The sequence below is a fragment of the Eimeria maxima genome, genomic scaffold (assembly GCF_000499605.1).
Source record: "Eimeria maxima Weybridge genomic scaffold, Emw_scaff55, whole genome shotgun sequence".
NCBI lineage: Eukaryota > Apicomplexa > Conoidasida > Eucoccidiorida > Eimeriidae > Eimeria > Eimeria maxima.
Window position 1 is genome coordinate 13,536 of NW_013566591.1, and position 63,741 is coordinate 77,276.

The following is a 63,741-nucleotide window of genomic DNA, read 5'->3' on the forward strand; positions in this document are numbered from 1 at the left end:
AGCTTGTCGATGCTCTGGCCACATGCAGGTGCTGGACTGCGAAAGGAATTGGAGGAAAAGGCCGAAAAGAAAAAACGGCAGTTGAGCAGAAAACTCAAAACTGCTGCAGAATTCGAGACAATATTTGACGGTAGGCGAAGTGTTGCGCTGAAGTGGGGCTCTACTACTGGCATGTGATTGGCAGAAGTAGAGCTGCCCTAGTTCGTTTCAAAAGGTGTCTTATTTCTGACGTTCCGCGGTGCGAACAGCCGAAAACATGGCGTTATCGGCAATTGACCTTTACTTTAAGGATCCACAGGAGCCTCTTCGCCTTTTCAAAGAACTGGAAGAGGAAAACTTGTTCCTGATTCAAAATGCACATGAGACTGTTATTGTGCGGCTGCGCCCATGGCAAGACCGACAACGTTATTTTGTGCCCAGCATTGCCTACCACAAACGTATTTGTTGCTGTATTAATAGATGTCTCTGAAGTAGTGTTCAAGATGCAGACGCACCAAATATGTCAGCAAATAGCATGCCAGAAATATCATCCTGCGATTTTCTGCCCACATTAGACCTATAGGTTTCCTGTGCAGATGGATGAATATGCAGGAGTTGGAAGCAATGGAAAAACGGTTCGCCGACACCCGTGCTGAAATGGGGGCCCGATTGGAGGGACTTGAAACAGTTATTGCACAGCTCCAGCAACAGCTGCAACAGCAGCGTGCCAAATGCATGCAACATCGAGGTGGGCAGCTACCGTTTCCCCCTGGGGCGCATGATATCAGTCAGAACCCTTCCAACTACTCCCGTTCTGTTTTGGGCAAAGGTTGGGGGCTTTGGTTAAATCCTCTGGCCTACATCAGCACTCACATCCGTGAGGCGTGCACAGAACTAGCTCCAGTAGTTAATAATGATATGATAGAAGCGCGGTTGCTTTCAGCTGTTGCTCTGCAGAGGAACTGGCCTCCCAGGAACAAGAATCCGATGCTTCCGCAGCACTCCAAAAACTGACGGTCCACGTCTCAGCTATACACGCAGCTTGTGGCTTTGAAAGTAAGCGGTTTGCACATATTTGCCAAACGTTTAGGAAGGCCATACCAATTCTTACCTTCTATCTTTCTGATGACTTGCTCAGCTCCGAACCGATACAGAATTCTTGCTGCTCAAACTTGCATTGCTACGCCTGGTCGCCAACAGGTTACCTCCACTGTTCTTCGTGTTCCTAAAGTTCAAAGGATTGTGCCTATGTTTAGGCTTTCTGCGCTGTGGGGACAGAAGAGGCGTCTGTTGACTGCCTACGCATGTTAGAGCAGATTGAAGCTCGACTAGACTCGCACCTTGCAGCGCTTGCCAAGCACGAAGGCAAGCAGTCAAGCGCCCGTTCTAACAAATCCAGCCAGCGGATGTTTCGATGCCACTTTTCAGTGAAGTGTTGTGCTAAAGAGGGCGGCTCGCCCCACCTTGACTGTTTTGAGTTAGCTGCGAAGGAGTGTAGTCAGTCTGGAGCGTTTTTGTGCGCGTGATGTACAGCGGAAAACCCGGAATTAGTGCATCAGTTGGAGAGGGCTAAGGAGAAGCAACGGCGTGAACGAGCACGCCAAGAAAAACTGACCCAACAGCACCTGAAAAATGACGAAAGATTGCAGGCAAGCTGCCTGCGAGCAGCATATTAGAGTACACACGTACACCATGGGAACAGGGAACGTCAGTAGAATGCGTGCTACTTCGCAAAATGGTGTGACTGGAATGCGACTCAGTTGTCACTTCGGCAGTCTAGTGAAGCTGCATCGAGGCGGCCCCGGAGGCCGGTTATGTTCCGCTCCAAGCCTTTCCATAAGCAAGAAGAGGTCTGTGGGCGGCACAGTCAGCGTCTCTCCTCGCACCGTCTAGCTCTAGTAGAGATTGATGTGTTATCGTGCAGTTTAGAGGCTTCCAAGGCTCTTCACTACTGATTGGCGGGTTGCTTCTTTTTCACTCCTCGTGTGCACTTAGGCGAGTAGCAAGGATACTGGGGAATCAGAGGCGGCGCTTGATTACGAGCTCTACTTCCAGTAGTACTAGTCTGCGCGCTATTGGGAGCGTAGACCCTACGGTTAAACAGGGATGCGCTTGTTTCACCATGTGGTGCAACAAACCGGACAATAGCATGCACACGTAGAGTTGGTGCTGAAGAGAAAAAGGCTTTAAGAAACGCACAGCACCACTGGAATTGTATCCGGGAAAAACTGCAGTTTCGTTTTGAGTTCTTTGGATCCATGTTTCGAAGCCAGCCATCTCCTTGCTAGGCTACAACAGGACAGTCCCAGGAGTCTTGTAAACAGTATAACAGGAACCCACAGCAGCGGGAGAACAAGTGAGCGGAGATAGCATCTGTTGTTGCGCTAGCATTACTAAGGGCAGAAACATGTACATGGTCGTTCATTTGTCTGATGAACTGAGGAGACTACCAGCGTGTCACAAAACTCGAGATGAGGCCGAAATACCATACCCATCGCCAACCAAAGCGTTCCGCGTAACCGCTCGGAATATTATTATACGCTCGGAATAAGTGCTTGCGATGGAAACAGTTCAGCTAGTTAACGAGGCAGTCCCACGCATGCCACTTACACACACCCCTAATATTAAGTGCGTGGGATTTTAGTTCCAGAGGGCTCAGCATTGGAACCCTTGGATTTCCCCTCATTAGAGCTACATTAGAGCGCACTGTATTGAAGTTGCATGGGGAGTACACTTCGTAGAGTGGCCTCCAAGAAGACTATTTTGCTACTGTTGTTCCTCTGTTTGAAGAGCCAGACAGATGCGATTACATGAAGCTAACTCGCCGTCCGTCTAGCCGTTCTTCTACACATCGAAATCTAGCGCTTGCACTTCTATCTGTAAATTGGCAGACGCGATTACATGAGGCGAACTTGCCGTCGGTCTAGCCGTTCCCCTGTACATTGCATAGTCTATCGCCTGCACTTTTATCTGTAAATTTAGTAAGCAACACCACTTGTGGTCAATCTATTCGAAGAAAGGTGTCGACACAATTTAGGGGAGCACCCCCCATTGCTTGCATGGGTAAAAACAGGCTGTCCAATTGGGAATGCCATACTCGCCTTTCCTGTGAAACAGGCTGGTGCAGTCATTCCAGGTTGGAAAGGTTTTCCAAAGGGTGGTGGAAACGCAAGTTGTGGGTTGGCAGTTAACACCGGAGATACTTGGACCCGTTCCACGGGAATGCTTACTGCTGGGGCTGGTGAAAACGGTAGTGCCAAAGCTGGTGACGGCTGTGCAACACGAACTGTCTGTGTAAGGGTGGTTGGCTGAAATGCTGGGAGCACACGCGGGTACACAGCTTCTCCTAAATTGTGCCCGCTAGCAACTATAGGCCGAGGCGGTGGTAGCGTTTCGTGCCCCGGGCATGGTGCAAGGACGTATGCTTCCCTACACGGCCCACAGTGCTCGTCAGAGGCACGCCACCACGGTCGTTCATTCATTGTCACACACTCTTGGGGTGAAAGGAAGGTAACCAGTGTAGGAGGCCTCCGCCCCCGCCTCCGCCCAGAACGCATGCGACGAGGCAGCGTCTTAAGCTTTGCATGGGCGATCCGTAAATCCTCAGCAGCTTCTTCAAGCGTCCATTCGGCCATCCCCATCGAAACTTTGTCTCGTGGCTGCAAGAAGTGGCAATTTACCTGAAAACAGCATTCGGAGAGGCTTTTCTCTCGTGCATTCCTGCTAGACGTTACCTAGCAAGACATGCAAGACAGTGTATACACGTGCCAGGGCATGGCATTGTGACTCTACAGCATATCCACTGCAACTGCTCGAGTCACAAAACCAATGGAGATACAAGATATTGGCTCCGGAATCGCAATACATTAAAGCATGAATTACGTCCGCCTACCCCAATTCCAGTTCTATTTCCTGTTGTCAAAGGATTTCAGATTTTAGTGTCACTGGTCACTTCTAGGAGCTACGTTCCTACCACATTACATCTCTCCCAGTTGTGTAAAGTCTAAGTTTAGTTATTTTTCCTACTTGATGCAGTTTTCGCTGCGCCGCCAGGATGAAGGAAGCGGTGGCAAGGCACCGTGCAGGTGCATCGGGTGGTGGAGGCTCTGGTGAGCTCAAGTAATATTCATATGTAAGTGCAAGATCAATTACACATGCTTCGTGCCTAATCTCAAGGTCCTCGAATATCTTTCTTGCTCTTGACATACGACGGGCCATTGGTGGATGCTTGTGGCAATGGCACCCGCAGCATAATCTGCTGCAACACGTACGAATCTTTGCACATATCCTACCCCTATTCCTGATCCATTTGTGGCGGACTTTCTGTGCCTTACGAAAGGAAGGAGCAACATCTAGGAAAGCATCTAAGGCCATGTGATAATGTCGGCAAGCTGTATTTACAAAGCTAAAATCAACCCTGCATCTCCCAGCCGCCGTGAAAGGAGCAAGCAATCGCTCAATCAACAACAAAGGAGCCTCTAGATGGTCAAGTCCCTTTAGTAAAGCTATTCTTTCTTTCGCTAAGCAGTCTCCGAAAGTCATGACTTCTTCTCTCATGCGGTGTGCTGTGGAGAGTAGAAGTGCCCTCCCAGCGTCACACATAACAAGCCGTGCAGCTGTGCCGAGGCCAAAGATTTCTCGGCGTTGCCTGATCTGTACTATCTTTTGCCCTCTGCTTCTCTTTTTCCCGTCCTCGTAGGGATAGTAATGTCCATCTGCACGGAAAGTTCATGGGTGTCAATGTTCATGGATCAGTGCTGCTCGACAATGGGTTTCATACCCAGGGCATGCAAAAAAACTACATATACTGCCCCTGCTTACCATAATGTGAACGGTGTCGCCTGCGGCCACGTACGTGGCGGTGACCTCTTCCTCCGGCCCCCATCTTTACAAGGAAAAACTGGAGACCGAGGGACTAGAGGCCACAAGATTTAGTAGGCAATGCACACGACAAACGTTCCAGTATTTAATGAAAAGAAAAATCTATGGTGCCAGTGAAAAATGAGGAGACGGAATGATGTGGAAGCGTTTGAGCCAATGAGATGTGCTTCACTGATCAACAAATAGTCCATCCGAGCGAAACAGGCGAGTTAGGTTGGTATTTTCTGTAAAACAATGATTCAAAAATAATTCCAAAGTTTCAAAAACATTGATGTGAAGCGTAAATTGCTGGAATTTCAAGCCTTCCATCCCCTCAAATCAAGTACTTTAAATACGAGCGATGACCCTCTGGAGTGCCACGTGCCCGTTGTCCAGATGTGCACAACTGCCCGCTCAATTGATTCCAGATTTTTTTCAGTCCCTGTTTCACTAAAACAGGAGCGTATGAGACACCTGTAATCATCCTCAGTATCAGTATTTCGGGGCAGTATCCGGCAGGTGTGATATGCTGTCCTTGGGGCCCCGCGGCGGTGCGGGCTGTTGCCTGCGGCAACATAGCTAAATTAGCGACTCTCAAGGAGCACCAACAAAACAGTTTAGTTGAATATGTGCCTAGCTCTACCTCTACTCGTGGAAGGGCCAAATAGGATGTAGGCTGAGCGTCCCTATCCGTCGAGCACAGTTGCTGCGGAGACTGAACGGTGCTCGGTTGACGCGCATTTCCAGCACAATGGGCCGACATAGGACTCACCTAACTGAAACTGTTCAGGGCCCTCCTAGCTCACGCTCCGTGCTCTTGGCTGGAGCCCAGAGTGTCCTGGAGACAACAGCAGCACGCGTCCGCAACGAGCTTGCCAGTCTCGATGGCGATTTGCTAGAGGAAAAGCTGCTCCTGTTGCAGCAGCTTGACCACCTAGAAGCCACCCTGGCACTGCTTGAGCGGACAGTTCCGCCAGGGTCTAGTGGGGATGTAAAGGTGCTGTCCCCTGAGGAATTGTGCGAGGCCTGCAGGCACCTGAACATGGCCGTACATACAATGCTTGCCCTTGCTCCTAAGTTCCGAGAGGCTACAAGCCACCGCCTGCTCAAACAACTTGGCCCTGGTACAACTAGCATATTTGATTGCTTTTCTCGTCGTCGCCCTCCTGTGGAACTGCCACCAGAAAAACGTAAAAGCCGTTTACGCGTGCAGCTTGATAAACTAGAGAAGCAGCATGAGGATTGCCTTTTAGATTTGCTTCTCTCTTTTGAGCACCTGGCAACAGCGGAAGTGATACCACCACCGGATGCGCCACCTCGTTGTGCTGAAGGCAGTCGATACGTGTTATCGGGTCAGGCGAAACTCCATCAGTCGCATGCAATGGTGTGCCAGCTTCTCATAGAGGAAGACGAATTGCTGCTTCCTATTCTTGAGTGGCAACTGGGTGCGGCTGCTTCAGATTTTGCAGTAGCTAGGGCTGTGCTAGATCGCCTTCCTAGACCACAAGTACGACGCTCGCGGACAAAAATTGAAAGTCATACACCCCCCCAAGCGTCGGTAAATGTCCGCTGCGAAAGCACAGCAAAAATTGTCTCGTGCCCTGTTGCAAGGGAACCAAGCGTTCGATTCGAGGAAACCCTTCTGAACTCCCCTTCAAGAGAGCCAACGACCTCTACACCTAATTTACATCAGAGGGCGCAAAAGCGAAGATGTAACCAGGATGGTGATAGCGGGTACATACCACAGGAACCTACTTCCAAATATTCGTCTCGCAAAGGCTACGAGTCTCCTACAGTGGACAGTGATTGCTCTTACGCCTGCGACAAAATTCGAGCGAACTCGCCCAGTTGCAGCTCTCTTCCTAATCTAGGCGCACTTGGTCCATGCGACCTCTGCAGCTCAGGGACCACCTTAAGACAGCTGCAGACTCCAGTCAGTGATAGATACAGGTATATGACACTAGATACCACGGAGCGAAATGCTGGGCGCATTAGCCCATTCGGTTCTAGAACGGCGGAGTGTGCATCATGGGGGTCGATGGTTGGCAGCGACTGCCGCCGCAGGTAGAAAGCAACAGTCTTCCGTCGCTGTATAAGACATACTGAACAGTATCTGTTTAAGATGGGGAGCGAGTATTTGTTCGAGGTGGAACCCACTGCAGTTGCAATTTTCGTGGGCATTGCCCTATTACTAGCCAGACAAACTTCGCAACTCCTGACTCTCAGTGAGCTGCCACAGCCTAGAAAAATAAGTTCTAGCGTATTGCCTTGTTCTCTGTGGTTCCTTTTATTCCGCTTCTTTCATCCGCATGGTAAGTTAGCGGAGATATCGAATCGTATCTACTTGGCCACCGACGTCCGCGTTGCTTGCAAGTTGAAGCAACATCGCAAAGAACCGCGAACTTTGTGGTGGTCTGCTCAAGGATCACCACTTTTTTATTTCTCATCATTTTGATCGCAGATGGTGTATGAAAGCAAGCCACGTCGCCTGCTGGAGAACAAAATACCGCTAAAGCCTTCTGAATGCACGGGCTTCAAAGCAGTTGAACCGAAAAAAAGGATGAGCATATAGCTTCGTAATATATTTAGCCGCTGCCGCTTGTCTCCGTGAAATGGATGAGGACACTTCCCTTCGTTCATCTACAAAAAGCACTACACTAGAGGCGTAGGGTACCACAAAATCCCTCCCGATGCAGTAACGGAAACGTTGTTTTTGCCAGACAAATTATGTCCGGTGTACTACTTGTGTAGTTCACACATCAGCTGTTGCGAGCCCGTGAAAAAACAACGAGGAATACACCTTTCCGCTGCCCCTCGAGTATCCAACTCAGTTTCACTTTATGACCCATCTGAGCTGTGGTCCATGCTAGCCTGTCTAAGCTGTCTACCTCATTTCACGTTGCTGTCCACTACAGACCGTCGTCACGGGAGCAACGCGCAGCTGTTAAGGACAGAAAGCACTCATGCAAGTTACAGAGAGAATAGTTTAACTGATAACATCGGGAGCTCCAGGCTGTTGGGAAAGTGCAGCAAGGCCCTCACGTCTTGCCATTCAAACTTGACCAGAACGAGGACCACCGCAACCTGGCGTCAAGGACCAGCACAGAGCTGGGTCAATGTGGGTGCAGCCAGGCAAAGACGCAAGGTTCAATCCACACTTTTCCACCAATATATGGGGGGGTGGGGGGGTTCCTTAAAGAGAAAGGCTATGACCTGGGTGGCACTTTCGCGTTTCACGATATACACAGCTGCAGCCCCGTCGGCAGTGCCCCCTCAAGAAATCGGGTCAAGAGCGGTCAGCAATTGCTCTAATTCCCCCCAGTGAGCAGCAGTTTCTTTAATGGAGTGATGCACCTTAAAAAGGGACATACTACTTCGGACGGTAGAATTCTCTCGGGGATCCCTGGGAAGACGCGTGACTCAACGACCTGAGCTTAAGTGTGGTACCCCAGCAGAAGGGGAACAGTGGCAGGCTGGAAGAAGCTTACAGTTAACGCATTGAAGATCTATAAAAGGTTGGTCACATAAATGCATATTTCAGATGTTGCCACCTCTGACGGACTGGGGAACACCTGCGATCTACACAGGAGTAGAGGTGCATGTCCTTAGCGGTGCCGTCTGACCGAAGAGCATAGAAGTTGAGATGGGTCGCCCTTTACATTCAGTTTAGCTTTCTGAACGCAGTGATCGGCTCTCGCTACATGTGACAGGACATTTTCCTGCTACGCCACTGGAGTTTCCTCCGCAGCACTTCGGAACTGATGGGCAGCGGTGGGAACGGACTCATCAACTGCGCAAATCACGATGTCCGGGTCGCAGAACGAAGCAGATGATGTACTACGTGCTTGGCTTTCCAACAACCCGTCAGTTGTCGGCTACGTCGTCGTAAACTCGGATGGTTAGCAGCCAAAGACCACTTGCAAGACCTAAACAGGAATCCACGCGAATGAAGATGTTCATATCTAGTGTTCTTTCTATGATATATAGTAGGATTTAGACCATCCGAATGAAGTTAGTTCCCATGTCTAAGACGTACTTGAACAGAAGAGCAGCAGGCTCTAGTGGACGGCTCCTTGATATTGCTTCCAGATTGTAATCAGCACTAGTGGCTTTACAATTTCCCTTGCGGCATTTTGACACTGCGGTGGTTGCCATTTGTTTAGGCATTCCCATCCGAAATCATGAAAAGTTGTCCAGGGAGAGTTCTGTTCACTATGCTTCACTATTGACGTACGTCAACCCTATAAGCTGAAAGCTCCACTCAGACCAAAAGCTAGTGTACCGAAGCTATTATGTTCAACGAGCTCGACGCTACTTGTCTCCAGAGAGCGCATTATCCGTGCCATATCGTCTGCTATTGCAGTGTATTTTGCGCCAAGGCAAAGCAATACATGAAAGAGCTGTTCCCTAGTGATGTAAGCCAACAACGCTTTAAAAAATAGCATATGTACCAACAGTTTTGCACGAATGGTGAAAAGCCGGCAGCCATTTACATCCGGGACTCTGCGTCTCCTGCGTCTTTTTTTATGAAGGGCGATCTCACCACCGTTCGTGTACGCACGCAAAAAGGCCTGGAGATCATTACCTGCCAGATCGCTTCAGGCTATTCACTGATTGCCATTCAAAACTGCACTGACAAACCTTACTTCTCAAGTGACGCCCCCCCAACAGCGGCTTCTGATGGGCAGGAAGCTGAGCGGGACGCTTGAGAGATGACAAACTAAACGCCTTTGCACACGACTCAAATCGAACTCGTATTTTTTTTATTTACAGAATTGTCAGCCCAAATAATTTAAGTCATGGTTGCAGAAAAACGGGCAGCTTCGGAAACCCCCGCTTGACCACAAACTCCCACATTCCAGTGTACAGAAAGAATCAGCTGACTGAAGTCAGCTGACTGACCAAAGTCACAACTTCCGGTTGCGCTGCGTGGACAGTGGGGCCGCGGGGCTGTTGTGTTGGGGTCCACACTGTCCTAGCCGTGAACACCTCGGTTCACATGGTTCATGCGGAATTGTGCGTATACTCCGTTAGCACAGGGCCGGCGTAATGCCACATGCGTACCCTCCCAGACACTCTTAGCAGAACATGCAGGCTTAAAAGACTGAAACGTGTTTAATAAGGCGCACACTCTGAGGCTGCTTAACATTTGGAGGTTGTTGTGCAGTGCTTTCACCACGCATTTACGAAGTTATACACTACCCAACGACAGTGAAAATAACGCACTAGATCTAGGTTATGAGACAATATCTGCCGTCAGCCTGTGAGGGGAGCCCAACTTCGATTTTCTTCAGATTCACGGTGGTTTGCTTTTCAACCCATCGGAATACACAGAGGTTGTAGAGCTCTTATTCGCTGAAAACAAGGAGGAGCATCATCGGAGAAATGGGTAAGTGGATGCAAAGTGCACACCCGCCGTATTCCTTGGCATGCGCTGGCATCATATCTTTGGTGTGGCATTCACACCTGCTGCAATTCGGAGTCAGCCTGAATAGAAAGCAATCACGCATGCATGAATCTCCGTGGATCGGATATATGACCACCCAGCCAGAGGCAGAACCTCCGCTTGAAGTCTCTCCTTCTTCCCGAGGCCTCAAATTCAAGGTTGCACATCCGCACGTCGCTATTTCATCTGATACCATCGCTACCTAATGTAATACCATGCTTCAGAAGGGTTCGGAGCGGGGTGCGGTGGACCCAGGATCGCTTTCAAGTGGGGAGAATGGCAAATTATTGATCTACAACGAATGCGACTGCATCACTGGTGGTAAAAAACTACACAGGTGTCATTTCACTTGTGTTCTCTTGAGGCATTTGCGCACACGAACTGCCCGCTGTCGTTCAGTGGGCCCTTGACCCAGAATTCCTTAAGGACGCCAGCCCTAAGTCACTCACGCGCAGGTTCACTTGTGTCAATGGCGTTAAGTCGTTCACGCCTAGGTTCACTTCAGGTGTTCAGCTGTTCTGCAGGCTGACCCGGACGGAAGCAGCGTGGCTATGCTTATGAATAAGCATCGTGCCTCGATTCCAGGGAGGCGCTGTCTTTCTGCTGCAAACTAGCCTTCGCGTTGACAAGCTGCCTTCGAATGGTGCTTTGTCGCTTTCTCGAACGTGCGCATCGAGGCATTAGCTGATCACCTCACTACACCATGTAGACGAACAGTACTCTCTGTCTGAAGGTCTTATTTGTACCTGGATCTTGGCCACAGCGGGCTTCAAAGAGTGCCAGGCATGTCATAACCGGGAATTACAGCAAAGTGCGCTTCATACTGCCCTAGGTCACTTTCCAGCTATCTCCATTATACAGGAACACAGCTGCCTAGAAGTCCCGCTAGTAATATCTGGCGGTTCGGGCACCTGTCAATAATCCCTAGAATATGATTTAATTGCATCTGTCAATATGCTAAGTTCTGCTCATCTTGGCCTATTTGTTGTTCCCCAGGACAGCTAGCAACATTATCAGATCACTTTCCTGTGAGGCACGCTTTGGTTCGCTGTGGCACATGTTAAGTGCGGCCATCGCCAAAGATGCTGGGGAGAAGATCATTTGGGGGTTTTCAGTTGGCGGCCGAACGGTCTCCAACACCCTAGTGTGTCAGGCCTTTGCTGCTACAGAAGTAAATATTTGCACTCGGCAGCTCAGCCCCAACGCTCCCAAGCCCCAAAGCCCCAGTGAAGGAAATAAAGCCCTAGACCCCAAGCAGTCGAGCCGTTCCGAAGCTCCGGCTCCGAATGTCCATCCAAAGGAGATCCCCCCGTGAGTTCAGCTTAATAATATTAAATGCTTTATTGCCCTAGCTGCACACAGAATAGCAGACCTCAGACGACTACCACATTCTCACAGAGAAGCTCATGCGGATAGGTAGGTCATCCACGTACGTTGCGTCTAATTCCTAGATGCTAAAAATAGACATTTTTCACAGGAAATGGCTACAGCATAGAACTGAACCCTTCAGAATTCAACGTACCTGTATCTGAAGCTGGCGGCTGAGGCTCTGGAGCCACAGCAGCGAAAGAAGTGAAGGTTTGCGCGGCGTTCATCCGCTTTTGATGCTAACAGCTTCCCGTCTTCTTCTAGAACGCCACAATCTTAGTGCTCGAGCCGACACCGTGTCACTAGATCGTGCTCTGCATCTGCGCAAATCAAAGACATGGGGGCATAAGCCCACAGGTTGGGCATCAGGCTTATTTTAGGCAACTGGGGCGTCCCCCCGATAAGACAAGAAAACCGTGCTCTGGACAGGGGACCGCTTTTTCGTTGACCACCCCGGAGATAGAAATTGCCATCATTCGCAGCACGTACGCTACTCCACCCTCCTCCGCCAGTATGGGATCGCAGCCTCACTGGAAGCGGTAGTTACTTTTGGCCCACACATAATAAACGCTTTTGTTAAAATCAGAGACTGTGTGGCTCCACGGTCTGTCTGGCAAGTGCTGCTGGGTGTAATTACCGGTGCTTGCTCTAATTGTGATTATGTTAGCTGGTTTGCTTGCCTTGCTTCTAGAATGAGTCGCACAATAAGCCAGGTATTTGAGGAGTTCCAAAGGGCAAGGTCGCACTTCGTTCAAACCTTGGCTGATCTTACGCAAAGGCCACAAAATATCGATGGCTTGCGCGCTGCCGGTGAGTTACCTAAAGTACGTCCAACGCATTCATAGTAGAACTTCAAAAGAAAAAACAGGAGTTGAAACACAAGCTCACGAAGGTTGTGTTCGATACGACATCCGCAATATATGCTTGTATCAAAATTCGCGGGGAAAAGAAACAAAGATGCTGATTAGGCATCTATCATGGCTACTCCTATGCTAGGAAGTAGTTGCGGCGAGCCGTCGAATTTTCAGGGGCTCTGCGGCTGTTAAGGCCTCTGCTGCTAGACTCCATCCCAGGAATCCAACAAACGGCAGCAGTTGCAGTAGGAAGGCTTGCCGGGCACAGCGAAGAGGCTGCAAGAGAATGTGTCAATGAAGAGGTCCTCCCCCATCTCGTTGCATCCGTTGCGGAGCAGAACGTGGGCATTCTGCCATAAGGACGATGCCTGATCGTCCTACCTTGGTTCACTTTCTGCAATGGCTTGCTGCACGTTCGCTTTCGCAATATCTGCACCTCTTTTATTGCTGACCTATGCTTCCGCATATCAAAATGAATTCTTACGCATCTCCATGCCTTGGTAGCTTAGGCAGTTAGGGGGCAAACTAGTTGCGCAGCCATTTCGATTAGCATCAGTATTAAACAGCCTCTGGCGTATGCTTTTCCTCCATTTGAACTACTCCTGTAGGTGTGTAGGTGTCATTGTAGAGTGGTTTCTCCGCTCCCGCAGAGATTCTACCGGAGGTCTGCTGCGTTTGTGATGAGGTCCATCGCGAAGCATTCAGCTGAACTAGCACAGGTAATTAACGACTCAGGGCCACAACGGGCCTTCCACACTGTGGAAACAGTCAATCACAGTAATAATTATTCTGGTAGGACGGTTTGCCGATCGAGTGCGACTCCGCCCAAATAAAAACCCGTCACCAATGCAGTTCTGCCCACCAATGGCAGGCTAGGTGCTGTTCTTCGTGGTTTTCAGGCGGTTGTGGACAGTGGGGCTCTGGCAGCACTATCCCAGTGCCTAGAGGCATTCGATCCCCAAGTGAAAGACTCCGCTGCATCTGCAATAGGCACGAGCTTGTGAACCACTACGGGCCTCAACAAATGTGTTTGTGCTCCCCGTTATATTCCGCGTCCCAATTCATCTGCTGATGTTTGCTAACAAGGCGCATGCGGGACATATTGTGGGGTGGCTTTACTGCATTCCTGCCACAGGCTGCATTGCTCGCCACTCGGAGTCCTTAGCATCATCGGTAGTTGCTGCTGGTACTGTGCCACTTCTTGTCCTGTGTATACAAGAACCAGAGATAAATATTAAAAGAAGTGCAGCAGCAGCGCTTGGAGATATAGCCAAACATTCACAAGAACTGGCACAGGTGCGCCAGTTAGATCAAAACTACATGAACTCTGCAAAGCAAGAAAAAAAACGTGAAAGTGGGCAAACTGCTGCCATGACAGTTAACAAAACGTCTATATATTGGTGTGCTATCTTACTCTCTCAGGTTGTCTGTGATGCCGGTGCAGTGCCCCTGTTGTCAAAGCAACTAGGTAGTACAGATGCCGCCGTCCGGCGCCAGGCAAGGCTTTATGCTTATTTCTTCAAACAATTAGAAGCATGACCCCTTTCCTATCCAGGTGGCTGTATACAATGAAATGAATCCTGTTTGATGTGTCAGTGTCGTTTTATGCACTTGGAGGAACCGGCTGTTCCCACAGTAGGATTGCAGATTACCTGTGTGCATACTGCAAGTGTGAAGATATCGTTCCCCACTGTTTCCAGATGAATTGTTTCAGCGTTCCGTTGAGACACATTAGTCAGCGTCTTGACATGTCAAGTCTTATTTGTGAAGCTTCCATTGATTCCTTTTGTGTACTTGGTTGCATCGCCAAACCGCAGCCGCTTGCTGTTCCCCCTTCTGTTGCTCTGCAGATTTGCTGGTGTCTTTCTCGCATCGCTACGCATTCTGTGGAATTTGCTGAGGTTCGGCTGTAGAAAAGTACCGATGCTAGTAACAACATGCAGCAATTTCCTTCTTAGGCACCTGTATTGGTGTCTACGATTAAAATTATGCTACGCAGGCCCACGATTTTCCTGTGATATTCTTGGTAATTTCCCCTCATTGACTGTTATACTGCATCAGGCTGTCGTGGAGGCAGAGGCATTGCCTAAAATTCTGCACTGTTTGAAGGACCCAGATGACTTAGTTCGGTGCGTACGCAAACCAGGGATCTATACTTGCAACTTATGTAGACGTTTTTGTCGTGGTTATTGTCGCAGGAACCTATTAGTCCTGCAGTTACGCATGACTAGGGTTCGAGCAGTGCGGTATGGCTGCGTGGACTACCACTGCGTTATTTTTCAGAAAAAATGCAGCGACGTGCGTGAGAGAGACGGTCAAACATACGCCTCAACTGGCGTTGTTTGCTGCCAATGCGGGTAGGGACAAATGTTACTGCGGATGCAAAATATCAAGCATACGAGGAATTTCCTCGCCAGAGTAACGTACAATAAGTTGAGTAATAAGTTGAGTAACGTACAATAAGTTAGGGAAGCAAAAACACATGTTTTACCGTCAGGCGCATTCGCATGCGCCCCGTGGACGTATTTTTCGTGCCTTATTTTTCTTCAGGAGCTATAGCAGCGTTGATCGACTTAATACAGGAGACAGCTGGGCCATCGCGGTATGCATACCAGAAAGGACTATCCTATCCTTCATGCATTTCATGCTTTCTGCCATATTGCTTCATGTGAACAGGTTTTGCTTTTTGGCTCTATATTGTATTTTCGGGCTCTATATTTTGTTACTCACTTGCTTGCCGCGTTTGGCTAAGTGCAGAAATCCATGGCGCATGGTCCTGTGTTCGTTTTTTTCGGCGCTCCCCAGTGTTGCAGGAATTTTAGCTCTAGGCTACATAGGGGCCTTCACAGAAACACTCGCTTTGGCGATAATTGTTCAGAAAGGTACACCTGCTGCGTCCCCAACTTCTCCAATTGTCCGTTTTTCCTCCCAGAGTTGACCGAGCCGTCCAAGCCATTCCATTGCTATCCCCATAGCTCGCCTACGGTTGCTTTGTCCAATTTGCTGCTCTGCCTAAGCTACGCCCTTTTGTTTGCTTCAGGCATCCCACCCTTAAAAAACGCCCTAGAGACAGAAACTGAAGACCATGCGAAAGCAGCTGCTGCCTGGTATGCCTGCAAACGCGGAGATAAAGTACAGTCCGACAATGGCATTGGTTTACACTTGCTGTTTATTTAGTGAGTCCTATGTGGAGTGAAAACTCCGCGTTATCTGTAGTAATAGTCCGTCCGATGAAGAGAAGATATAGGAAGCAACAAACAACTAATATATGGGAATTACCATACCAAAAATGCCTGCCATAAAAAAAAAAAAAAAATGGGCATGTCTCTTTTAGGGCGGTGGGTCAGCTCGGACGCCATACTCCTGACCACGCCATGGCTGTTGCCGAAGCAGATATTTTAAGACTGTATGTGTTGGATATTGCATCACACTGAAACCGAAAGTGGCTGCCAGGCCCGCCTTATATTCCCACAGCTTATTTGTGAAGCCCCCCACGTTGTTCCTGCAGGCGATATGCATAGCGCTTGGAGGACTGCGCTGCTGTTTGCAGACTATTGTCAGCTTTTCTTGCTCCTGAGTCATCCGATGAGCTGAAAGCAAAGGCAAAAAGGGCACTCAAAGTGCGTGGGGTGGGGTATCCCTTTCGTAGCTGAATCACTGCCGCCAATATCGGCCACAATAAGGTTAACGTGCCTTTCGATATATCCTGCTTCCCTACAGAATATAATACAGATGTGCACACATTTGACAGCGCTAGAAAGCCTACTTGGCGAAGCCCCCCCGTCAATACTCAAGTAAGGACACCGCTGATGTAAAAGGAGAGAGTCATCTGGAATAAACTTTCAGTTTGCCTATCTAGAAAAAGGAGCTAACATACGGCCGGAAAAGACTAAAAGCACACCAGATTTGTTGCCGTTGTCTGCTCTTGCATATTGATTTGTATAGTCTTCAAGCTGACATCTATTAGCTGGGGGGCCTCGTTTCATTTGCGCAGGTGCATTGTGCAACAGTTTGCCAAAGTGCTTCCTAATGATCCCAAAGCGCGCAGAGCCTTTGTACAAACAGGCGCGCTGGAGACATTGTTGGTGAGACTGCACCCAACAGGAGTCAGTGGGCCAGAAAATTTCTAGGCGCATCGTGTGCGTTTGCTGGCATGGCACAATGTAGTTTTTTCACTACCATTCCAGAGATTGCTTTTGTGGATGCTTAGAATACCCCTTCTGTGCAGAAAATACGTGAGACGGAAGCTGCATCAGAAATTCTGGACTACATTCAAAGCGTGTGCAACCTATATCCACCAGAGGTCGTCAACTATTACTCCCCAGGCTATTCGGGTATGGCAGGTTCTGTAGTAATCCTATAGCTTTGATGATTTGTTGAGTATTAAATGCTCCTAGGATGGCGTTCTCGCGTTAGCAGGAGAGCGTTTGGGGACGCCGTACAAACATATATGACCCGTGGGAGACAACCGAGAAACCCGTGTTGCACTCCTGTGCCGTAACCTCATCATGGGCAACCAAGCCTTCCTAGCTGTTTGTTTGCTTCTCTGCTTCGCAGCAATCTTAATGGAGAAGATTGACGCTCAGGCATAGTTTGCAATCCCAGTGAATCTGCACGGTGCTTCCTGTCTGCTAAGAGTAATCTCGAAAGGGCATCGCGTCAGGCACTCCCATTGTATCCAATGGTCACGCAGAGCTTTACCGGAGTAGGCAAGCATAGGGGTTTGCAAATGACCAAGACTCCTGTGCAGCAGCGCTAGGAATGTCCTAGCAAGTGTCGCTCGACTAAAAGACAGAGCCGGGTAATGTACAAGTCTGTTTGTTGACGTGCATGGTTTCAATTCTTCCGGTGTTTAAGGACGACTATTTTGCCTTCACGCGCGGACGGTCGCTTGGCCGGACAAAAGCAGTTACAGACACGGGACCATTTTGGGGATTCACCAAATACACACCACTAGACAGCCTAAAGGACCTTTTTGGCGGTACACCGGATACATATGCCAAGTTTTAATAATATGCTAGCATGCCACCTGTACGGTGCTTCTTATTCCGCTAGGGTGAAAGTATCACTAGATAACGCAGCATTTGTCCAGGACTGGGACAGTAACGCGGCATATGTACAGGACTGGGATAGTTTTAGCTACAATGTAATAGTGCAGCAGCTGGCAGGGGCAATTTCAGCAGCAACCTATTACTCTTGCCTAGAGGTACGACGATCCACAGTAGCACGACTAACAACAGCAACAACACTTGCCGTGGGAAAAATACTTAGTGGTGCCGCTTTTCGCCGGATATAGCTGAGATTTACCGGTGTTTCTGCCGTGTATAGCCCTAGAACTTATGAACACTGTATTAGAACTCGACCCCCGCCATTAGCCTGCATTCAATACTGGCGAGTAGTAGCCACAAAAGGTGCGGTTCAACCAACTGCGTTTACTTGTACACAATTAAGCTCTCCTTATAAAAGTGGTGTCCATAACTCCGCTTACTTGTAGGGTAGCTGTGAATAGGGTGGCTTCGAGTTTGGGGCCCCAGCTTGGGGGCCCCACGGAGCATTGAACAAGAAGAAAAAAGTGCGTATTTGAACAACAGTATATATAGGGATGGCCTGCGCTTTCGGGTGTCCTGTCGGCACTCATCTAGGTCTCCCGCGGCAACCCATCCAGGGCGGTGCGCTGCTGAGTACGGAGCAATTCTCTCGCCCTTCATAATCCAGAACCGGTAAAGGCGTGCCCCGCTTTGTGCTGCGGAGGCAAAGAGAATGACGCCTGCAGCGCTATGAGGCGCATGCCGCCTGATTGGTGGATGAGGTCCTATGTGATTGTGTGTTGGAGACCTTTCAGATTTTTTCTACACGGGCTTTTCATGTAGGTTAGCTGTAAACACCAGGGAACTACGTAAAAGAGACTAGTGTTCGGAAGTTCTGTGGCAATGCGTTTAGCCCCCACCCATGCGTAATATCTATCTTTCTTAGCTTTCGGTTTAACTGCCTGCTATCCGCGTTCTCTACATTATTCTACCTGATTTCACTCCGCTGCGTTATCGTTTGCAGCAAATGCTAGACTATTTTATAGCTGCTGCTTTAGGTTTAAATGCAGTTACATATATCTCCCTCTAGGTTTCTGTCTCTCCTATGGGCATGGAGAAAGCCTTCGTCATAAGTTGGGCGGTAAAATTATGGGACTGTGGGAGAAGGCTGGTCCAAATATTTTGGGAAAAAGAAGAGGAACACGCGGCATGCAACAAGTCTGCAAGCAATTTGTTGGCCAAAACACGGACACATCTCTTTAAGCTCATTACGGTATCAAGTTGATGACGTGCAATCCACTATTTTGGACATCGTCGAACATGTCCTTGTAAATAGCGGTGAACACTGTAAAGACATTTCTGACCTGGGTAGCAAATTTTGCATTTTCTGCCCTTACGAAGTACACTAGACAAAATCAAACAATATCACCTAAAGAGCAGCTCCGCAAAAAAAAAAGTCTGGAATGCTTTCCTAAGATTTAGCTTCCACCTAGGCTGAAATTGGTATGCCACAGAAATCAGGACGCAATTAGACGGCATACGACAAGTGCGTTTCAGAGTTCGATGGCGGGAGGGGAGCAACTGATATTTGTAGTGTGCTTCACAACAATTTGGGTGTTACGCAGGCGTACATATATATAGCAATTGTTGTTGCTGTTCCTGCAGCAGGGAGTTTCGGTAGAGGCAATGGGCAGGCCGACCGTTCATTTATAGACCGGGTGGCTGATATGAATAAAATAGTTGTTTTTAGGCTTAGCCATTCGCTGCCCTGATAACAAGGGAAGTCTATGCTTAAACATGAATTGAAAAGGCTTGTCATTTTCTGGTTTTAACCGGGCAATTTTCGGCTGCTCATCGTAAAAGGATTTCGTCATGGAAGTGAATCCTCCCATGCAACTGCTGCGTGCTTGTACACATTGACCAAAACATCTTTATACTTGGCTGCGTGCTAGAACACTGTAAAGACTTTTCTGACCTGGGTAGCAAATTTTGCATTTTCTGGCCTTACGATGTACACTAGACAAAATCAAACAATATCACCTAAAGAGCAGCTCCGCAAAAAAAATAGTCTGGAATGCTTTCCTAAGATTTAGCTTCCACCTAGGCTGAAATTGGTATGCCACAGAAATCAGGACGCAATTAGACGGCATACGACAAATGCTTTTCAGAGTTCGATGGCGGGAGGGGAGCAACTGATATTTGTAGTGTGCTTCACAACAATTTGGGTGTTACGCAAGCGTACATATATATAGCAATTGTTGTTGCTGTTTCTGCAGCAGGGAGTTTCGGTAGACGCAATGCGCAGGCCGACCGTTCATTTAGAGACCGGGTGGCTGATATGAATAAAATAGTTGTTTTTAGGCTTAGGCATTCGCTGCCCTGATAACAAGGGAAGTCTATGCTTAAACATGAATTGAAAAGGCTTGTCATTTTCTGGTTTTAACCGGGCAATTTTCGGCTGCTCATCGTAAAAAGATTTCGTCATGTGTATATCACGAGGGTTCAATTCTATGTTTTTGTCGTTTTCCGTCCATTTTTTTGTTATTCTAAGTAACATTCTCCTAGGCAGTGTATTTGTCGTTTTCCGTCCATTTTTTCGTTATGCTTAATAGCATTCTCCTAGGCAGTGTATTTGTCGTTTTCCGTGCATTTTTTTGTTATCCTAAATAAGTTTCTGCTAGGTAGCCCAAAAGAATTGTAAAGGGGTTTGCCCCCATTGTTTGGTTCTACTCAGATATTGGTAACGCCGATTCACCAGTTGTGGGCAACGAACGAAAGCGTGAATGCGTACGAGTAGATGCCAATTCTTGAAACATGCTGTGAGAAATTGCTAAAAGTACACCAAAAAATTTCTAGCCACCAGCATGCAGTTGGTATTTCAAGCTAAAGCCGGCCACCTTACACTGTTTAGCAAGGTAACAGCTCATAGATTCCCACAGAGCGCTGTTGTAGGGCTCATTATAAGTCAACAAATTTCTAGCTTCTACCGTGCACTGGGTCCTAAAAGATAATCCCGGGCTCATCAAAGTGTTTAGGAAGATAACAGCTTTTAGATTGGTACAAAGTTCTTTTGTGTCTGTGGCGCATCGGGAGAAGCCAACAAAAAAATGCGCTTTACCGCACCACACCTACGATTTGCCATCGAATGGTTTAACACTCGCAGAATCCGAAGATATCCTAGGACAATGATCCGAAACTTTACGAGCGCACAGGCCTATTGCCGTGCTAGTGGAAGAATTTGACAACAACGAATTCATCTGGTTTTCCCCCAAAAAGTGTATGTGTTTGAGTGCGCGCCACAATACCGCCGAAAATTCTTGGTTCGAGGAAATTCTTAACCTCCTAACGACGTCATCGTAGTGCTATTTTGCTAGTGCTTGTGCCTATTCCCAACAATTGGAATTGGATTAGATCTTGTAATATTGCGTGAGCTTTTGGATATCAAGGTGTTCCGTACTGGTTCAGGGGGACATCTCGAATGGCAATAAGGAGCACAAAAATATAGAAATCACATCAGCGGTAAAACATTCAAAGAAAAATCGACAGAGAAAATATTTTTTCATAACTGGTATACTCCACTGTATGCAATGTTATTCTCATATATTTGCGAATATCGGCAGTCAGCAACAGTGACCACGTAATACTGTTGCTACAAGTGAATGACTAAACACAGCCAGTAGAGAGCATCCGCTGAAAGAACCCACGCATGTTCATGTCTATCTGGTTAAGGAAGAACCATAGAATCATACCGTCTTTACGTGTTTCTCTGCGGATTTACAAAGAATGTAGTAGCAAAAGCTCATGCTCTTTTGGGCGAGCGGCATGTTCGCACGTTGACAAAAGTAAATGCCACCCGGAAGATACAGACAACAGGGTAAATAAGCTTACCTCGAGAAGCAGAACTTTCACGAGATTGAACAAGGCTGAGCTAAAAAATATAAACGGGTTTCTAACAGCTGGTCGTTGAGAGCTTGCTGTACCATCTACCCCCATTTAGCTACGCCTGCATGAATATTAGAATATATTTGCATTGAGGGCGCTGCAGGAGACAACGAGTCGATGCTTCATACTTCATAGCTGCCTATTTACAAATTAACGACAACAGCAAGAATACGTTCGTGCGGAAAGATAATAAACCTGCCTATTCATAAATGTAGAAATAGCTTACATATGTACATGGATAGATATTTTTGAAAACAGCAGAAACGGGAACTTGAACATAGCAGCGCAAACGCCTCTAATCAAAAAAGTACAATATAGAGTCTTCAACGGTCACTACTAAACTCTAGGAACAATTTCCAGTCTTCGCCAGAGACTGCCGAAGGGACACTAGCTGGAGAATCACACGAAAAGTTTAATCGAAATCCATGCATATTTCGAATTTTTTTAAGTTTTTTTAGCCTCTTGTGAATGCTGTTCCTGCTTCGCTCTTTTTGCGGCACTTGAATAATTCAATTTTTTTACGACAGCTATCCTTTGCCGGTTTTGTGGTTCGTCCCTGCTGACCGACGCCTGAAAGTCTCCCTTGCCTCCTAGGGCACGCTCACAGCAGCCTGAGTATGCGTTCAGCTTTATACTCATCCACACCCCATATCGACCATATCACGAAGCCTATTGACCAGGTGTCTTTTTCAGCTCAAATTTAGCTCCAGATAAACTTCTTTTTGCGCCGCCATCGGGCGATCCAAAAGCGCTAGTTCATGGTGCACAACAGCCAGCTGGTTCACAAGGTAGCCTTGCTTTTTATTCTTTTCACTGCATAGAAAATCAATTCTCAAAAATTGCTTTTGCATGTATTTTCCTTCTACCAAGAGGATCGCTCTGCGCCATTGCCTCTACAACTTGCGTTAAGGATCTTTTTTCACTTTATTTTGGTCGGCTCTCGCATTGCAAAACCACTACTGGCGCCGTCTAGTGGGAAATACAAGATGATTCACTCGACTGAACCATGATATTTGGACCCACTAGCAAGTTTCTGCTCCTGCATAGCACTACCAAATTGACGCATTTTTCCAAATATTCATTAATTTAGCCTGCGAGCTTCCCGGTATTCTGAAGCAGGAAAATTTGATCTCAAAGCTCCCCATCTAGCAAATAGCTAAATGCGACTTGCAGGAAAAGCCAAAAATTCCTAAAATTACCTCGTTCACCTCCACGAGTTATTGGTACCCAAAAACATAAGCTTAAATCAGCGGTATGCTTATCAGCTCACAAACGCCAGCTTTTCGGGTGTGCGAACAGAAACAAAGCGGGCAAGCCTTCAGCCAGAATACTGTCCGTCGGTACCACAGTTTATTCCTAATGTAGCTGATGGCTGGCTACCCACGCGTATGATACAGCGACCTGTTTGCACCCAAGTATGGTTATGCACCGGGCTCCCAGCTTAGCCCTCTGCATTCAAGATCGCATGTTGCAGGAGCGCCAACACTATTCACCAAAATGCTTGTGCCGTTTAGGACCACCACACTGGCAACACACAAAGAATGTTGGCGGCCTCATCACCATAGACCCCGGCATTCCGCCACATTCCTGATACCCAGAGGCCTCGGCTATATAGCGAGTCACCGGCATGGCTTATCTGCAGTTACGGACTGTTATAAGGAACAGAGAGTCACCCACTGCACACTTCCCAACGGAGCCAACCTCAAACACCGCTTTTGCAAAATATACCCTTGCGCCTAATGCACAGGAACCAGCATGCTCTTTTACGTCAATTGGCAAGTAGGTAAAGCATTTTAGTTGGACACCATGACACCTGATTTCTGCTTCTTCACGCTTCACCCACACACCGCGGATGCGGCTGCATGCACCCACTATAAGTCCATACGCATTCGCCAGCACCACGTCTCCACGGAGCATTCTCCAGCACCACGTCTCCACGGAGGTACATCCAACGTTGGCGCATGTTACGCCGCCTCTTCTTCCCCCTTGAAGTGTTGACGTGCCGTCCTTCGACCGCCCTACTTTGCGCTAGTTTGAGCATTTCTATAGGAAGCGGAAGCCCTAACCACCTACGAACAAACGTGGTTAACAAGCAGCCCGAAAAACTTTAAGGACATACATAATGGAGCAGCATGGTCGGTGAACACACCAACAAACGCGAAATTTTTCAACCAGGCGCGCTATCCCATCCAGCTGTCTTGCTCATACCTCTGGCTAGCTTAACAGTCGCAGTAGCTCTTGCAGGGAATGCTAATCTTGCGTGCGGACTTCTCCGTGCTGGAGCAACAAGCAGAAGCTGCAACGTGGGCACATCTCCCACAGCAAATGGTGGTACCTTCATTTCCTCTACCTAGTGTGCCGTATGTTTTGGCTTTACCACCCAATCGCTGACCGCCAGTCTGGTGCTCAGCACAGCGCTACACCTAATGCACAGGCCAGCTGCAACCTCGTAATTCGTGTCTCACAAGTGGGAAGCGTGATTTATGCTCTGTGTTCTAAGACTCTATCCCCTGGATCCGTTCTATTGTGAATCTGTATCTACTGCATTTTCCTGTGTTGCTGCGATCCTACATATTACGCCTTACGTGAACTCGCAGAGCTTTCGCATGGCCTTTACACGCCTCCTCGCCTCCACTCAGCCATATTCTATATTGCAGATGTGAGCGTCGCAGCTCCTAAATTTCCGTTAATCAGATACAGATTACCGACGAAAGGGTGGATACGTACCCACCGACGTTCGGCGTGAATGCTGCACATATCCGCCATCAGAACTCTTTACTACAGGCAGATTCCCATGGTGACTACTTTCTGGATTCACTCCAAATTACATATTTTTTTTAGGTTGCCTGGTGCGCGCCGTACAGTTTTGCTGTAGCTGTGGGGCTGAAAAGCTTCGGCGGTTTAAGAGCCCTGCATGGACATCACTCGGGGATGCTAAACATGAGAAAACAATAGGACGTGTCGCATCATTCCGCTCTGTCTAGCCCTGACGTGCAAGGAATTCTCTACTAGGAATCTGAAACTACAAGGGCAAGCACAGCACAGTCGCCATTACTACTGGGCATGAGCCAACTGGAACACTAGCAGACTCCGGGAAAGGATGCCCTTTCGTCTTTAGATATCGAGCCTTCCACACAATGTGAAATGTGACACTAGGCCCTTAATCGGCCGTGCCTATGTTAAAAGTTCCCATGGAATGAGCACGGCCGAACTGTCAGGCCTGACTTCCAAGCTTGTGGTGCAATACTTAGGAATAGCATGAATCTACTACAGTGAGTTGCGAAACGCTCTACGTGCAGTGGTTCATGGATTCAAAAACTTGGGGATGGGTACTCCATGAGAATGGAGAAAAGGTGAACCTGAGTACAGAATCGTCTGCTGAGGCATTGAAGTAGTGGACACTGGCTGCGACCGAGCACATGAGCAACAATGTGTTGGGTAGACCAAGTGGCAGTAATGCCACTCTCGCGCTGTGTCTTTGTTGGTGTGATTCAACTACCTCCACGCTTAGGCATTTGCTACAGCGCGAGTCAAGCCAAAAGTCTTGTTACTGTGCTGGGTGTGCTCTGCAGCCCATGTGTCAGCAGCATTCTAATCGCACGCACTACAGTTGACCGATTGACGGAAGGGAACGCGATGATGAAACCAGCTGTAATCAGCAGTTGCCTACATGTTAGTTGTTGCTGGTTGCTGCAGGATTTTGAGTAGGGCAGTCTAAGCAGGTTGCCCTATATATAGGGTATATGTTTTGCGCCCGTATAAACCACGTGTTTGTATAGGGCAGCGGTAGAACCTTCCATCTGGCCTTCGTTCTTCTCAGTGGTGCCTATGTCCTGCTATACTTTTGAATTGTCGTCTCTACCTAGGTACAATCTGGATGGAATTCTGAATGCAGCAGTTGTAGGTCCCAGTCATTAGTGTGCAGAGGGAATCAGCAGGGTTCCGAGGGACATTTGACAGGCGGCACCGACGATAGTTCTGCTTGCAGAGTAATGAGAAGCACTTCCATCTGCTGTGTAGGTTAATTTACAGCTTCCATTACTCTCCGTTCCTTCCATGTCTTTTTTCTCTGCAGTAAGTGTTGACACAGCTGAGTAAAACTTGCCAGTTGTTTTTGGTTGCACACGACGTGAGTTTTGTTTACTTCGTTGGAGTTCCGGTCATGGATACCTGGACATTTCCCCAACTACATTTGCAATTCCCTTAAACCCAACGCGCACTATCTGGCATATTAGGGTGACTTCACTAACCAGAACTAACTTTGCTCTTCACCCTCAGCATCTGAATAATATAGCTAGCTTATATAGTTCAGTAAGGCTGCCAATTCGCATTGCCGTTAAAGCCGCGAAAGGTATTTTAGGCACGTGCGTGCTCGGGTTAAGAAGCACTGAACGTGGTGTTCTGTGAGGCCTGCATCAACTGAAAAATTATTTGATGGAGAAGACGGCCCTCAGAAAACACTACCTTTGCCGGTTCTCCAGGACAATATCGAGGGCACCATACAGCTGGTTCTCGGCTTTAGTGGAAGAAACCGGCAACGGTAGTGTTTTCTGGCGACCGTCTTCTCCATCAAAGGATGTAGGCTAGCATGCGTCTTCACGGAGTAGTCAGGGAGCGATGCAGCATCTGGCTCTTCAAAGCAGCTCAGCACTTCGTTCTGGCAAGCCTATGCAACCGACAATGAAAACTGTCCTTATTTGTTCTTCCGGAGGAGGTAGCGCAAGCAATTTTATCATACTGCGTTGTCTAGTACGCAGACCTAAGCACCATGCGAGAGCGATCTCCACTGTGGTCGATGTATAGGGAATTGATCAATGTCGAATCGTGTCATATGCTGAAGACCTTCATATCAACTATTTGAGCCCGTATTAGCTCAAAACCCCATACTTACAAAGTCCTTTGCAGCATCGCAGGACTGAGTCAAAAGACATCTGGGTGTAGGGGTTGCAATGGACTTCATACAAGTTTTGCCGCGAGTCGAAACTCTTAGACAATCGATTTTGGCACTACACAGAGTTAATATGCGTACGTCATTCCATTATCCAGGCCCCTGCAGGGCTTGCACAAATGGTAGGTTTGTTATTTACCCTTTCGACGTCTTCGGCATGAACTGTAGTATACCTAAGAACATTGCTGCAGCCACACTTGGGGACTTTGGGTTGATCGGGGGCGCATACAACCCATAGCGTTCAAGAGGCAGCAAAGGCAGTTTGTAGTATGCTATGCGAAGAACGAACGGAGGCTTCCTGGCTAAGGTGACACTACGCGTTTCCTGTTGTACCTGGGTGTTCGTTGTCGCAGCCTGCACTGGGTTGCACTGTAGATTTGCAACAGATATAAAAAAGACAACTTGACATGAATGCGGCTATTTCGTGGAAGCGGACTACCCTCCCTTCTCGCAACAGCACCTCTGCATAGACTTCAAGCTGTGCACACAGATACAGGTGGCCCGCGTTTCCCCTCTTGTTAGGCGGATGATCCAGCTGATCAGCAGAACAAAGCAACTCCATTTAGGGAGTTGCTTTGTCCTTATCAGTTGGACTATCCACCTCCAATGTTCTCCAGCTGCTGTGTACATTGCGCATTGCTTCTGCTGCTACGTCCCCTACCTGCCCAGCATATTACATCATACTTTATGTTGCGTCTATTCTTGAGAGTAGGTTGTCTCCCGCGCCTCCTGCGTGCTTTGCAGGTAGGTGCTTGCCCGCACTAAAAAGTGGGAAACCCAAAGGCGAACGGAGCAATACGAACACCACCAATATATCCTGTTTTCCTCCATCTTCCCTGTTGTCACTGCCCCCTTGATGCAACACGTTTTCATCTGTGCTCTCGTCCTCAGTACAGCAGCCACAAGCATTGCTGAATGTTGAGCATATACTTCGCCATTGCGCTTGCATATTGTTCACTGGTTGCTGAAGGCCAAGTAAGCAATTACACAGTGATACTCCACCAAGAGAACTTGGCCGTGATTTTACCTTGGAGTCCCTTGCAAGAGTTGTTGCACCCATATGCACATCAACTCATGGATGGGCGCCAGCTCGGAGCTGCGGGTGCGACACACTTGATTCCTTGCGAATGGATTAATCAGGATACCTAGCGGTTGGTCTGAATTCCCGGCATAAAATGCCGAAGACAGCGTGAAAAAGGCTGAATGCTCCTGCACAGGGTCCGTGGGATAATTGGCCGCCCACTTTTGCTGGTATTGCCAGAGGAGTTCTCATCGAAATGCAAAGTAGATACCATAGGGCGTAATTTTTCGTTGCCTGTTCGTGAGTAAGCTGAAGAATGTGGCTTTTGCTTCTTTTTGCCAAAAGTTTGTACCTCACGGTAACAATGGCTCGAGCCAGCCATTGTAGGGATATGCCGGCTTGTGCGGTATAATGCTTTCTCGAGTCGGCGTGTCAATATGTATTGCATTTACTAGCGCTCCTTACACATTTGGTTGATTAGAGCACAAGAGCTTGTGTTACAAGTGCTGCTCCTCCTTCTCTTGCTTACTCCTCTCAAAAGGCTGTTATGGAAAAAATTTGGCCACATAGTCCGGCACGGTTAGGCGGCGACATAGCGAGGAGTAGGCCACTAGTCTCCAGATATTGCCGCCCCAGGCTGGGTGAAAACAATAATTTTAGTAACCACTATCTGTGGCTCATGCCGGTGGAATCCGCTGTACCGTTATGATACTGAGAGGGTGTCGGCCGTGGGCAACGCAGATGCACTTTGCCACAATGACGTCCCACGGATAGAGGGGCAAAAACTAGAAAACTTCGTCGCTCCCCTTAGGAAATCACTGTTGGAATGTTCCCCGTGTAAGAAAACGCATTTATGTTAAAGTTCACAACTTTGGCGCTGGCCAGTCAACTTTTCGTTTGAAATGACTTTACCAGTGCTCGTTTGCATTTTATGTTAAGGATCGTACTGTGCCTAGCCGGTAGGCCGTAAGGCGATCCAGTGTCTGGCTATTCAACATAATTTTCTTTTTCAAGTTCCTAATTATGGCTTCAATTTCAGTCACTCGATCCTCTATGTCGCGTATGTCTGATTCCGCGAACTGCTGAAACTCTTGTACTGCAGTTTCCTCTGCCATCTGCCGTCTAGTGCGGAGGCACGTGTCTCCGTCAGCCTCTGGTTTGGATGCATCCAAACATCCAACTAGTCCAACGCCATTACTGTCAACGCATGCACCTGATTCGGAGCCACAAGAGGAACATAACATGCCAGACTCAAGAGACGGTCGGTGTATATTAACTAGTTGATGGTCCAGCCATAGAGGCAACTGAGAGGCAACTGAAACGCAAGTGTGTCACAGAACATACCAAGACTGGATACAGCTCGTGCGGCTTCTTGCAGCAATTCAACAGCTTGGTCAACACAAGGGTTTTGTGCTGCTGTGCTATTCGGAGAGGAGCCGAAGGCGCTAGTGCCTTCCAGCAGACCAATATCATCACGCAGCATTTCCACCGGTGCACTGTGAGGCTCCACCCGACCTGCCATGACAGCAGCCTGATTCCTCTGTTCTATAAAAGGTATGCGATTTGGTGGTGGGTGGAAACTGAGCCTCAACTTCAGCAAACTCGGTTGATCTTGACCGGCACACTTTGGCCAGGAGGATACGCAGCGGCAAGAGGTCGCCACCGGCTTTCACAACTGGCTACCTCAACCCAGGTACAGTTTCTTGGTTTAATCCTTCATAATATCACTTGTAAGGTTTTCCAAGAGCTACGGGGTGGAACGTTGTGGAAATTCCTCCAATTCGACGGCCACTCGATTTCCTTGGCAAATGCCGTGGATGGCGGCCTCTAGGTCACTTGCGCAGTTCATTGACTCTTTCTTTCCCTATCAAGCCGTGATGTTTATAAACAAATTATAATAAAGCATACATATACTACTGGGGTGTAAGCACAGGCGAAGCATACGTAACAGCCCCACTTTTCCTGGCCAGTCCGGGCCGGTGCGTACATATTCCGAGCCCAAGCCAATGGAACAAGGATGAAGACAGACAGGACACGGGGCTGCAGTCCTGAAGTATTGGTTTTGTATTGCTCTGTTTTGTTGTAAAGTGAACGGAACTTTATCCCGCCATGCTTAAACATTCGAAATTCATTTACCGGCTGCCACTTTGAGTATGGTGCGGGGGAATATACCAATATTGGCTGGACACCATGAAGCTGCATTACCCTCTATAATGTAGGAGGGCACGCCAAAAGAAGTGACATGGAGAAAGCATTTTCTAGGTAGAATAGCGGGGGTAAATACACTATCGTGTACCTGGGTGGAACGCCCTCAATAACGCACCTGCTTACAATGGCAGCCTTCGGGGGCACTAATACTACCCATGCGAACGTTCCTTCGGAGAAAGATGCGTGTCCGCATTGGCGGTGGCGCTCCCTCTTGATGTGGCTACCACAACCCGTCTTGTTAAAGGTTATTTCTGGTAACTACTGCTGCACGCAGCACCTGCGGACAATTGGTGTAACGTATGGAGACAATCGCCCACTAATTTGCTGTAAGAAGCAGAATAAGTCCCCCAGCACTCGAAAAGCCCCGGGGACGTTCTCAAGAATCCCCGTCACAGGCGAGCTAGTTCATTATACTATTGCCGAAGGCGTCCCTGCTGACGTAATACCCGTTCCTGCTATTGAACGGTCCAGCGAGCCTGTCGATGTACCCGAAGGGTCCCCTGTACCCGAGCTTGTTCTGGTTACCTCCGCACCGCGAAGCCGAACCGCCTCTCCAAGCAGAATGGTGGCGTTATCACGCCCTGTATCTCCACCTTCCCATCCCCTGCTTTTCGCAGCTTCAGGAGGCACTGATCAAATAGAAGACCCGCAAAGATTTCTTCTCTACCAACAGACACATCAGAATAGTCCAAGGCAACTTCCATCGCGCTGCAGTGATGACAGCTGCCAGGTCCTCGGTGGAAAACGCCAAAGTCCCTCCGCGGTAGCGGTGGCTAACGTGCCTCCCTCCACTAGAGGAGATACGACCACGTGGCTTAAGGATTTTTCTCCACAAAATGTTACTTCTCTGGTATAGCTCACCCTTCTGAAGCGTGATAAGCCGGGCGAGGTCAAGGTGGTAAATGTAACTTCGTATACATCCAAACGAATTTTCACCAACAAAAGCACTTGAGGAAATCTGACTCATATATATGAACTACCCAGCGAATCTGTATATGCATGCTGGCTTCGTTACTAGCTGGGGTTCTTGCCACGTCGACAGGCATTCCTGCTGTGCTTGAGCGTGGGCTGTTTCAGCAGGCATTGGAGCGTCCTCACTCTCCCACAGGCAGCGCGCCGACCTTGAGTGGACGTAAAATGCCCACACTGGACGTGGTGGACGCATCCCCAGTCTCTGACGAGTTGGATAATACAGAGGGGGCAAGAACGTCACCTGACCATGCCAATCCACTCGTTCAAACAGGGCTGGTTTTACCAATCCAGTTCAAGACGCGTACTTTGCAAGGGCAACATATGCATGCAAACGACTTACCAGAACCCTTTTTCAGTGCACCTATCTGCGGACACCTCGTGGCAGCTGCTGCGGAGCATCCAGAAGAACTTTCTCCTCAGTCGGCAATGGAAAAAAAAACACCGTCTGATCTGAACGGCCGTTGTCGCACTGAAGGAGATGGATCATCTAGTATCAACGGCCCTTGCATACAATTGCACACTGGCTGTGAACCACTGTCGCATCCTGGTGAACCTTCCATACAGTCAACCCAGGATGGGGTCACAAAGCAGTCGGATCTGAGATTTTTGGAATCTAGGCAGCTCCAGAGAGATGTGCAAGAACAAGATTTTAATGAACCTCACCATACCACCAATGAAAAGTGCCTTGCTGACGAAGTCGTGCAACCTATGGACGCTGCGCCTGAGAGGATACGCTCAATCTTAAGTCAAGAGGAACTCCTGGAGGGAGCAGAAAAAAACTTGGACGCGGCAAGTAATGCAATAGCAGAACATGACACCTCTGCGCATGATATGGAAATCAAGAAAGATGATGGGCAATCTACCATTTCCACAACCATATCCCATGGACGGATCCTGCGCTCTAAGACGGTGATTGGCCCCACTTTGTGCTCATCTCCAGTTCCACAGGACACTGCCGTTAGACGAGAGACTGCGCTTGTTCAGTGGAATCACCACGAGAATGCCTCACCGTCCGTAGACTCCACCAGAGGTACGCCGTCATGAGGCCCCGCGTGGAAGGTGAGCAGCGCTGGCGGCATCCGCTTACCCGTTGTCATGCTACAAAGCATCAGGGCCAAAAGCACCTTGAAGAAGAAGCATGACTATACCACTATCATGGAATGCTAGAACGCAGCAAGCATTGCAGCTGTGTTGCTACGATTCCCAACAAATAAGAGTATTGTTGATGCACTTTCTAACCTACCTATTTATTTCTTTCCTGTCCACCTCAGGTCGGCGGAAAACGTACACCCCAGCAGGTAGCCAGTGTGTGCAACAAACTCAGAGTGATGCTCGTGGGTTATCATTTGGTGACGTCCACGTTGAGTGGGCATCTGGGGAAGTTGTGAAGATGCTGACGGACGACATAGATTCATCATGCGGATCGCAGCGACGAGGGACTTATGTTTTTCGTCGGTCCCCTGAGCGCCATAGAGAGTACCTAATTACCAGAAGCACCCCGGAAAACTATTTCACCCCGGATAACCATTTGCCATGTCATCCAACTTCTCCTTTCAGCTCGTGCAGACAAGAAGCAATGATTAAGATATCTGCAGATGCCGAAAATATTCGGCGAGAACCTGGGCAGGAAAAGCAAGGAGTATCAAATACAGGGCCAGAATGTGAAGCGACAATCACGACTGGCAACGCGACACAGAGTGTACGTGACAACAGCAAAACTACCTCTAATATAGTATTTTCAATGGGCCATCATAGTACATTTCAGGGGCAGGTGGGCCATATTGGAAGGAGTCCCATCACAAGGCAGGACAGATCTGCCAAGCATGATATCACTACAGCGTCTAAAGCAGAGGGGACTACTCCATACACACGATTGCCGAGCCCAGCGCACCAGAAAAGAAGGACCGCTCTACAAACCTACAAAGTGCGTCACAGCAAGACTCTGTTGCTAAGACGTCAGCTGCAGAAGCGGCTATGGAGCAGGTCCATCAGAAGGCAAATGAAGGGCACTTGTGGGCGACAGGGACTGGTTATGCGGGGGGGGGAAAGAAACCGACCGCATCACTATGATGACGCAGTAACCGTTCAGCAAGTGGCAGGTGACGGAGGTGGGGAGGAGAGCAGCTGCAACACGAGCAGCCTGAGTGCATCAAATACCACTAAAGACAAAGTTATTGGAGCTCACCTCACTACAAGAGTGCAGCTGTTCGAAAAATTCCCTTCAGCCTTTTCACCTGCGAAAAGTTCTTTAAGTGGCTGCATAGTTCGAGAAAGCATAGTTGAAGCGACCTTGAGAGAACACCATGCCGTCGCAAACGGCTGTGACGATGCAGCGGCCCAAAGTGTGACGGCGAGCAAACCACACCGCATGGGAGCTAATGCTCGCCTTTGCAGCTTTCCTCCACTCAAGCGACGCGCTGCGTCCTGTATAGAATCCATATCACATGTTATCACGCAACAGCAATTCAATAGTGGCCCACCTATGAGCTGCAGGCAGCGCGCTTCCAAATCGTTGTCGTGCAGTGCAGGCTCTCCCGAAGATGCCCAGCAGGCGCTAGTGCTAATTAAGCAACCGAAAGAAGCATATGTGACAGCTCATGTACAGGTAGCTTGTTCGCCAATCGCGGATACACCACGCACGGGAGACGCACTCAGTAAGGAGCCCATGGATAGTGGCCCGAGACGGTCATCGACAGTGCCACCTCGCCGCTCTGAAGCAGATCACGTGTTCCGCTCTGTCTTGGCCCCAGAGGAAGAAGGTACTGTGGCGTTCAGTGGCTGTGCTATTGGTGCAGCATACCCCTGTCCTTTGCTTGTTGGAACCGAAAAACCTTACCAAGAGCCGAGAACGCCACAGGTTTTTCCAATGGAGTTAAGGAGTGACGTTGACTCAAAAACCGACAGGGATCTCATATTTGCCACCAGTAGCCGGATTCCTTACAGCCAACTCACACAAGGCCATGCAGCAAATATGTCTTCAAAGTTACTTCGCGGGTCGGCGACTCTAGCGGATGTGGAGAAATCCGCGCACCTTTTGCACGAACCTGGCCCAGAATCCAGTGCGAGGCCTCACGAGCTACCCCTGGGGCTTTCAGTGACCGTTGCAAGAGGCGTTGCCCAACTAAGCACTGCTGATGGAGGAACAAATACTTTTGATCGCTTTCATGCGCTACCGCACTTTCTTGAACCACACCTTCTTAGAGGTCCGCAAGCAATGCCTTTTACTAGGGGCAGAGAACCGGTGCCTCATATCGCCGACGATCATGCTCCTGAAAAGCCGACCATAAGTCCAGCAGGCATCGCTAATAGTTCCTTTCGGGTTGCTTGTGGGTCTGTGGTGCTCCAACATATGAAGGGATGGGATGGAATCACTGAGGGGGAAGTTACAACAGAGAGTGGGTGTGAACTTCCCCAGAGCGGGATTTTGCCGGGCGGAGGATTCCAGTTTAATGAGAAAACTTCGCAGACGCAGTGCTGTGCAAGAGGTGCAGAGACATCTCTTAACCTGAAAAGCTCAAGCGGAGGCACCTGGGGGTGCGCCGCAGGCAGCTCACTCGGACAGTGCCCGACTGATTTGCAAGAAGAGACTCCAGGTCACCCTTCCCGTGTTCAGCCGTACAGAGTTCTTCCAACAGTGATGCATGGTCAAGGCAGTGGCCAAGAGAATACGCCGGCGTATAGTTACTGCCCAATCACTGTTAACACTAGCCTTCACGGGTTCAGCTGTGGAAGCAGCCAGCCTTCACAAGGTGCTGCACGACATCGCGGCCGGACGGTCGCGCGCGTCTCTGGGGCCCTCAGGAGGGCAACAGCCCATTGTCTGCGCTGTTCTACCGATGGCCCCCGGAGTAGTGGGGTAGGATTCTGTTGTTCGGGAACATGGCAAGACAACACGTATTGTCACGTTCCACTCCTTTGCAGTCATCATATGAGGGAGAGGATTCTGCCGGTGCACCGCCATGGGGCATTGATACGCCACTGCTATCCCCCTCGTACATTGTGCATGAAGGAGGAAGCCTTAAGGTGGAGAATACACAGTCGGCAAAAGCACGTACAATTGCTCAACAAGCAGCTTACAATTCAGCAACAGCAGTTTGAACAATCTCTGCAGCTTCAGCAACTTCAGCTTCAGCAGAGCATGAAACGGGCGAATCACTTAATAAACCGCCTGCACCACGATGGTACATTCAAAAAGCAGCGTTTTAGGCGGAGTCAACGCCAACCAAGATTGCGGCGCAGGAAGACAACCGCTTTTTGTACTCAAGAAGGGCCTGCCGCCTTTCTCGAGGGAGCAGCAGCAGCAGCATTGGCCATTCTCGGTGCATGTGGGCAGCGAGCACACAAGCCGCTTGTTGGTTCTGAAGCCCTTGCTTTCCCGTTGAGTGACCCGACACAGCGGCTGGCCGGCACGTCGAAGACTGAAGATATCGGTGGAGCCGCGGCTGGGCCACCTCCGGAAGTGCAGCAGGAGCCACTGACCCCAAAGGTGCGTAAAGAGGCACTGCCGGAAAAAAGGAGAACGTCACTTGGACCGTCCATGAAGGAAGAATGCGCCCAAAAGTCGCAAGACGAAGTACTCTATCAGACGCTGGGCTCAGATCGAGGTGTTGCTAGGCAATTCCAACGAAACCCTGCACCTATTAAAGAAAGCGATGAATCATTCACTAATCCCCAGCAAAATGAAGCACACTATAAGAGGAATACGTTGCAAACTCAGCGGGCGCCGCCACAGATCTCGCAGCTGGATGCTAGTGAAACGCTGGAAAAGGGTTCGGCCGATTCGGCGGGACCAATGTTACCACGAGCTACAGCCGAACTGCCGTGCCCAAAGTTAGCCATCGGGTTGGAGCTCTCCTTTCCATCTCCAGGGGGAGCTATCCAGTACGAAAGATCATACTCACGGATGGATGTTACTCTTGCACCAGGTCAGCCCGGTATTCGTAGCATTCCTATTCAAAATCTTCAGCCCAAGAGGAGCGTTTCACTTAATTGGGATGGCACTTATGGATGCTGCAAAAACGAGCCACCAGACTCCTTTCCTGATGTGCGAGCTTACCGCAAGTGTAACAGTTTGCCTAGGATGAGCAGTTTAACTCCAAGCCGCCGAAGCTTGAGCACATGCAGCAGGGCCTCCTACTTTGACTCCCACAGCAACAGAGCGGCAATTCGAAACCGCAGCAGTGGGCAGCGAAGGCATTCACACGCTGACACAGCTACCCACAAAGCAAGGGTTATTCCTGTAGTGGAAGGCCTGCATGGAACACCTGCAAAGTACCGATGCAATGCCATTCCTGTGGCATATCACAGGGACCCACGTATATCAATCTTTAGCCAACTTTTTGAAGACAGTTTTCGTAGGGAGAAAAACCTTTTGCTCCTTCGCATGCAAAAACACGTGGGATCCATTTCAATAATCCGACATCAAAGGAATCGGCAAGGAAACAACCTACAACGTACGGCTATGCTGGCCGCAAAAGCCCTAACAAGACACAATGTTCCTTCGCGTAGTGCGGAGACCGCAAAGATCGTCAACGGCAAACCGGCAGTTTCCCCTGCGCTTGGCAGGATAACTGGCTTCAGTGAGGCAGTGAAAGACAAAAAAAGGCTCACTGAAATTTCCGCTATCCCTACGGATGGAAACACCGACAATAGTGGAACTAGCGGAAAGCTACTATTGATGGACGATGCTATTGAGAGGGAATTGTGTCCCCGTCCCGAGTCAGCTTGCCCCACTGCCGCACAGGCAAAAACACACCAAAAAAGCAGCGAATGCATGAATGCTACTCCATCAACGGAAACGCTGGTGCCGCCGCCTCATCGTAAGCAGGACTCTGGCGCCTTTATTCCTGCCATAGAGGCAGAGAGCATAGATAAACTATAGTCAAGTTAGACCCGCAGTGAGGAAGCAACTCTGGGAGGCTTTACCGAGAGCCGAAATTCCAGTAACAGGATACACATCTCTTAAGTGGTTGGCGTGCAATCACACCTCAAGATAGTCGATAAGGCTGCATGCGACAGAGGTCACTGAGCTTTTTAAAAGTGGCTACGCTTGACAATACTGCTCATAATGTCAAGCTTTTTGCAGCGAGACGTCCGTGTATATTTTCCACACTTTCGAAGACTGAGTGCGCACTGGCTGCATATTCGATGGAACTCGGTCTTTTGCTTGCGTCAGAAGAAACTGAAGGCGTCCGTCCTCTTCTGAGAGGGTGTTTTGAATTTTCCGTGCTCCCCGCGCTTGCGTAGAAACGTCATACGATGGTGCACACTCTAGCGATCCCCTGAGCCCCTTTGTTGCTAGACCGAATGCATTCTGACAGTAACAGCAGGCCTCTAGGGAAGATTGAATCAGTCATTTATAGGGCAGTAAAAGCCAGATGAGCTGCACACGCCAGCAGGCCTTCAGAGGTTCTGGGGTAAGCAGGCACTCAAGTGCCTTGGGTAGATGGATAGCTAGACTTATGCATCCCTCTACAGCAGAAGCAATACTACAAAAGTATCACTACCAGGAGTGCTTAGTGCTGGGGGAAGTGGTTTATAATGACTCAGGCCCGCAGAACATTACTTGCAAGTTGCCGGCGTCACGTTCACTGCAATATCAACACCCCTCATAGTGGGAACTACCCATACTCTACCATAGATTCAACAGCGATTAACCTGGATTTCACCTCCTTCCACGGTTGGAGTCACGGCTTTACTTAACAGGGAACCGAGCCTTCTAGCTTGCCTAAAACTTACTCTGTGTTAAAAAGCGGCAGCGCAGTGCGTGTGCTTTAACTTACTGGAAATTGCTGAGCTAATGAGCAGTTACTCGAGCAGCAGAGTACTGCTGGTAATTTTCTTCATCTTAAAGACACGGGGAGTATTATCTATATTACTTCCATAACAGAGTTAGGCGATCCCGGCTACGTCATTAAGCATGCATGGTAAAGCTCATCAACTGCAACAAAGCTGCTGCCTGAAGTTAAGGCAAAGCGGAATAAGAGGTTCAGGTCCGATGTTTTAGGCACCTAACGAAATTGGATATTCACAAACAACCACTGCACTTTGAGATATGTTAATGCGATACCATCACAAAAGAAGCAGAAGAATATGGCCTCCTAAAGACTTTCTGGAGAGCTGGCAGGCGGATGCCCTTCTACACTAGACGGGGCACCGCCCGCACCCTTAGGCCGCCTGCGGCTTTGGGTTTGCTGCTGCTGTTGCCACCAGGGTGGAAGGGCTTCGAAGGTGAGGTCAGGAGCCTTCAGACGCCGAGCAATGTATTTGGGAGTTATAATATTGTTGTAGATATCTCGCTGCTGTTGTGTAAGTGTCTCGGCCCAAAGACGTCTAAGGGACGCCAAGTATTGCGCGAGGCTGGGAGGGCACACTTGATCGCGACACAGAGACAAGACTGACCACATCTCCAGGCAAAATAGGTCATACCCTGCAGCATGGGAATGACCCTCACCGGATTAAGAAACATGGGCGAGAGTTAGGTTACCGCTATGAATGGCAGTGCAAGCGAAGTGAACTGGTACCCTAGTTAAATAGGTAGGGGAAGGCGAAGGCAGCAGGAACCCAGAAACAAGATCTCGTGCATTGAAGTGGATGAAGCAGCGGCACACAGGAGTATACCAGTAAGACGTGGGCGAGCAAAAGGCGATGCGCCCATGGTGGATATATAGAGTTACCTGTCATTTGAGGTCCCACATGAGGTAACAAGGTAGACGGAGTCTCCTCCTGCACTAGTGTTGGCAAGACCAGAGTACGGCAGATGCTTGCCTTGGCAGAACAGAGCCTGATGTCTCCTTCTCGAGGTGGGGGGGGTGTCACTAGAAGAGGGTCCCTCCATCCAGCAATCGATCCCTCAGGCAGCTGGATACGGGCTGATCGATCGGATCGGCTCCCAATCCTGTCTGTTAATGTGTCCCTAACATCACCACTGCTTCCACTTCTGCGAGAGCCGCGCAATGAAGTAGGCCGGCCTACACCGGCAGATTCAGCTGCCTCCTGACTTTCTTGAGGGGGCTGGGAACGTCGGTCTTCTTGCAGATGCTGTTGTTGCTGTAGTTGCTGTGGTTGCTGTTCGAAAGGGGCCGCAGGGTCGCACACGTAGTTGTACGACAACCGCTCCCTCCACAGCTCTGCATGGGCACCGCAGTGGGGCAGAGCAGCAACACAACTCGGGTCAAGACGTTCAACCCAGGCGATGGTGTGTACAATAGGGTACTAGCAGGAAAAGTAATATACTGCCTCCCAAAGGAACATGGTGGCTGCCTTGTCAGTGACGAGAGGAACGCTAACCCGTTTTCTCCTGCGCGCTATCAGATCCAGCGTTGAATACACCTGCACCGGCACAAGGACCAATTGTGAGGTGGACAGTCGTACGTGCAACAGGTGATCGGAAAAGAACAGTTCGCCGGTTCCGTAGGTACCGGAAAATAGAACGATTGAGAAGATATTGGATTCGTGGAAATTGACTGCAGAAACCGCACTACCGGCAGCGCCTATGAACGAGGGCCGAAGCACGGAAGACCCAAATGGCTCTTTACTTACCGTCAACGTGCAGGACATGCAACCCCTTCTCATGTTCTTTGTAGAAGATGAATAGGGGATGATGGCAAAGGCAAATGCGAAATGTGGCGAGACACTCGAAATCAAGGTCAACATACGCATACTTGAAGAAAACACCGTGGGACCAGCTGGTGCGGGGAGAAGGAGAATGTTGTAGGAGACGTAGCAAAGACAGCTCATCGTCTTCCTCTTGCTGCCGTTGAAGCTCTCGAAGCAACGGTTGTAACTGGTTCATAGGGTGTGACGCTGCCACGCTGCCAGTAGTGGAGCTTCTAGAAGCCTGATTAAAGCAACGCCCGGCTAATGGGGAAGAACGAGCCGACACTCGCTCAAAAGTTACGCTGTTGACTTTGTTGCTCTCCTGGCTGCTGTCCCTACCGCTGTCAATGTTGCTGGTCCCACTGCTGCAATGAGGCTCTTCCAGCATTGGCCCTAGAAATTCCCCCGCAGCATCCAGCAAAAAAGAGGTAACTCCCTTCAAAACTTGCAGCTCTGCACGTCTCAAGCTCAACTGGGTTTCGGATGTGTCCTTAGAGTTATACTCTAATGCGGTGAGCATTTCATCATGGGGTGGCCTAGACGCCCCAGTGGGGGAACCAAGAGCCTCCAGATGTGGACACACAAGGTCACCTAGTAGAGGCAGATGCTCTCGAGCAAATGCAGTAAGGTGCCTCCTAAGTGCCTCGACCTTCTTGGTTGCGCCACTCGGCCCACCTAAGGGCACCTCCACAAGCCGCCGCCTCTTTGGGCGGGGTCCCCCAGACGGAACTATTGTTGCTGTATTGTTTGTGTCTGAGGAATGCCGGTTCCCTTCCTCACTCGCCGACGGTCTGCGCCTGCGTGCAGGTAGGCCGTGTTCGCCCTGCTGCTGAACTACAGGGGCGACAGGGTCATGGGAAGGATCGTCAGGAGGATGTTTTTGACCAGCAGCAGTGGGGACAATTTGTCCCTGGTGCTCATACTGTGGCGAGGTTTGTGTTGTTACTCTCCCTCCATTTGGGTCCGCATTCGCAACTTCCAGTTGAGACTCCACCAACGAAGCAGTTGCATCGCCAAGACATCCGCGAGACCCCGCGAGACCACGCAGGGAGGAGGGAATAGCACGCCACAACCAGGACCCTGCCTGCACTCACCGAACAATTCATTGCGACTCCGTAATCTTAGCCTTTCAACAGTAAGCAAGAGAAACTCCTCCCCTGGGGCTTTCCAGGAGGAATGAAAATACTGAATGGGGGGCGACACCAGGCACGCCTAAGCCGTAAACCCTAAACCATACAGACTGAATGCTGCAGAAACCCCACTTGTTGAACTCGGTGGCGACAAGAACTCCCGCTTGTCGTTTCAGTCTTGCTGTGCCCTGCCCCGTCCTCCTGAATCAGCATCCGATTAAACTCAGCAGTGACGCTACTGCAAGTATCGACTGCCGGCTTTTGAGTTCCGAGGCATTCCTTGGTGCTAGCCTCAGACGACCCTTCTGATGTGAAGGACCTCTCTTTGTCTGTGGCCTGAGCCAAACGAAGGGACCAAATCGGGGTTCGCGAGTGAGTGGTATGTCCTGCGGAGACGCAGGCTGGTTTCGCCCTTTATCTTGATGACAACTACCCCTCGGAATGCTCCTACAGCTAGCAGTTGCTGCGCCTCTTTTATTATGTTGATGCAATTCCTGTCTACAAGCACTACCCCTCGGAATGCTCCTACAGCTAGCAGTTGCTGCGCCTCTTTTATTATGTTGATGCAATTCCTGTCTACAAGCACTATTCACTGCCTAATTATGCATAGTGGTGTCCGGGGAAAATGACCGGCAGCTACGCCTACGATGTTTTACGCGCCGATTGTTCACCTGATTTCGGCTTTCAGAAGTGTCCTCCTCCTTCCCATCCTCTGTCGGTACCGCTGCAGCCAAAAGCCACAAGCCACGACATTTCAGGCTGACTTGCCACAAGCAGAGCCTCGGCACCTAATCACAACATAGCTATTGTTGCAGGGAGAGACCGTAGTTCCACATCAACTCCAACGGCAAATACGAAATGCCACATGAGCTGGAACATCCTGCCTTACGGAGCAATTCATACTCCGTCTCCAGACATAGGGGATCGCTTTGGCTTTTGATCTCCTTCACAATGCTTCTGTTTTTCTTGCAGTCTCTGAGCATCTGTAATTGCTGCTGCAGCAGCTGCTGGCGTGCGTAGTCTATTTGTGAGACGCTGCATGCGCCGCAGTTCAGGAGGGCATAAAGCTGGAGGTGAATTTGGCCAAGTCCATAGTTGTTGAGCCCAGCACTACGTCGTAGAGTTGCCTCATCTAGGGGAGCCGAACACGGCTCGCCCCAGAGACTGCAGGTGCTGCTGATTGTGGGACTAATGAAGCGGTTTATGTGTATGTAGGCTTCAGGGTGGATTTGGGCAGGGCCATTGAAGTTCAACTTTTGCAGTGACCGCAGCTTTTTGCTGCTGAACAAAAATAGCAGCTGTTGCAGCTCTGGGGTGATGGTCCACCCAAGGGATAGCCGACGCAGGCTGAAGGCAGATACACGCGGAGAACTGGGAAAACGCACAGTGCAGAGCTCCCGGGAATATTGCTTTCACCTACATTACACCTTGCTGTAGACACCAAAACCTGCCTTACCGTGCCACTGGAATGTTTCTGTACCATTTACGTAATCGTTAAGCTCTCTTCACTGTTCAGTCTGCAGTGTCGTTTACCATTTGAAGTTGAGTTGTTCATGCAAAACTGAAAAGTGGCGAACTTCTCCGTCCACGTCTAAGAGTTGCAGACTTTCTGCCCCAACTTCAAGAAGATGCTGCAGGGCGCGAACTAATATTTCCTGCGTCGCCCTTTCGTGTTGGGCATTTTGCTGTTGCACGCCGGTGTTATGTGTAGGCCTTGCTCCACGCGCAGGTGGCGCGTTCGGAAGCGATTCTGAGTTTCTCTGTTGTTGCTGAGCTTGCGGCAGCTGCTGCTGCTGAACCATCTGCTGCTGTTCTGCAGATGTGATATTCACTTGGGAAATCGACGTGTCAGGGGTAGAGTCACCGTGAGGCGCATTTACAGTACTCGAGTTCATTCTGTAGAGGAATGGATTCCCGGCCACGGCTGACAGCTCACTCAGCAGAATGGCCCGTCGCCTTAAGAGAGCGACTGCCTGTCCTGCCAGCGGCAGTGGGCCTCCACCTACTGCACCAAACACAAGAAGAATTACTGTTGCTTTCGGCTCACATCAGAGAGTACTTTATACGGGCGAAGGCAGGGGGACAGCCACGGACCATCGGCAGTTGGAAAGCAGATACGGTGGCATCATTCCCAAGTTAAAATGTGCATACACAATACGCCCAGGAATATTATTGGCTGAGAAAGAAGCATGCGGGGCAGTAAATTGTCGTTAAAAGTGAACCCAGATGTGAAACACACACGTCGTGACAACGGTGGCTCGGGGCTAAATAGGCAAAGTGATGCTTGCTCACTTCCACAGAAAATTCGTGAGGGGCCTGTTGTAGGCGTTTCTTTGCGTCGAATGATGCAAAGAGACCCATCCGAGTGCAGAACCGCCATGCTAATATCGCTTAGAAGAAGACACGCGACAACTGTAGGTTGGATAGAGTGTAAATATACACTGTTTCTGCTTGTACAAGCCTCATTATCTCCGGTGACAGCTGTGGCCTGAGCAGCCGGGGCTGGCGCCCCTAGTTGGTCCTTTAGACGCTCAAGCGCCCCCTCTTCAACTTCAAGGAGTGCGCAACATTTTTCCCTTGATGCCCCACAGTGTGCACAGCCAGCCGCAGAAGACCCTGCAGGGTCCCTGTCACAAGAGGACGGTTGTCTTGGGCAGCAGGGGCATACAACTCCTTCGGGGCTCTTAGGCTCCCGCCAAAGTACGCCCGTTTTCATTAGCATCAATCTTTGGGCAGAGTGGATAGAAAGCGTTGAGAATCCTAGAGAAATCGATAGATTCGATGTCACCTGCAGCGAAAGAAATGCAGTGACTCTACAGCTCAAGGACACGCGCACGGTTGCAGGGGTATCATCATACTCACGCACTCTCCGCTTGCTATTTTCCACGCATATATACATGCTTGAAGCTATATGTGGTGTCCTTTGCTGCATTGTACCCATAACCATGACACAGGGAATCTTGCGACACTCCTCTGTTGTTCCCTTACTTGAAAAGGAAAGTCTATATACAGAGACTTTAAAAGGGGTAGAGAAGGCGGGAGTAGCAAGGGAGGGACGTGGCGCCACGTGGGCTGCATAACCATACTACGTAAAAAATAGTTTTGTGCACCGATACACATAACATATCACTGGGTGTTTAACGTCGAGCGGGCTGCCGCGCTGCTTCACACGCTTTACTCTCAAGGTATGCGAAACTGAGGGGCGTCATGTGGCAGATGCCCCGTTGAGGCCTTCACAGGTACTCTCAAGGACCTCTAATTGTATTGGGTCTCTGTTTTACGCTATGCCCAGGTATTGTAGACGCACTGAGGAGGCTGAAAGGTCGACTGCGATTTTTACGGAGGCAAGAGAGTGGGCGTTTCTGTGCAACAGCATCTGCAGGAGAAGCAGCAACTCTATAGATGCTTGAGTGTCCCCCTGGGTTCCTGTGGGTGAGAGTTTAAGCTTCGCGGAAAGGGACTTGAGGTGACAGAGCGAGTTGAGCAGCGGCGAAGCGTTCGCTGCAGTGTACGTGGTCCAAGGGGACGGCGGGGACGGGGGTAGGCCTGAAGGGGTCTGCGCCTCGCCAACAGCAGCTGTACCTCCGCAAAAGGGTGGCTGAACGCGCAGGAGCTCAAGTGCCCTTCCTTGCACAAGCCCGTAAGCCCACGAAAGACGAGACAGCGAAGGTACTGCAGAAATTCTCCCACCTGCTGTCTCGCCCTGGCCTTCGTTCCCTCCTTCCTGTTGAAATGCTTGTTGGTTTCGGCTACTACTAGCGGTCCGCTGCTGCTGTTGCTGCCTTCGTTCCCCGCGGGTCCCTCTTGGAGTGTGTGCCTGTTCATGCCAGGTGTTGCTATTGATTCCTCCTTGTTCGTACCCGGCATCTGTAGGCCTCAGCAGAGTTCCTGCAGCTGCTGCAGCTGCAGCTGCAGCCGCAGCTGCCGCTGCACCCAAAAATAGTGGAGGAGACACCGCTGAAGTGAGCTCTATCTCGAGACTTTTAAGACCTGAGAGAAACGGTAGCTGCCTTTTGAGTGCAGACGGAGGCAGCGACAGAAGAGAGGAGACGTTTCGAGAGGAAAGAGATACAATGCAAGAGTAAGATAGAAGCACACGGCGAGCTCTCCAACAGGTGGAACCAAATGCTGCTGCTGATCCCACCGGCAGGAGCTGCAGCATTTTAGCCAGCAGCAGCGGTGAGAGCTCGAGTACGTGTGCTGCATGCAGAGGCTTAGTAGGGTATCCGCAGTAAGGCATGATTCCGCAACATTCATCCTCACAAGGCTCTTGGTTAGTGCGTGCACCTTGAGTCTTGGACTCAGGTGGCCCAAGAGGGTCTCCTGAAGACAGCCGACGCCCGGAGTTAGCTCTCCTAGTGCCACATTCCCTTCTCTTTCTGCCCCTACGGCTCCTCCCCGAAGGGCCCCGCTGAACCTTCGGATGCTGCTGCTGTCTCGGGTGCTTCTCTTCAGGAGGCCTGGGGATGGCGTTTGAGCCAAGCTCTGCTTTGAATTCTCTAAATGTCCTAGAAAGTCGTGGTGCAGAAGCAGAAGCCTCACCAAGGCTTGTGCTGCAGATTGTCTGCAGTTGGTCACCATCTCCACTAGGCGGGCTACCGTGGTCTTGCAGGTGCGACAGAGGTGGAGCTCCAGTCCCGACAGAACTCTCGGTTAGTGGGGTGACTATCGAGGGAGCAGTTGCACTGGGATTTCCAGAAGCTTCTCTTTCATATGCAGGGCCCGTACTTCTTGTGTGAGTACGGTCCACTGGCTGTTCCTCCTGCAGCTGCATTGGCAGTTTGTTGCGTTCACCCTGCTGTTGCTGCAGCTGTGAGCGGTGAGCTTCTGCTGGTGCTCCCTTAGTGCCCTTACGACCAGAGCTTGGGCGTAAGGAGTGAGTTGTCTCTATAAGCTGATTCGGCTCTTCAGAAGCCGTTGGGGCGACTTTACTCCGGCGGTCCCCTGCGTGCCTAATCCTTGATGCCGTCGACGGGGTTGGTCGGGACAGTTCTGGGCGGTGAGGGCCCCTCCATTCCCCTTTGAGATTAGCGGAATGCCGCCTAGGTGGCGGCGTACGTATGGAAGGCGCGAAGAGGGCCAACGCTCCAGCATTTAGCTGGCATTGACCAGAAGAGTCTGCAGAAAGCTCCTCGCGTGTCTCCACCTGTGACGGTGTATCTCCGCTGGGGAGTCCCATAGGGTAGCTTCGAGGGGTTTGAAGACGTTGCGGTGGATCTACCTGCCGCTGTGCTGCAGCTTCCGTTTCTGGATTCTGTTCGTGTTGCTGCTGCTGCAGCTGTTGATGCTGCTGTGGCTGTGGGTTTCCCATTACGGGTGCACTGCGGGAATCGCCAGTACTTTTTACGTGCCAGAAGCTTGCTGCTGTTGCGTATGCAGCAAATGTATCAGCAGCCGTACCATGGGATTGACAGGAAGAGGTGTTGTAGCCTCAAATGTTTCCTTTAAGGCTGTCTGCATGCATTTCCCTGTCCCTTTCTATGACGGGACAGCAGAGCCCTTCCTCCCCTGGCCACCTCGTCCTAGCGCAAATATCTGCGTTGAGGGGCTCCAGCTTGCTTTATGCCTCTAAGGCTTAGGGATTATAATGCATATGACAGAAACTGTCACAAAACAGCTGGGAAATGCCCCCTTGAGTGGCAGTACAGCGCGGGGCCCACCAGATTGTGCTACTGTTACAGCCGTTAGGTTGTGAGGCTTCAGGAGTAGCTCCTGTGCACTTTCTCAGTGAGGTTACGGTTGTGCCCATTTCTCAGGAAGGCTGGGCTCTAGAACTGGGGCGAAGTGAGGCAGGACAACTGCAATTGGTGTATAAATAAGCTAGTGGGCAAAGGGAGCGGTTGAAGGGACCCTTAGAAAGTGATGTGCTCCTAGCTGTGGTTAAGGAGGTTGGTAAGGGCTTCTTAGGCTTTGATATGGTGTGCAGGGAAGCTCAAATACACCAGCTGCACATTACCAGCTTGAGGTCCTCTCCCAGCTCATATAGAGGTCCGGCCCACCCGCCTCTCGCGCTGTAGCAAGGCGAAGACCGCTTTTTTATTTTTCGAATAGAAAGAAAACCTCAAAGGCACCCAAACGAAAACCGGTTTTTAGAGGCATGAGCTAGTACGCTCAATAGTTGCACATAAACCGCGCTGAAGGAGAGGTGACCCTGGCACCCTTGGCCCACGGGCGAGGCATTGGGCCCCACCCCACCGCAGGGCTTTATAATCTAAACGAGATATTAGAAATGTGGCACAAATAAGCAAATCAAGTGTGCCTATGGCATTAGCCTAGACTTCGGGAATCTCCGTATGGCGAGGCATATTCTGCATTTTTGTTTTCTGAAATACTTACCGTAGTTGCTTACTGGGTAAGCACACTCTTTGCTCCCTCTATTAACTCGACAGTTTTCGTAAGCAGAAAATGCGGCAAAGATGTAAGTATTTCATATGGCCCTTTTCTGGGCTTAAGTTGATGCAGGCTTGCATTATCCATCAGGCTCCTACGTCGTACTGACTGCAGTACCTTCCGTCTTGCGGGCCTGCTTGCATAATGCTATAGTAAAATCTACTAGCCCAGAGCAGGTACAAACAACATAATAATTGGGGCGAACTGAACGAGAACGGATGGCAGCAGTTAAGAGCTGAAGTGCGCAGCGGACACCTAACCCGCGCTCTTTTTCTGTGCGACCACAAACAACGGCCTTTACACCGTCTGCGCTTTTGGAACGTCTAGACCCCAGCACAGTTAGATAATATCAATGGTGGTTACTAATACGGTCACAAGAGTAATAAAAGTAGTTGGGAAGTAGTAATGCTCTACAATTCGTCCCCATATTTAACTAGTAAGTATAATTTTTCGAACCCTCCCCGCACGCCATCCATTTGAAGAGCCAACACGCAGAAGCAAGCTTACGGTTGCTCTTCAGTGACCTCTTTAGGTGACTAACAACACCACTCTCTATCGCTTCCCTGTGTGGCGGATTGCGAGGTGAAGCTGCATTCCTGTATGCAGGTGCGCAGGCCTCTGCATTGCGAAGGGAACTTTCTGAACACCAACGACACCGCACGTTGAACGGAGACATAGTGTTGACAAAAAGTGAAACAATTAAAACAGAAAAAATATTAGTTGCAAAAGAACATGCTCAGAAGAATCAACGAAATCAGATACGGTGCACACGAAGCCCCTTAGTGGCAATTTCAGGCCATCCCCTGTAACGGAAGGCAGTTCGCATGGTGTTGCCTAACCCAAGATGAGCAGTTTTTCCTACCCACTTTTTCGAAGGCCCTTTAAACGGCCAATGCCTTGTCCATACGTTCCGGTGCATGCAAACATATCTACTTGGTGGGTCTTGTGGGGTTACGCTATTCCTCGTACACCGGTAGCTGATTTTGTAGCGGATGCTTTAGTGTCTCTGTGTGTGTGGGGTCTTGGTGTCTCTTCAGTCGCTCCGACAGAAAACACTAGTAGTACAAAACATCAGTCGTAACTGAAGCCATAAACAAATAGGGTAGAGAAGTAGGCCAGAAAATGAACTAAATGCCCCGGCGGACGGGCCCAGCACTTGTTTTAGGGTTATGGCGAAAGCCCGACGACAGTTGTCAGCTGTTCTGGCATTAGCGCTTCCTTTGTGATGGACAATTTAACTCATAGCATATAACATCATCGGCAAGGTTGAGAATCCAGGGAGAAATTGCCAGATATACAACACAAAGGCCAGCGACAGGACGGCTGTTTTTGTGGGTTTTATGCAACCGAACACTCTACCAAGACGCAGGAGAACTGGAAGCAAACTAGTGGAAAAGGTCTAATTGCGATTACCACCACATTTAGAGGACACCTATTGCATTTGCGGCTCTGCGCTCAAATTTGGCAAGAAATATACGTTTTCTGCTGAGTGAAATTAACAGCCAACCACCACTAACTTCCCTCCATCCCAAGGTTGTCTTTTGCATTACAGCGTCTCGAAGAGAAGATACTACAAGCGGCGAAGGATATTGCAAATTAGCTGTTATTTGTAGGATGCATGGGAATAATCAGGGTCCGTTGGCTTCACGAAAGCCTGCAACGGTGAATTGGGGTCCACAACTATTCTTGAGCACTGTTTGCAAAATATGCTCTTGAACTTGTACCTTATGTAGTAGCCAATCACTATTCTTCAGCTGATGCTTAATGCTTATATGTGTACTGCACGCGCAAATTAGTATGCTCAAACGTGTGCATTTTGTATCTTGACCGGCTACGAGTGCATTAGAGATGAGCTCATGTCTGAGCAAAATGACACCTTGTTCCCCACGTATACGCCGAGACAGTGGTCCCTAGAAGATGGCCAGGATACTCGGGAGAGCAATATCCACGCAGCAGCTATGATACACCTTCTTTCCAATAGTCGGTGTGCAGTCTACATTTGACGGAGAGCAGGCTTTGAGATGGCCCAGACTACAAACCTTCTCACAAGAGATGCTCCGGGCGCACAATTCGTTAATTCCCTTTAGTAAGGTGGTATTCATTTAGGAGAAACCTGTTCTTGGGAGGCATCAAACCAAAACTGGGCCACAATTCGTGTAACACCTGCGTAGAGCGCGCACTTGATGTGGGGGGCTTCGTGCAATAAGGTAATTTTAACATCCCCGGCCCTCTCAATGAAACAAAACGTCACTTGGTAACTTTCCAATGTGGCCAAAGACAACAAAATATGCAAAGACGGGGTCTTACCTTTCAAATCATACTCGCCGAAATTTGCTGGGAAATGTTTACCTGGACGCAGAGGGACTGCCGTTGACACGCAGGCCCCTTTGGACAGTTAAGAGGCCAAAATGTTCACACCTGATTAGTAAAACATGAACACAATTCTAGATATTGAATATAAAAGAATCGAAACAGTTCTTTGTGCTTATTCTTCAAGCGCAGGATAAATCGTTCACCACCGATCAGTGAGCGTGAGCGGAGGTGACCCCAACGTAAACAAGGCACACACTGATTTGCGCAAGTAGATCACGGGCTCTGCCCGTCACTTCAGGTGAGTAAATTTGGTTTACTTTCTATCATTGGTGTCTCCCTGCGATTGTTATCTCCTGCATCTGCAATTCCCGTCTGTTCCCGCCCCTGGTTGTCGGACCTTCCACCCGGGTGCACGCCTATCTATATAACTCAACCGAATAATGCACACATACACCATATATATTGACCGCAAATCAACAAAAAAAAGCACAATATTGCTGATTGAAAGGCCGATTGAAAGCGAGTAGGCAATTTCAGGCATGGTTTGCATCCGGGTGCGCCAACCGTTCGTGTTGCTGCCAGTTCCTCCGCACCACCGGCGAGAGCGACTTCACGGAGATCTGAATTACTCCTTTCACCCAAGGAACAGGGATAACACCTCTGAACAGTGAACTGGGGACTTACCACATAAACGCCTAGTTAATCGTGGCGTCTCCATGGTTTAGGGGATAGAACTTCGCTGGTCTTAGAATGCTGTTCTATTGTGAATACCGAGGTGAAGAAACGAAATCGCATCCATTTCCTAACAGTTCGTCATTCAATTGTCTCAGGGCTTGCCTCGTCTTCACCCACCGATGATAAGGTCTGAGACGTAGGATAGAATTCCGGGCAGTTAGGGCACAGTTAAGGGTGTATGGCTGAGGTTCATGCCCACCATTCACGAAGCCAGGAGAGCGGCATGCCTTATAGACCATGTCGATTCTTTCCGTCGGTGATGTGCAAGAGGAGACGGCAGCTTCATCCGAGTTCCAAAAATCCTATTGTGAGGCTCATCCTTTCTTCTGCTGCTGTTTCTCCTTCTTGCTTCTCAGTGCTATCTCCCCTGTATTCTTGTGACACGCCTGTGCTCCGTTTCTTGCTTGATGCGTCGAAAACTCCAGCGTCGCTTCAGGGTTCATGGGAAAACGAAAAATTCCTTCCGCCTCTAGACGGTGCATTGCGAATTCCCTTCCCAGCAGTCAGTGACGCCCCCCCTCCCCCCTCTCCCGGAAAATCAGAGGTATACGCCTAAAGTCGGCACCGACGAAAAATGCACTTTGTCAGCTTGACCTCAACGTCTCATGGCACCAGCTGGTAGGGTTTGGAATTTATAGTTGATGGTGTAGGTCTTCTTGGAGTATGTAGGCTGGGTATGCTGGCCCGCGCATTGAGGGTCTTTCGATATTGAAGCCTGTTTTTCCTTGCGGTTTACACATCATTAGGACTCGTCTTCCTGTCCGTCTTCTCCCGAAGAAGCAAAGGTAAATGGAATTGAGAGGCAAAGAGAAGGGATGCTGAGGTGAAACAGTCGATAGTGATCTTATACTGAACACGTCAAGTTTGTGGTAGTGACGTTTCCTGCATTTAGAATCCTCACGGTCATGCAGAGGAGCCACCTAGAACTCGGCTTGCATCCGGAGCGACTGGCATCAAAAATGAAGCCTGCAGCATTTCAAGTCGGTCGCATCGACAGCAGCAGCGGCAGCAGCAACAGTCAAGAAGCCCGCAGCAACGCAATCAGGAACTGGTGGCTGCGCGGCGAGAGCAGCAGCAGCAGGTAACCGTGGCGCATAATGAATGGCGCTGCGCAGAGCGCATGCAGCGGGTAACTGCGCATCAGCAGGAACGACACCTTGAATCCGACTTGAGGCAAGTGCTGCTGATGCGTCCTGGTAGCGGAGTGCAAGTTCCCTTTCAGGGACAAAACCGACAAGTTGTTGGGCTTTCGTTTTGCCCCCATCGCCTTGCCAGCATCTACAACCTGTCCATACGCTACTGGGACGAAGGCTGTGCCTCTTTAGCTGCCAGGACACTGAAGAGCGCTGTGCAGATGCTGCAACAATATGGATTGGTTGGGGGCTGCGTTGCACACACTTGGGACGCCATGCAGCTGCTAGGAGGCTCAAAGCAGCAGCGCCCGCTGGGACCAGCAGAAGCTGCTGCACCCCCTACAGGCCTCGGCAAACGCAAGCTAGACATGAAGAACAGATATATAAGGTCGAGAGTCTTCTTTTCCCGCCGAATGTTCGTCGCTGCAGGTGAGCCGACTAAATGGAATGTTGAGGGAGGAGGGTGACAGGCAGACGTCATTTTTCCACTCTGTCTAGATGGGCAGAAGCTATTGGAGATGGAGAACACTGGCGGATTCTCTGATTATTTGGACCCTTTTAAGCCCATATGTAAATAGTTGCATTTTTGTATGCTAGTACAAATACAGCTTTGCCTATGTGGGTAAAACATGAATATTTGCGCAAACATCTCAAGCCTCAAGTATAATAGATTTATAAGCTCCTTTTTGCGGCGTCAGTTGCTGCAGCCATTGGGCATATCCTTGTTCTGTATGATGCACCCGCTAGTGCTAAACATGCTGCTCCTGCATGCGGTGTATCTTTACCTGGTCCTGCTGTTCTGCTGTTGCATTTGCAGAAAGGGAGCTCGAGGAGGTCAGGGGCCATCTTGGGTCTCTTCTTTGCCGAGCAAGTTTGAGAGGATACGCCTCGGCGGTTTCAGGGAATGCAGAGCGAAGGTGTTCTCGCATTAAGTAAGCGCCTAGAAAAGCACATATATCTGCGTTATCGCAATGACATTTGCTTCATAGCTACCCAGTATGTATCTTTTTGCTGAAGTGCCGCATCAATGCAGCTACCCGCAGCGCTACCTGCGGGCTTTTCATATTCACAAGCTGCAAAGGGGGAGGCAGCACACAGCAGCCAGACCCAATACCCAAAGACCTTGTGATGCTGCGCTTGACCTGGCCAACAATACACTATGTCTGCTGCTAACTGTTGGCTATTAGAAGTAATTCTGACCGTGAACACACCTGATTCGAAATAGATGCACCTGGACAGATGCATGTACATACACATATGTTCGCCATCTTCGTGTACGCCCATCTGCATGCTTTAAGGCGGTTGTGTTCGTGCTGTTTTGCTGTTGCTGTAGGGAAGCTCTGGCGAGAGTGGAAGATGACTTGCTCTTGCTGCAGGAGCTACAGGCTCGGTATAGCAGTGCGAAATCATCTGAATGGGGAGATGACTTGCAGCAGAGGCAACTCCAACGTCTGGTGCCTCTCAACCTGATGCCTTGCATGAGTCAACGCATCGAATTGCAGCACTTCAGATGCCCTAATGCTGTCCCCCAGGAAGAGCAGGAATGTGAACAATGGGCTCGCACCCTGCATGAAGTGCTGCTCCGGCAGATTACCGCTAGAGACAACCCTATCCAATATTAGGCACTGAACCCAAGTAGTAATTAGTCTTAGTGCAAATCTGTTTGCAACATTGTACCACGAAGGCACCACATGATGAAAGATTCTTTCTGTCGGATGTTACTGCTGGTGGTGTTAGTGAGCGAGGTAACGCTTCTAGTTTCTCTAGTGGCTCTGTTATGGAGCAAAGATCCACGAAGGTGAAGATGAGTACAATTCAACTCTACCGTGCTAGTGGCCTTTTATCTAGCCGAGATATGCGTTGAAACTGAGAGAGGCAGAAGGAAGAGCTGACTGAGATTGGGCCTTTAGCAATGCAGCAGAAGCAATATCAGCAACAACGGGAGGATCCACGGGAGCACAAGTAGCAGCAACCAAGGCATCATGACCACAACGTTAGCCACACGTGCGGCATGCCTTCGAGGCAACTATCCTTCAATCGTTCTAGGTTCAGCGTTTGGTTGCTGCAGGAGATTGCACAAACTACCCCTCCGGGAAATTGTCAGCGATACTGTTTTCGTGGTCATTCGGCTTAGTCTTGCCTGTCGCTAGGAGTGATGCTGCGCTAAGAGCATACTATCGTACACGGCACCGGATGTACACTGCAGGGGTGGTGCGACCCGCTGGGCACTATGCGTTTATTATATACAACACACGCTTTATAGCAACTTGATGCGTTCTAAACCTCCATAAAAGTTGAGATGTGACGGTCATTACGCGACACGGTTCCACTTGAAATGAACTACGCCCAATTGCTGCACCTTGCCATGCTGTGTTCTGCTTGAGCCATTGGTGTTGGCTGAATTTGAGGGGTTATTTTCAAGGAACATGCCTTAGTTGATTACCGTTCAGTTCGTTCTGAAGCTGCCATCTGGCGTTTCCAAATGAAACCCTTTACAACCGCGTATGTCTGTTGGAATCGGGCCATTGCTGGTCTACGAAGCCCACTAGTCAGATGTTGTAAGCAATAAATGAGGCGAAATTATTGACAAAATCACGTTTCGAGATACAGGCAGTGGGGAGAGCATGGAGTCTGGGTAAGCGCGGGAGGAACACCACGGCGGGAAGAACGGATGCAAGCCATGCGAATTAAAATGCTACATTTCATTCTGTTGAAAGACTAAAACGGGACAAGGACTGCAACGTTTCCCCTTTCTGCTTGCTGTGCAAGTCGTCGGTTAACCCGAGCAGGTGCCTGTTAATCAGAACCCAACGCTATTATCCAGGATACACCTGATGAAAGCCAATCGGCTTAGCTCTTTAACATTTCTAGTCTCAACTGACTCCACCAGATGCTCCGATGCGGAATGGCTAACGGCTCATTATTAAGGGGGTTAGAAGATAGGGGCGTAAGTCTAGTGGAGCCTTACGGGGCCTCTCTACACCTCAAAGAATTCATTTCTCAGGCGCCGGGCCTCCCGCAGACGCATTAAAGCCTTCATTGGACCCTCAATGACCTGCCAGAAAATGGCATACCAATGCAACAGTAGTTTTCACTTATTGTAGTTGTCTGTGAGCCTCCGTGACATGGGGTTTACATACGCGCTATTTTTGATCACAGGTTAATTGCGTATGCAAGCGTTTACGTGCCGGCGAGCACTCGACTAGAAGTGCATGGGATCATGCATGCACATGCGCTTGCAAAAACACCAAAAACATTGACAAAAACTTCATGCATAGCAGCGAATGCACAAGACTCGGCGGGTTGTACCCTGGGGTCTTTTTGCCGTTCTTCGGACTTAACATTGGGTATGGAGGACGCCCGAGAGGCGGCCGCGTATTTCTGAGGCCCCAGAAGACAAGAAATGCATGCAGAAGGCAAATTATCATCATTTTGCTTGTACGTATGACTGTTTAAGAGTCTCCACTTAGAACGTAAAAAGCTGCCCAAAATACTGGCGTATGACAATAAGTAGGTGCACTCGATTTTGAACCAAGGTGATTAGTTGAAGACCCCGAGGGTACTTCGCACGCTCGCTGAGTTCTGCTGCTGATTTCCTCCCATGATTGCTACACTGGATCACCTGCTTGGTTAAAGTTGCATTTGTGTTTCCTTAGTGGGCCATTTGTTGTGGTGGTGGCTGTTCCAACGTGCTGCTTTTCGCCCTGTGGGCCCTCACTGCATACTCTGGCATGTGTGTTATTGGCTGGGCACCACAGACGGAGCCGTTTGGCTGTTGCTGCCTATCCTTTTACTTCTTCAATCGTTGACTTCAAATCACAGATATTAGGTCCTATATTTTGCAGCTAAAACGTTTAGGGCTTATGGTTTGGGACTTAGGTTCTACCTGTAACCGTTCAACTGTGCGGCGCCTAAAGGCTGCAACTTCTGCGGCGATTCGCTCCTGAAGCAGTCCGCATAAATTCAGAAGACACCGGAGCTACTTAGAAGAGACTTAACGAGCGTGCGCTGAGTGGGAAACAGATGTGCTGATGAAATAAAAAAGACATATTGAGAAATGGACGGTAAAACTTGCAGGCACCTCAGAAGACACATCTCAGTTGTGCCCTCTACACAAGAACATGCAACTGCACACGACAAGACGATGAGAAAATCAGACAAATTAAAAAATGCACTGTGACAATCCTCTTCAAGGCGCGTGCAGACGTGTGAACGGTCCCGCCACCGCCCGCAGCTGGCGTGAGGGAAACTGGCAACGTGGGGTGTATGCAGTACTACTCACATACTGCCCGACAATTGATCCAGATTAATATTTATCACTGCGGCTAATAAATACACATATTGAATACATGCTATATTTGTATGTGCTCTGAGCCATGGGAAGTCTTGTCAAACAGAACGCGTATCGTTGTGCCCATATGCACACACATTTGCAGGAATAATTTACAAATTAAGTAAGCAGACACAGCTCCTCTTGCCTTTGCATCCCTGGATTGTCTGACGCTCTCTTCCGCATGCATTCTTATCTTGTCTTTAATCTCTTGCTGCTGCTGAAGCAGCCGCTGCTGAAGGGCTTTGCGGTGTCTAGCGCAATACTGCCTCTGCACTTCGGCTTGCCGCATCATTTGCTGCTGCAGCAGCTCCTGTTGCTGCCTTTCTTCCTCTTGCTTCAGGACATTTTCCCGGATTCGTTGCAGAGTGCGCCGCCGTAACTGTTTACTGAGGACTTCGCTTCGCTGCTGCTGCTGCTCCTGCTCTAGCTGTTGCTGCAGCAGCTCTTGCTGCTGCCTTTCCCGCGCCTCTCTTGCCCTTTGACGCACTCGCTGCAGGGCCTCCTGCCGAAGTATTTTGGATTTTTCTGCTTCTTCTGGCACCAACATATCGCCGTCGAACTTCCAGCCGCCTCCCGTTGCAATGCAACTGGTGCTGCTGCTGCCCCGTGCTGCAGCAGCAACTGCTTTAGCTCGTTCCTTAGCTCGGCGCCAGCTGAATGGGGCTTCCGTTCCGGTACTGTAGCTGCGGTGCTGTAACCGCAGCAGCAAGCACTCTACTTCTGGCGGAATCTCGCCTTGCAGAGCTGAACTGTCAATGAACGGCTCTCGTCCACACACGGACGCCTGTCTCTTGCTCTTGTCTTCAACAAAGAGGTCCCCGACAGCATCACTGCTGCGGGTCCTCCGTTGGGCTTTGGTTTCATCAAAGCTAGTAGTTAGGGGGAGAGAACTGCTGTATGTGAATATGGGGGAAGCTGCTGCCTCGTTGATCTGGCTGCTCATTGTTTCCGGCCTCCCCGTAATTCCATGAATTCCCTGAATCTTCTCAGAGAGAACGCCTTGTGCTATAGGCAACGAAGTAGAGCCTCGGCTACCACGAGCTCTCTCCTTCCCACACGTGGGGCCCGCATCCCTGCGGTGGAAAACCGTAGGAGAAGTCCCCGTGGTGGGTGCACAATGAGTTGCTGCCGTGTCTCGGCTGAGACTGCATGCTTGTGAGGAAGGCCGCAGGGCACCAAAGGGTCCGAGGGACGGTGACTGCAGGGCTGAAGCTTTCGTGAGGGAAGGCTCGCATGACAGTGTTTCATGCGGAGAATCGGCAGGGGACTGGAGTTTTCCTGATATCTGTGGCTGCTGCTTAGGGCTTTTCAATGGCAACAGCTGAGCCTTAAGGTCTTCGTAGCTGTGGAAGAGATGAACAGCCTCAGGGGGCGGGGCCAGGTCGGGCCAGGGCCCTTCTACGCCCCCGTTGCTGTTCATAGTAACACTCAAGCTTAGGGGGCTCCAGCCGGTGTGGGCTGCTGATGTGGGGACCTCATAGGCAAACGGAAGGCAGAAGGTACTAGAGGGGATTGTGGTGAGCTCAGGGAGCGTCTGGGGTGGTGTTGCCAGTTGTGGTCAGACGGTGCTAGCCACGAGAAGTTATGCAAGATATAGAAAGTAACATAAACGCCTCTACCAGTTCACAGAAGATCTTGAAGACAGCTGTACCTGTGAACAGAACAAAACTGAGGGCGCTGCTTTTCCAAAGGTGTTGCAGCAGCTAGGGGTAGGGTCACTGGCGCTGATGAGTGAAGTGGGAGACCTCACCCAAGCTGACAAGAAGATGTGCTGCTTCGCAGAATATGCAAACTACATTAAGGAATTAATCTATTCTTACTAGAAAGGAGTCGCGGCTTTAGAGTTCGTAGGGAAGGCAGCACTCAGAAAAGTCCTTAACGGAGCCCCAGACAGCGCCTCCCTCGGGCCTGCTTACACTTGGTGACCCCCAGCTACGCTGCTCTCAACGCCGTCCTGCGTGGTTGAGTTCGCGGATGTTGAAAAGATTAACTTGATTGTTTTTTAATCTGAGTTAAAAAGACGAAACGCACACTGGCACAGGACTGACGAAGTTGCTGAAACAGACAAACGGCGGTGGAACACGAGACCGCTGTCTCCTAGTTGCCCTTCTCAAGAAGTTCTAAACGCAAACAACGATCAAATTTCATTTTTAAATACAGATTTCCTAATAGCTTAAATCCTGCACCCCAGGAGCTATCCAATCAGTGGGAGACAACAGGAACAGCCACAACTCCCGCGTATAATCATTGCGAACCCTAGGAGCCCTTCGGCGCCTATACTCCACGCACAACCCTAAACACTAAACCCTAAACCCCAGGCCACCATGGAGGTTTCTGCTTTGGAAGTAGGACTTAGGCACTTGAGCGGCGTCGGAAACAGCCTGAACGTGTACGAGATAACCTCTCTCCAGCTGTCCCTTTTGACTCTACAAAAGAAGACAAAGGCAGACAAAGTTTACTTTTGGGGAAGAATCAGGGGACATAATGATGATTACTACTTAGCGTTTGTACTCGAGGAAAGCGAATACATCTACCCCAGAAAGAAAATGTACTTCAGGTAAAAACTATTCTGAAAACTCAGGACGGAGTTGCTTCGCTTTCTAGACCATTAATGATTCAAAACTTACGCGAAGTTGTTCAAGATACTTAGTGCCATCAGAAAGCCATACATATTATAGTTCAGTTATGCATTTCTCTATTTATGCAGCGATGTAGGATTGTCTTTATCGCCCCCTAATTCCCATATTGAATCCGCTGCATGCAGTGTCTGTCATTCTCATAGTTACTCATCTCAATCTCATATCAGATGATGTGCAGTGCGGTGCTTTTTGAATTCCACTGTTTGCTGCAACCATAAGTGCTGCGCCCCTTGCGGCAGGACCTGTAGCAAATGTTGCAGCATTGCCGCATCAGCGACAGCTAACATAGCGCCTTAGGCGAACCATCAAAATAAGAAATTCAAGGCACCATGCAGCTACACACTTGCCACAGGGTTGTTGACTTCAGCAAGAGGTGGCGCCGATGCGGAAGAGGTTTCAACGACGTTTTCGTTGTTAATGGCCAAACGCTGTTGTACTGACAGCAACCCTACCAAGAAATTTTTCTGGATTTGTTGCGAAGGAAGCTGCAGTCATTCTTTCAGCATCTTCTGCTGGTGCTGCGTCTTCAGCACAGGTCAATTTGATTTTCGGCCCTTGCCTGAGGGAGAAGTATGCGGCACCAAAGAGAAGCCAGAGTCAATAGTGCTGACTGGAGACCCTGCCAGAGTAGTGCAATCTCCAGGTAGATCTCTGAACGGTTTCAGGGCATAGGATTTCGCAGGTCGGGGGCATGGACGGTTTGCTTCTCTGGCTATGATGGAGCACTATTTGCGACTGTTGCATCTGCTATCACTGCAACAAGACATTGGCGTGCTGGTGGCTAAACCGCGGCAGCTGCTGCTCCCGGAAATGCTATGTGTCCTGTGTGCCTCCAGATGATGCAACAGCCTCAGCAGCCGAAGCGCAGAGCGACGAGGAGGAAGGAGGAGGCAAGTGGCGCAGCATCTGTCAAACTGTTCGGAAACGATTGTTCACCATGGCTGCCTAGAAGGAGTTTGCGGTTTATCTAGCAGGCGGGATAGGGTTTAAGGTTAAGATTTTGGATTTGGTGCTCTTATGCTCTTTCTCGATTGCCGTAGACAGCTTATCTGCCGCTGTGGTTTACTGCTCCTGCCTCCTAACAGCTGATAGACAGAGAGAGCAAAACTGTGTAGAGAGAATATAGGGTTAATGGTATAGGGTCGTTCTAGTGCTTGAGGGCCATTTTGCCTTCTCCGCTCGTTCTAATGCTAACAGCTAATAACCGAGGGATCGCAGATAACAGTTTTGAGTTAGCATGGGCTTTGACCGATTGGCGATTAAGGCTAGCGTTTAGAAACTTGCTTTTAGTGCATCTGTGTGACTGCATGACTGCTGCGGATTGATAAGAGGCAGAAAAAAAGGCCAGTGATTTCTGGGGAACAAGCATTTACAATTTAGGGTTCTGCTCATGCCAATGCGTGCATACTGATACAAGAACGTGCTAGGTGACTGCCTATGTTTTAGGGTGCAAGCATTGCATGCGTATATGCCCTAACTGCCAAAAGAGTAGAGGAGGGCTGAGCGTTTAAGGCACATACAATGCTCATGCGCACATGCCTCTACGCTGACACCCGAAGGAACACGGAACGAAGAGGGATTAGAATACAGTCTGCACGCATTGCATGCCTGCTTGCTGACGACAGACGGAACAAGGAACAAAAAGGGAAAAAGTGGCATGGAGTTTATTCTGTGCCCATTGCATGTGTATTTGTGGAAAACAGAAGGAACAAAAAAGAACGTAATGACGGAAGCAGACCTCCTTGCCGCCTTAGTGCAGCGCATCGACTTCGCCACTGCAGCGGTGCCGCGGGGGGCTCATCGCCTCCATGGCACTAAAATAATCCCAGCCACGGAGTTTCAGGGTGAGGCATTTAGGGTTGACCAATTAAATGTTATGCATTAGTGTTTACAAATTAGGGTTTACGAAAAAGTATGCAGGCTTCAATAGGGTAGAAAGAAGGTGTGGGCAACTGCTACTTCTGTTGAAAAGTTACATTCATATCGTTGCAACTTATTTAAAGACCTAATGGTTGCACGTAATGGAAGCATGCAACGAGAAGTAGCAGGCATCACTCGTGATTAGCAGACAGAATCTGTTAAGCTTTAGTCTAAGACTGCTGTAGCTCAGTGGGCCTCCAACTGACATATCGAAAAGCTACCACTTTTCATTATGTGACAAAGAAAGAAAACAGTCAGGGAATTTGACCTTTTCAGAGTGTGCTGGTCTAGGTAATCGCATTTGCTCAGTTGCTGCATGCAGTGTTTGCTGCGCTTAACTGTAAGGCAACATTCTTATGCATCCCGGAAATTGCATGTTTACGAAGTCATCAAATTGTATTTTATTGCTTGCCCTTGCCTGCAATCTCCCATATTGGCGTTGATTCAGCTGATGCATTTGTAATATATCTGCATTTTCCCACTTTGCACCAGTTTTCAGGTGGATGTGCAATGCACTGTTCAGGACTCAGCTACGAGGAGGCAGTGGACTTGTCGTATTGGGTTCACTTCAGGCCGGCAGAGGACTGTAGGCAGCCGGCAGCTAGAAACACCAAACTCTAGACCCTAAATGCACCATGCAGTGGCCCTTTATTTGAGCAGAAATACGCTATGGCACATCCGCCCAAAGCCATAATCCCCGAAGCGCATACGACAGACAGGCCGGGAGTTCTGGCTAAGCCCCTAATCCACAGACCGTACACATGCTTTGAAAAACAACTTTTGGGGTTCATTTCTGATGCAGTGGAGGCGTTGCGAGCGCAAACGTCCAAAGATTACCAGGTGCACTCTCTGCGTCATCCGCAAACCCTAATTCCTCCACTTGCAGCCGTACACCCGAACCCGAGCACCTGAGTAAGATCACAATCATCAACGAAGTGTACAAGAAGGAGGCTAAAAAACAGGAAAAGAGGAGATAGTTCCCTGGAACTTTTTCGTTTGCTGTCCCTCTGTGCTGCCAGTTCAACGTGGACTTCCTGGAGCCTTTGCAGTACGACGTGCCGAGGGGTCAGGGGCACTGAAACCACCGTTGCATTTCCTGTCTTTTATTATGCAGCACTGATATGTAATGCCCCACATGCTCTTGCATTATTTCCAATGAGACAGTGTCCACCCAGAGGGGCTTGGTTTAAGTATTAAGTGACATTCAAATGCACACGGCTTTAAGTCCGTGTAGCTAAACCAATGCAGACTTCTCCAGAACTCCGCAAATGCATCTACAAATGAGCAGTCCCACACACATAAGTTTGCTTTGAGCATGCATGCGTACTAATATATTCCTGCTGTTCTGTCCTCTTGCCTTGATTAGTCTGCAGAAAGAGGTATGCATGTATATATAGGCAGATTAACCTTCAGAGGAAGCTATACCCACCCACCCACAACAACAACATTCATAGATGAAACTTCGCTGGTTGGTTGAGTCGTTGCGATTACTTCAACATCAGACAGCTGAATCCACCCACAAAGTGCCACTGAAGCTCATTCCACACAGGCGTGACCTAGGTGTCTAGGAAGATAGAATATACAAACGAGCCAATAAATGCGACGGTTTATTCGTCTCTATTGTTATACATATGCATATGTAGTCGTATATTTGTTCTACAGTTGCTTGTATAAATACCTACACAAATACATCTATGGAAAAGTATATAAATATGCTTGTTCCAAAATCTATGCGCGTACGTACAAAAACCCGAACGTATATGTGTATATGCATAAGCATGTTAAAATGCACATCACGTTTAGCTTATCTGTACATGCGTATTGTAAAACGGGGTGTACAACCGCATCTCAAAACGCGCTCTGCAGGTTCGTGGGTAACGCGCTATGACCCCATGACAAACTGTGTGACGCTGAGGAGTCTCATGTGGCCAGGTAAGCGCTTAATTTGGAGTGAGGACCAGCAAACGTGCAAGCATACACTCCCACATGCATACATGCACAATTGCATGCATGAATAGTGCTGTCTTCGTTTGTGCTTTTCTATTTTGCCTGGCTTTGTTGTTCAGGTTACGTTGCGTTCACCATTGTCGATTCGCCAACATTCGGAGGACTGTACTTTGGTGGGGGAGAGGAGACAGTGGATTTGCCGTTCTTACTGTAGCTCGGCTGCCCCTGAGCTCACATTCCTGCTAATTAGTAATCATAAGATAATTGCCATTGAGTTGTTACTTCAAGACATTACACTAGTATGTATACTACTACGCGATTGAAGCCGGATTTGTTTGAGTTGCCCCAAACAACGTTGGCTTGGCACTGCCTATTTACAATGCACAAACATCCCACAAATATGACCGTAGACCCTACTTAAACCCTACACCCTAGATTTTAGATCCTGGGTGCAAAAAAGTGTTTTCGATATATGAGGAGCTGCGAAGACCTCGCGGTCTCCATTCGAATTGGAGTTCGACTCTTCTTTACTTTTGGCCTCGTTGTCTTACTGCACTCGTGATACTGAGACAAACGCTGAGTTATAAATCGTGATGCCTACAGCTTGTCTACATGCCCCATATGGCCAAGGTCTGACCGTTGCAAAATGTGCTAGCAAGGCATCGGTTTATTTATTGAACGATAAATTGTAGTGTCTACGGCTTTAATGCCAGCAGGTAAATACACATTCACCCAAGCCAAATCCACAATACTTTAGAGCAATATTTGGCCCCCTATGGCCGAGACCCAACTACTACAAAGTGTACTAGCAAGACGTTTCTTGTATTATTTACGGTTTGGAAAGCCCACGCGTATGCATGCATGCAAGCGCGTTAAGGCCACGATATATCAGAGCAGCTGCGTAGGAAGATCGGTACGCTGGTTGTCTCTTACAAAGCCATACGCAAATATTCTTAACACGGCGGTTAGTTTTTTATCCGACGTTTTCTTTCCTTCGTTCACTAACCGTACATTGTATTTCATGTAACGAGATGCTGGCTCTGGGCTGCCATCGGCTGCATTTCCAGTGTGGCTGTTGACTCTCGACAGCCTCTGTTTAGACCTTAACAACAAAACCCTAAACCGTTTGCCAGCACAGCCGGAACAGGCCGTAGGGACCTCCGTGGAGAGAGTTTAGGGTTTACGTTTCGGAGTTAACGAAAACCACTTCCATTTGAAGGGAATTCGCTAATAACGACAATTCAATGGTCTAGCGTATGCGCACATCCAGACACCCAATGCAAGCAAACCCAGCTCCACATTGGACACCTGACACAACAATTGCTGACATCGCCACCATCGATAGGGGAACTCAGCTCCATTTAAACCCATTTAAACTTGGTTATTGACAAAAATGCAGGACAAAACCAACAGTGCAGGGCTCATCGTAAACCGAGCGGAGGAGATAAGCGAAATAGCCTAAACCATCAGCACACAACAGGTATACAGGAACTAGAGAGCTACGCACAGGGAGACAACTTAGAATTTAGGATGATTTACGGTGTGCGGAAAGCTTCAGCATTTTGATTTGCAAATGAGTTTGCTTCTCGCTTGCTGATGCACCAACACCACTAGTGCCTGGTGCATGCATCAAGCCAAGACGGGTCACTTTTAGTATGCTCTATAGGGAGACCGTCGGGCCCCCCCTCAGAGAAGTTTGTGCGGATACGCCTGTCAGATAAGGAGACAAAACCACTCGACAACCAACTGAACTCGGCGGCTGTGTTTGGAAGCTGCTCTCAGCTGCTTCTAAACTGCAAACCAGAGGTGAGCGAGGAATTGTTTTAGCTCAGAAAGGTCATAAGATATTTCTTCCAGCAAGAAGGCCAGACTTAACAGTAGATATAATAAACAACACAATATTTGACATCCACACCGTACTAATGCGTGCCTCATCTTGTGTGAGTTGCATTTATATATATATATATATATATATATA

General features: G+C 49.3%; 11 protein-coding genes across 11 annotated transcripts in view; 7 read left to right on the plus strand and 4 right to left on the minus strand.

Annotated features, from left to right (window-relative positions):
- EMWEY_00008600 (hypothetical protein, conserved) overlaps positions 1-1,505 on the plus strand; it is a gene marked incomplete at both ends in the record, with an annotated part of 3,461 nt that extends 1,956 nt beyond the window's left edge. Inside the window, 5 exons of the mRNA XM_013482207.1 lie at positions 29-130; positions 249-373; positions 592-808; positions 937-1,035; positions 1,258-1,505. Of these exons, the coding sequence (XP_013337661.1) occupies positions 29-130; positions 249-373; positions 592-808; positions 937-1,035; positions 1,258-1,505 (791 nt within the window). The remainder of the gene's footprint in view (positions 1-28; positions 131-248; positions 374-591; positions 809-936; positions 1,036-1,257) is intronic.
- A 4,085-nt stretch (positions 1,506-5,590) lies between these two features.
- EMWEY_00008610 (hypothetical protein, conserved) lies at positions 5,591-6,907 on the plus strand (the record flags this gene model as incomplete). Its single annotated transcript, XM_013482208.1, has 1 exon — positions 5,591-6,907. The coding sequence occupies one exon, from the start codon at positions 5,591-5,593 to the stop codon at positions 6,905-6,907; it is 1,317 nt and encodes a 438-aa protein (XP_013337662.1).
- A 1,736-nt stretch (positions 6,908-8,643) lies between these two features.
- EMWEY_00008620 (roadblock/LC7 domain-containing protein, putative) lies at positions 8,644-9,548 on the plus strand (the record flags this gene model as incomplete). Its single annotated transcript, XM_013482209.1, has 4 exons — positions 8,644-8,737; positions 9,003-9,069; positions 9,203-9,254; positions 9,372-9,548. 4 exons carry the CDS (start codon positions 8,644-8,646, stop codon positions 9,546-9,548), a joined length of 390 nt encoding a protein of 129 aa, XP_013337663.1.
- Positions 9,549-16,239: 6,691 nt separating this feature from the next.
- On the plus strand, positions 16,240-17,099 carry EMWEY_00008630 (armadillo/beta-catenin-like repeat protein, putative; the record flags this gene model as incomplete). The annotated part of the gene is made up of 4 exons (XM_013482210.1): positions 16,240-16,301; positions 16,502-16,592; positions 16,736-16,841; positions 17,065-17,099. 4 exons carry the CDS (start codon positions 16,240-16,242, stop codon positions 17,097-17,099), a joined length of 294 nt encoding a protein of 97 aa, XP_013337664.1.
- An 11,275-nt stretch (positions 17,100-28,374) lies between these two features.
- On the minus strand, positions 28,375-28,967 carry EMWEY_00008640 (hypothetical protein, conserved; the record flags this gene model as incomplete). The annotated part of the gene is made up of 2 exons (XM_013482211.1): positions 28,375-28,658; positions 28,790-28,967. The coding sequence occupies 2 exons, from the start codon at positions 28,965-28,967 to the stop codon at positions 28,375-28,377; spliced, it is 462 nt and encodes a 153-aa protein (XP_013337665.1).
- Positions 28,968-30,790: 1,823 nt separating this feature from the next.
- On the plus strand, positions 30,791-36,195 carry EMWEY_00008650 (hypothetical protein, conserved; the record flags this gene model as incomplete). Its single annotated transcript, XM_013482212.1, has 6 exons — positions 30,791-31,655; positions 31,897-32,324; positions 32,649-33,719; positions 33,981-34,159; positions 34,865-35,559; positions 36,191-36,195. The coding sequence occupies 6 exons, from the start codon at positions 30,791-30,793 to the stop codon at positions 36,193-36,195; spliced, it is 3,243 nt and encodes a 1,080-aa protein (XP_013337666.1).
- A 1,530-nt stretch (positions 36,196-37,725) lies between these two features.
- EMWEY_00008660 (hypothetical protein) lies at positions 37,726-42,248 on the minus strand (the record flags this gene model as incomplete). Its single annotated transcript, XM_013482213.1, has 8 exons — positions 37,726-37,997; positions 38,302-38,754; positions 38,915-38,956; positions 39,167-40,307; positions 40,486-40,689; positions 41,010-41,077; positions 41,243-41,700; positions 41,887-42,248. The coding sequence occupies 8 exons, from the start codon at positions 42,246-42,248 to the stop codon at positions 37,726-37,728; spliced, it is 3,000 nt and encodes a 999-aa protein (XP_013337667.1).
- A 1,382-nt stretch (positions 42,249-43,630) lies between these two features.
- EMWEY_00008670 (hypothetical protein, conserved) lies at positions 43,631-45,664 on the minus strand (the record flags this gene model as incomplete). Its single annotated transcript, XM_013482214.1, has 1 exon — positions 43,631-45,664. One exon carries the CDS (start codon positions 45,662-45,664, stop codon positions 43,631-43,633), a length of 2,034 nt encoding a protein of 677 aa, XP_013337668.1.
- A 4,364-nt stretch (positions 45,665-50,028) lies between these two features.
- EMWEY_00008680 (hypothetical protein, conserved) lies at positions 50,029-52,788 on the plus strand (the record flags this gene model as incomplete). The annotated part of the gene is made up of 6 exons (XM_013482215.1): positions 50,029-50,098; positions 50,148-50,335; positions 50,684-51,353; positions 51,742-51,856; positions 52,258-52,314; positions 52,662-52,788. 6 exons carry the CDS (start codon positions 50,029-50,031, stop codon positions 52,786-52,788), a joined length of 1,227 nt encoding a protein of 408 aa, XP_013337669.1.
- Positions 52,789-55,276: 2,488 nt separating this feature from the next.
- EMWEY_00008690 (hypothetical protein, conserved) lies at positions 55,277-56,677 on the minus strand (the record flags this gene model as incomplete). Its single annotated transcript, XM_013482216.1, has 1 exon — positions 55,277-56,677. The coding sequence occupies one exon, from the start codon at positions 56,675-56,677 to the stop codon at positions 55,277-55,279; it is 1,401 nt and encodes a 466-aa protein (XP_013337670.1).
- Positions 56,678-61,594: 4,917 nt separating this feature from the next.
- EMWEY_00008700 (hypothetical protein, conserved) lies at positions 61,595-61,977 on the plus strand (the record flags this gene model as incomplete). Its single annotated transcript, XM_013482217.1, has 2 exons — positions 61,595-61,748; positions 61,883-61,977. 2 exons carry the CDS (start codon positions 61,595-61,597, stop codon positions 61,975-61,977), a joined length of 249 nt encoding a protein of 82 aa, XP_013337671.1.
- Positions 61,978-63,741: the final 1,764 nt, after the last annotated feature.